The sequence below is a fragment of the Clarias gariepinus genome, chromosome 5 (assembly GCF_024256425.1).
Source record: "Clarias gariepinus isolate MV-2021 ecotype Netherlands chromosome 5, CGAR_prim_01v2, whole genome shotgun sequence".
Lineage (NCBI taxonomy): Eukaryota > Metazoa > Chordata > Actinopteri > Siluriformes > Clariidae > Clarias > Clarias gariepinus.
This window is the reverse complement of record NC_071104.1, coordinates 18,616,746-18,688,834: the sequence shown is the minus strand read 5'-3', so window position 1 is coordinate 18,688,834 and position 72,089 is coordinate 18,616,746. Positions and strand designations below refer to the sequence as shown.

At 35.8% G+C, this 72,089-nt stretch overlaps 3 protein-coding genes across 4 annotated transcripts; 1 reads left to right on the top strand and 2 right to left on the bottom strand.

Annotated features, from left to right (window-relative positions):
• Positions 1–20,939: 20,939 nt before the first annotated feature.
• On the bottom strand, positions 20,940–36,829 carry LOC128524249 (cholecystokinin receptor). 2 transcript variants are annotated; one of them, XM_053496728.1, is made up of 5 exons: positions 36,445–36,829; positions 25,871–26,119; positions 24,844–25,105; positions 23,214–23,341; positions 20,940–22,740 (listed from the first exon to the last, which is right to left on the bottom strand). In XM_053496728.1, exons 1-5 carry the CDS (start codon positions 36,593–36,595, stop codon positions 22,211–22,213), a joined length of 1,320 nt encoding a protein of 439 aa, XP_053352703.1. In that variant the 5' UTR covers positions 36,596–36,829; the 3' UTR covers positions 20,940–22,210. The 2 variants fall into 2 exon arrangements, with proteins under 2 accessions (XP_053352703.1, XP_053352704.1); XM_053496729.1 differs by lacking the exon at positions 25,871–26,119.
• Positions 36,830–42,970: 6,141 nt separating this feature from the next.
• On the top strand, positions 42,971–47,502 carry pdzk1 (PDZ domain containing 1). Its single transcript, XM_053497227.1, has 9 exons — positions 42,971–43,041; positions 44,491–44,703; positions 44,847–45,072; positions 45,174–45,310; positions 45,416–45,611; positions 46,292–46,488; positions 46,673–46,909; positions 47,027–47,284; positions 47,371–47,502. Exons 2-9 carry the CDS (start codon positions 44,497–44,499, stop codon positions 47,422–47,424), a joined length of 1,512 nt encoding a protein of 503 aa, XP_053353202.1. The 5' UTR covers positions 42,971–43,041; positions 44,491–44,496; the 3' UTR covers positions 47,425–47,502.
• A 419-nt stretch (positions 47,503–47,921) lies between these two features.
• si:ch73-390b10.2 (Golgi pH regulator) lies at positions 47,922–53,125 on the bottom strand. The gene is made up of 14 exons (XM_053497228.1): positions 52,914–53,125; positions 52,762–52,821; positions 51,982–52,085; positions 51,788–51,894; positions 51,245–51,346; positions 51,024–51,144; positions 50,828–50,908; positions 50,586–50,695; positions 49,924–50,012; positions 49,567–49,659; positions 49,378–49,473; positions 48,949–49,038; positions 48,722–48,787; positions 47,922–48,630 (listed from the first exon to the last, which is right to left on the bottom strand). The coding sequence occupies exons 1-14, from the start codon at positions 52,953–52,955 to the stop codon at positions 48,424–48,426; spliced, it is 1,368 nt and encodes a 455-aa protein (XP_053353203.1). The 5' UTR covers positions 52,956–53,125; the 3' UTR covers positions 47,922–48,423.
• Between the last annotated feature and the right edge of the window lie 18,964 nt (positions 53,126–72,089).

Sequence of the window (72,089 nt, the reverse complement as noted above, 5' to 3'; positions counted from 1 at the left end):
AGCAGCTTGATGATGTTGTTGGGGATCAGAAATTACATAGTATTCTTACTGTGCACAAGCCTTTATTAAAAAAGTGTTCAGTTGTTTTCTAATTATGATCCTATTTTTTCTATCCATAAAACACTGTGGTAATCATTATCTTGTGTAGAAAGCACATATTACCTGTTATGTTATTGGAGGTCTGTACATGAGTGAATTCTGCCTTTTCTTCTTTCAGTGTTATTATTGAACCATAAACAGAGAGCAGAACATGCCGTTTAGAATAATGTATAATTTACAATGTATAATTTCTATAAACATATAATGTAATCTGTGTAAAAAGCAAGTGATTTTAAGTGATTTTACTTTTGTAAAAAGCAGTGAAGCATGAGAGTGGCAGCATCATGTTGTCACCTTTTTTTCATCAGAAGGACTGGAAAACAGTTCTAGTTATGAAAAGATAGATAATACAACGTACAGGGCAATCCCAAAAGAAAACTGCGGTGGTGAGTAATGGGCAAGGTGAATTCAATGAAGTTTTAAAACTGAAAATACTGTAGGTGTTGTGTAGGAAATCATTTTTTTTTTTTTTATTAGATATCTTTCTCTGTTGTATTCTATAATTTAGGGCAAAATGTACAATACACTTTCTCAGTAGAACAAATAGTGGTTCAAGTTATTGTAACAAATTCCTTCATTTTACCATATCTGCTAGTTATAAGCAAAGCTTAAACTGTTTTTCAAATACATTTTTCAAGAGAAATTAAATTTTCACAACACAGTTTTTCAACTTTGTAACCAGATGTCATAACAGTCATTTGATTAAATCCTGCGCTTCAAATCAAGTACATGTATGTATTTCAACTGTGGGAGGAAACCAGAGACATCCACCTAGCACAGGGAGAATGTGCAAACACCATGTACACATGATTTGATCCCCCAAGAGGCCACCAAGAAGGCAGTTAAGAAATCATTACTGCAAATGTCCTAATCAGCACAGTCACAGAGGGAGGTCCTCACAACTGGCACTGCCTTTACACTCAGGCCTAAAATTTAACATCTTAATGTGAGGAAATTAACAAAGCAACTCTTCATTTTTTTTTTTATGTTGGCACTAAGAACTTAAGTTATTAAGTTAAGTTATTAAAGACATCTAATCTGAGACAAAGTGAAATCATTAGTGATTAATATGGACTCATTGAAATTCATACCCATGCTCTTTAAATGACAATGGGTCAGACAGCGGAACAAACGTGATATTTTCTTCATTTAGGACCTGCTGCTCTGATCCTGGACTTTCATTATTCTGGGGTCCTCTTTTTTCCATCCATCTCGAACTGACAGGTGACCTTTTGTGATATTGCTCCTTCATGCACTGTCTTATTCATTCTGATTATTTGAGAGAGTAGGTATTTATATAGAACAAAGTTAGGTCGATAAAGTCTGTGATTGCAAACTCAAACCATTGATGTTCTTTTTCTGACATGAGTTAGATTATACTTTAAGTTTATATTAAGATCCAGTTACCCTGTCTGCTATTAGATGTGTGGTAATAATGTGATTGCTACTGTATGCTGTGCTATCTATCTATCTATCTATCTATCTATCTATCTATCTATCTATCTATCTATCTATCACTGTTTCTTTCTATAGTATATTTCTTATACTATATTTCTGTTTCTTTCACTAGTATATATATATATATATATATATATGAAGCTGAAAATAAGCTAATCAACTTTAATGTATTCAGTCATATTATTTCAGGTTGAAGCACACATACATGTCTACCTGTTTTCCTATACGGCAGAGATTCTTTGCCTAACTTATTAACACAAAAACACATAACTTTACTTTTACTCAACATTTTTATTTAATTTATGGATTTAATTTCAGGCAAATACTGAAAGACTGACAAAATTCATTTCAGCCAGCAGTTTTGCATTTGTTTTGCACAAATTCGTCTGGACAGACAGACAAACAGACTGACAGACAAAAAGTCAAAAAAATTTCTGAGACTGGTTTTAGCTCTTCCGATGTATTAAGCATGAGGATATCTGAGTTCTGTGCAATGTACAGACAAAACCTTTCTTTTATTCATATAAATATATTTTATTTATCATTTATTTTATTTACTATGTTTGGTGATACATAAGATGATTTTTGCAACCACAAAATATGAACCAGAAGCACATAGGGTTTCTTTAATTCTCACAATTTTACTTACAATTTTAGCCACATGTGTGATAATTTCACTGTAAATTGGATGCATAATTACAGTAAAAATATAAATTGGACTGGACTGTACCAGGAACTATTACTCCTATGATATACTAGGAAGACTTCTACACTGAGCCACCAGTGCTTTATTGCCCTGATGATGTCAGACACAAAATCGCTATTTTGAAAGATTTTAAGTTGGTGGAACTTTCAGGTGACAGTTACTGTTATTAAAGTATTTACAGATACTTAAAATATCAAATTTGTTCAGCTAACTTGAAAAGTGTCATTTCTACAAACTCATAAATACCAAAAAGTTCTAAATACTCATCAAGGTCTATTAATTTTAACTAATTGTAATTATTGACCCTTTTTTCCATTGGTTTGGCTCATTTCTTGAAACAGAAATTAGATTCTCAAAATTCTAAGATCATTTGGCAAAACAGTGTTACAGTTTAGCACAACACTATATCTCACTTGCAAAAGCTCATATCTTTCCAAAAACAGTTCACTCATGCATTAAAACTAAATTACTTTCCCATATAAAAAGTCAGTGCCACAAAAATGGCTAATATCCTTTTCAATTGCTTTGGATCATTTCTTTAAACAGACCGGACATTGTGAACACTCTTGGTGCTTTTGCCAAAATAATGTGGATGGTTCGGCACAACACCATGGTTCACCTGCAACAGCTCATACCATTCCCAAAACAGTTCACTTATGTGTCAATACTAAATTTCCTTCTCATTTAAACAGTCAGTGCCCCCAAAATGCTTCGTCCCTTTGGCATTGTGTAAGCACTGCAAGTCAAAATGTTTAGATGTTTTGTCACTATGGCAAAGGACCATAAAATATCCCCCATGTCCACCTTACAGTCTTAGCCCAGTCCTTCATTGACAATGGTTACTGTACTGTTTTTGTCTAGCTAACAGAATACAACTGTGTATAAAACAAAAAATTAATAGGATTTTAGGGTAAGAGTAGCCTCCAAGGTTTGAAGTCACACATTGCACTCATACTTATGTAGATGATGCTAACGACACTTTAGCCCTCGCATTTATGGACTTACTAAATTCCTTTGGGGTTAAACAAAATATAAATAGATCAACTCACCGCTGTAATCATACACTAGATTTAATTATATCTCATGGTATAGATGTCACTAATATAGAGATTTTACCTTAAAGTGATGATATCACAGATCATCACCTCCTGATATATACTCTACCCGGAGAACAGATTAGCTGTGTCTCTCCACGTTATCGATTTGTTAGAAATATGAATCCGACTACTAAAGACAGATTCACAAGTAATCTAACGGATCTGTCCCAAATTCTTATTAGACCCCTAAATGCAGACGATCTAGACGAAGTGACCAGCAGCATGGGTACTATTTTTACCAGTACATTAGACACTGTTGCTCCCATCAGATTAAAAAAAGGCAGAGATAAAACACTTGCTCCTTGGTACAATAGTCATACTCGCGCCCTAAAGAGAGCAACCCGTAACCTTGAGCGAAAATGGAGAAAAACTAAATTAGAAGTTTTTCAAATTGCGTTTAAAGACAGTATGTGCAGCTATAGACGGGCTCTAAAAACCGCTAGGACCGAGCATCTTAGCCCACTGATAGCAAGAAACCAAAACAATCCCAAGTTCTTATTTAGTACAGTAGCCTGCCTAACAAAACCTAAGATGCCTGCAGAGAGTATCCACAACATTTTAGTAGTGAAGATTTTATGGACTTCTTTAATGAAAAAATCGATAGCATAAGGAAGAAAATAACAGAGGTTCAACCTCTAATAGCATCTCATGATCTAGTTCAGCCTAGAGCTTCACATTTAGATTTTCAGTGCTTTACAGGTATAGGACAGGAAGAGCTGTATAAACTTATCACCTCAGCTAAATCAACAACGTGCCTGTTAGACCCAATACCAACCAGATTTTTAAAAGAAGTGATGCTTACAGTTGAAAAGCCACTTTTAAACACTATTAATTCTTCATTATATCTAGGTCACGTCCCTAAACCTTTGAAGCTGGCAGTTATTAAGCCGCTTCTTAAAAAATCTAATTTGGACGCGAATGAAATAATAAATTATAGACCGATTTCAAACCTTCCGTTCATATCAAAAATATTAGAAAAAGTTGTATCAGCTCAAATATGCACATTCTTGCAGGAAAACAACAGTCAGGTTTCAGGCCCCATCATAGTACAGAAACTGCACTAGTTAAGATTGCAAACGACTTGTTTTTAGCTTCAGACCAAGGCTGCATCTCAATACTAGTCTTACTTGATCTAAGTGCTGCATTCGACACCATAGATCATAATATTCTCATAGATCGCCTACAAAATCATATAGGTATTCAGGGGCAGGCATTAAAATGGTTTAGATCATACCTGTCTGATCGATACCATTTTGTAGATCTAAATGGAGTACCGTCTGATGTAATGCCAGTGAAATATGGGGTCCCACAAGGGTCAGTTTTAGGACCTCTCCTGTTCTCAATTTACATGCTTCCCCTGGGAAACATCATTAGAAGGCATGGGATTAGTTTCCATTGTTATGCTGATGATACCCAATTATACATCTCAACAAAACCAGATGAAATACCCAAGTTGTCTAGATTAACAGAGTGTGTCCAGGACATAAAAGATTGGATGACCAATAACCTTCTTTTACTAAACTCAGACAAGACAGAGATATTACTCATCGGCCCAAAAACCAGCACACAAGCGCTTTCACAATTCAGCCTGCGTTTAGAAGGATGTACTGTTACTACTAGCTCAACAGTAAAAGACCTGGGCGTGATATTAGACAGTAACTTGTCTTTTGAAAATCATATTTCCAATATCACAAAAACAGCCTTTTTCCATCTTAGAAATATTGCCAAACTTATGAGTATCCTATCCGTATCTTATGCAGAAAAGCTAGTTCATGCATTCATGACCTCCAGACTGGACTATTGTAATGCATTACTAGGTGGTTGTCCTGCATCCTCAATAAACAAGCTTCAGTTAGTCCAAAATGCAGCCGCCAGGGTTCTCACTAGATCCAGAAAATATGATCATATAACACCTATATTATCATCCCTGCACTGGCTACCTGTTCAATTTAGAATTAATTACAAAATAGTACTACTTACATACAAGGCTTTAAATGGTTTAGCTCCCTCATACCTAACCAGTCTTTTGATATGCTATAATCCACCACGTCCCTTAAGATCACAAAACTCCGGACTTCTGGTAATTCCCAGAATTTTAAAATCTACAAAAGGGGGCAGGGCATTTTCATATTTGGCTCCAAAGCTTTGGAATAGCCTTCCAGACACTGTTCGGGGAGCAGACACGGTTTCCCAATTCAAAAGTAGGCTCAAGACGCATCTCTTTAATCTGGCATACGCGTAACTCATCCCATAACCTCATACTCCAGTAAACCTATCCTAAATGGCAACTACGCTAATTCTCTCCATCTTTTCTGTATTTTTCTACCCATCCTGAGGCATCTGGAGATTGTGCCAGCTTCAGTAGACAAAGGCCAACCCTGCGAGGTTTCTAAGGCATCTTGAGAAGGACCTGCTCCAGCTAGATTCTGCTTTATGATGGCTGGAGCTACCATCCTGCTCCTGTGCTTCCAGTGATCCAGACCCCATCTGCCCTCTGCACCTACTGCTGAACTGAATCTACACAACTTCTGATATATTGAACTTTCACCTGCACAACACACTTGATGTTATTTCTATCTGTTATCACCCAGATGTGGATGAGTTCCCTGTTGAGTCTGGTTCCTCTCAAGGTTTCTTCCTATTGCCATCTCAGGGAGTTTTTCCTTGCCACTGTCGCCGTCACCCTTGGCTTGCTCATCAGAGACATTTCATTCATCATTCATTCATTTCATTATTATCTAGACACATTTTTCTCACACATACACACTTCCAAATATTTTCTTTTCTTTTCTTTTCTAAAAAAAAAAAAAAAAATCTTTAATTTTTTTTTTGTGAAGCTGCTTTGGGACAATGACCATTGTTAAAAGTGCTATATAAATAAAATTGAATTGAATACTGCCAAGGAAATGGTAACTTTTTTTATTGTAATGATCAACCACACACAAAGTAACTTCCATATATCAGAGCAAAAAGAAACTGTATACAGCATAATAAACTGTAATATAAACACACAAACAAAAAACTAGAGTGCTATAAATAAAGCTGGAGTTTTGTAACTCAAACCCGCCGTCCTCACCCTCCTGACCATCCACACGCTGCAGTCTGTGTGGCCACAGATTCTCGTTCACATCACAGCGTATATTCTCCCTTCCGATGCAACGAGGGAAGAAACGGCGTGAATGTCGCAACCATCCCCTACAATGATCTCCTGTTATATCTTCACATGCAGCATCCATTGCATGGAGCAGGGATCTCTGATCTTGAGCCCGATGCTCATACACTATCCACCTCCAAGTGGAGAAAAACTCCTCAATAGGATTGAGGAAAGGAGAGTAAGGTGGTAGGAACACCATGACCATCCTTGGATGGGTAGTAAACAAGGCCCTTATGAGAGGGCCACGGTGGAAATTTACATTGTCCCATACAATGACATATTGTGGTAGGTGAGGCCCTACAAGACCTCTCTCATTTTCAGGGATCACATCAAAATGAAGGCGGTCCAAAAAGATGAGAAGCTTCTGTGTATTGTATGGGCCAAGACTGGTACTTACATGTACAGTACATACTGGTACCGCAGCTCTTTCCCTCTATCAAAGTTCCTCTTAAATGGTTCCCTGTAAATTTGCTTCATTGTCATCTGATGCTTCTTCAATGTCAGGTCAATTGTGGAGATGCTTATAGAGTTGACATTTTGGAATATGGCATTATCTTGTAGGATTGCAGCGCGGATCTGTCTCAATTTGATGGCATTATTTGCCCTCACTATGTTACAGATCTCTTGTTCTTGTTGTTCATTAAGAAGTTGTCCTCTGCCTCCCAGGCAAGGTTGTCGTCCAATCCTAGATATAGAATTCAATAGACACTTCATTCATACAGTATACCTTATGTATTTCTCACAGAATGAGTTACCTATGTAATTGTATTGTTGTTTTACACACAAGCACACACACAGTGTGCAGTGTTCTGTCCTATACAACATATAATTCCATCATTCACTGACTACATACTTGTTTTCCCTGCGAAAGGTTTGGATGATGGAGAAGACTGTAGAGCAAGCACATTAGGCTGCACTCGGCGACCTGCCTCCGCCATTGCGTTGTGCATGGTTAATGACATGGTCCATGACTGTGGCCCAATTTCATCCGGGACAGCATGGTGTCTTCGTGCACCATGGCCTCTATTCCACCACCACGCACCCGTACTCCTCCTCTTCCTCCTCTTCCTTGAGCAGGCAGCTGCCCTTGTTCATTTACTTGGCCAGGTGCCTCCATGTTCAGAAATAGTACTGGTCCTGCATGGTCAAGCTCTTTACATACATGTTAGGCAGCATTCACAGTCATGGGCAGCACCTGTCAGGTAACTAAACATACTGTTTGATCGGTCATCTGAGCTGTGTAAAACTCCACCTTCATTAGTCAAGTTCTAGTTTCACCTGACTGTCAATTGCTGTACAGTAATAAATTGTAATCAAATGTTCCAAGGATTCACCTACTGTATGGTATTCATGGTATTATGGTCTTGACTAATTTTGACGATTGAACAGACTATTGTGCATGTAATGACTTATACAATGAAATGACGCTGACACATTTTGGAGAGAACAACCATTAGACTGAGAATTAACAATCAGTTTAGATCAACAAGATCTATTCACTTGGAAATTGTGCTAAATGTAGGCTATCTGTACTTAATCATTTGCAAAGATGTACTTAGACATTTGCAATTTGATTAAATGAATGGGAAATTCAATTCTGTTGTGAACAATTGCCAAGTGGTTTGGAGGTTTGTCCATGTTGTTTTAAGAATGTAATTTCTGTTTTAAGGTATGAGCGAAACCAATGGAGAAAAACTGTAAGTTAACAGTACTCAATATGTTTAATTACTTTGAGCATTAGGGTTACAGTTATGATTAAGCTGATACTTGATGATACAACAGGTTTTAAGCATTTGAGGAAATATCATGGTACCTTAACATACAGTACAAGCCATTCAAAAGATGCAATATACTGTATATGGGAGAAAGTCTTGCCTTTAATTCAAATCTGTGTGGTAATGTACAGTATATGTCTATATTGTATCTATATATATAAGCGTGGCTCAATGATACAGTAGGTTACTCGCCTACCATGCGGATGGCCCAGGTTCGATTCCAGGCCAATGCTTAAACTCCAGCCACTGGTTGCAGTTTCAGTCCCAAGTCTGGATAAAATGGGAAGGTTGTGTCAGGAAGAGCATCTAGCGTAAAACCTGTGCCAAATTGTTGAGTGGATTAGGAGTCAAAAGACAAATAAACAAATACCTATATATGTATAGTTACAGAATATTCATGCATATTATATATGTACTGTATACTGTGTTTGATTGAATTGTCACTTACTCACTCATTGGCTATACCATTTTATCCTGTATACATGGTCATGGGAGGCCCTTACCCTATCCCAGGAGACCTATCGCATGAGGTGGGGTACACCCCGGATGGGGTTAGGATTGGAATATTGTTAAATATAGTGTTTATGTTGTTGTTGAATTTGCTCCTAAGAGTCAGCAGAATGGTTTATTGTTTTATCTAAACATTGTCTTATCTTAGGTCTTTGCTGGATTTATCTAGGATTTGTATCTAATTTTCTAGCATAAACATTGCTAAACTAAGTTGTCATTAATCAAGAGTTGCTGAGTGGGTTTTACTGTGTTTTTCATCAGATTGTCTTTTATCCCCATCTTTTATCTAATCCTTCTTTTTCTACAGAGGGCTGTACAAACACTAGTAATAAACACTGAATGTTGTTTTCCTTCTCATGCTCTTTCATTTCTGTCCTAAATGATATCCTCTTTACAAGTGGTAAGAGGCAAGAATGTCATGGATGATGTTATTTATATTGTCAAAGGAAGAAACTGGTGCATGGGGGGAGGGGGGGGGGGGCAGGAAAGGATAATAAATACCTTGACATTCTTTGAGTCATGTCTCACTCAGGAACAGAAAAAAGTAAAAAAGATCTATCAAACCACTTGATTTATCACAATTCGACTGGCTTGGCTTTATACTTTTTTCTTTTGTAGAGTTTGGGGTGTTTATGTGCACTCAGTCTGAAAGGGTTTAAGGTATTAAGACGCTTGCTAGAAGAGTGAGAAAGACGTTTCACAGACAGTGAACGAGGATTACAATACAGGGAGAATTTATGCTATAATTATATTGTTGCATATCAAAGCTTGTCAGTTACTGACCAGGATCTCATACTTTATACCATGTTAATAAAAGTTATACTTCAGACTGTGAAAGTCTTTAGCCAATGTTTTAATTGACATAACAGACCAGCATCAAAAGCTTACACAATGTATCTTTGTGTAGATAGATAGATAGATAGATAGATAGGTAGATAGATAGATAGATAGATAGATAGATAGATAGATAGATAGATCAACAAGCAAGAATTGCAGTTAGAAAAAGGTAAAGTAAAAAAAATATATGCTTCTGTTTTTTTATGCTTACAGAGCATGTATGCTCCTGTTTCTGCTTCATGCGAAAAAGACCACATTTGTTAAATACAATTTTTTCCTTTGAATTCAAATCTTTTAGTTTTCTCAATTGTTATCCAAATGAGACTTGGCCAATTAAGAGTTCACCTAAAATACATAAACCTGAAAAAGTGTATTATTCTAAAATGCAAAATTGTTAAGATATTGCAACATGAATTTGACATGGTTACAGACACTAGAGATTTTTTTGGGAAGAATCATTAAATTTGCACAGAATGCTTTATTTGCAACAAATTGTACAGGCCATATGCTTCTAAAAAACCTTTTAGTATCAATACTCATAAAGAAATATAAATCATTTACAAGACGGTATAGCGATAAAAAAGGGGATTTTTGGGGAACATACAAAATCATCTTTCCAAAACAGCTGAGGTTAGAAACTTTAAATATTTAAGGGAAGCAATATAGATTGCTTTTATGCTATTGTATTGCATTTTTTGTATCATGTATAACATATATATATATATATATATATATATATATATATATATATATATATATATATATATATTTTTTTTTTTTTTTTTTTTTTTTTTTTAATCAGCTCCAATATAGTGTTTTGGCCATATGCCCTTCATTCTATTTTTTTTCAGCATACACAGTGGATATTGCTTTATTATGAACCATTTTCCATTTTAGCCTTGAACTCATTATTTAATGTACACAGCAAAACCAAGCAGCCAAGATGAGAGTGGCTTTTACCCAGTCATGGTTATCTGATTAGTGTTTACTCTCAAATCAGTGTGCACTTCTTAAGTCTTAAGCAGAAAACGCTTTGTTGAGACACTTACTGTATGGGGACTTATGAGGATTTATAAGAATTTTTGTCTTTTACCATTTTGAAATATACTTTATGATTGATTATATTTATTGTTTAGGTTGATTTTTTTTTTTTTTTTTTGTTATGGTTGTGTACACTAGCCTGTTTCTGCATTTTCTAAATAACAATGTAATAAATGCATTTTTATTTGTAAGAGAAAATGTGATGTAATTTAATATATTTAATAATAATTTTTTAAAAATGTGTAAGCACAATCTTTAAAAAACCTCTGTTGCAGAGGAGAAGTTCATTTGGAGTTACCAGCCTCAAAAATCACCAGTTAACTTCTCCTCAGATTAGAGCCGTTATGAAGGCTTTACAGATTATGTGTAGCAGATACAGCTTAACATTAACTGTTTAAAAGAGAATAGTGCATATTTTGGATTCTGCCAGCATTGCTTTACAATGTAGAAAGAAATAAAAATTAGGAATAACCATAGAGTAAGAAATTGATCCCAAACTTTTGAGCGGTAGTGTACATGCATACCCTGACACACCATAATGCAAGTAAATCATTTTTTAATTAGTACAGCATCTATTTGATGAGTCATGATGATTGCAGTCAAAACAACTGCAAAAAAATGATCTAAAAAAAAAAGCAGACAATTGTGGAGCAAAAGAGCATTGCATTATTTGTTTGGCATGGAGGAAGAGTAGATATTAAACAGGGCACTTACACCCTTCATACAAAATAAGATTGGACTAACAAGGTTTGTTTAAAAATGTGTGCAGCTTGGAGAATAATTTGACTTTGTTCTTTCTTTAAACACCTTAAACAATCTCAAGCTAGTGATGATGACATTATGTGACCAAATAATTGGGTAACACTTGAAATGCACCAAACCATACGTACAGTATATCTAGCTACAGTATAGTCACAACTGAAGTAGCTATCTAGTGTTATTTGTAGCGTAACTTAAATTTCCTCTTGCGCTTAAGTCAAATGAAATGACTGGTATGGAATTTTTTTTTTTTTGGTTCCCGGAAGTGCATTTAAATATACTGAAGGAAATCATGGTGTCTTAATAATGTTTGTTTTCCTATAGTATATATGTATTCCTGTGCTAAAATGTAAAACTACTACACTATCCTAGGTGGCATGGTAGCGTAGTACAAGGTTACTGTTTAGCACAGTGACTTTGTACTTCAAGGGCTGAGGGTTCAAGTCCTGCCTTTGGATCTGTATTTGCATGTTCTCCCTGTTCTTTGTGGGTGTTTTCTGGGTATTCCTCTTTCTTTCCATTTCCAAAGACATGCTGATTAGGCTAATGCTAATTGTTGTTACAAAATTGCCCATTGTGGGTGTTTGTTTGTGCCTTGTAATAGACTGGCACCTTGTTCAGGGTATAGCCTCCCTTTTGCCCTGAGTTGCCATAGGCTCCAGGATAAGCGGTGAGTATACTATAAGTGAATACTATATACCACCATACTAGATATGAGTACAGTATTGTTATTGTGGTGTTTTGTTTGCAGAGTGATGGTCGATTTCAAATCAATATCAGTTTTATCTTCATGTTTTATCCTATCACTCTTCTGTTTTATTTCTCACTGAAAGCATTGATTACTCATTCAAGTTTTTAAGATTTGGACCTAAACTGCTTAGCCAGCAGGAAATATTAGGAAGTAATATTTTGATTCTGGTCTATTGGGACATTATAAAGAGCACCTACAAGCTTTCAAGTACTTTGGGTCCATATAAGCTGAGTGGCCGATTAACAACAAATGCCCTGTAATGCGATCAATACTATCCAAAAGGATTTGCTAAATGGGAGGAAAAGGAGTCATTGTATATTAAGGACATATACACTTTCAGACAAAACATTGAGTTCTTGTTTTTAAGGGGTTCAACTAAACATTCTTAACTTCAGCATGGAACCCTTTACAGTATGATACTGAGACACTTTGATAATGAGTGGCTGAATGCCCAAATCAGCCTTTTCTTTCCCCCAGAATCCATTTTTACACTAGGTTTAACTTTTTAGAATGCTTTAGTTTAAAAACTTTAAAAGGTACAAATTAGCCAGCCATTATTCTGTGATTCTGTAATTTGGTTTAGTTTTTAATCAATAAAAGTGGAGGCACAATAAAATATGTATTTATAAAAATAATGTTTTATTATTATTATTATTAATAATAATAATAATAATAATAATAATAATAATAATAATAATAATAATAATTATTATTATTATTATTATTATTATTAAATGTGGCTTTTTTCATATCATAACAAAGCAGGGCTAGCTAGTATACGTAAATGGGCTATCAAACCTAACTTCAAAAAACACTCTTTCTTCAAAGAACACACACAAAATGAATTAAAACTATATATATATATATATATATATATATATATATATATATATATATACACTGAACAAAAATATAAACGCAACACTTTTGTTTTTGCTCCCATTTTTAATGAGATGAACTCAAAGATCTGAAACGTTTTCTAGATAAACAAAATAACCATATCTCTTAAATATTGTTCACAAATCTGTCAAAATCCGTTACGATGAAGAACTGGAATCAAGTCGAGACCCCAATGAGGACGACCAGCATGCAGATGAGCTTCCCTGAGACTGTTTCTGACAGTTTGTGCAAAAATTATTTGGTTTTGCAATCCGATTTTTTCAGCAGCTGTCCGAGTGGCTGGTCTCAGACGATCATGGAGGTGAACATGCTGAATGTGGAGGACCTGGGCTGGTGTGGTTATATGTCGTTTGCGGTTGTGAGGCTGGTTGGATGTACTGCCAAATTCTCTGAAACACCTTTGGAGACGGCTTATGGTAGAGAAATGAACATTCAATTCACGAGCAACAGCTCTGGTGGACATTCCTGCTGTCAGCATGCCAATTGCACGCTCCCTCAAAACTTGCGACATCTGTGGCATTGTGCTGTGTGATTCAACTGAACCTTTCAAAGTGGCCTTTTACAGGTGGCCAGTCTAAGGCACACCTGTGCAATAATCATGCTGTCTAATCAGCATCTTGATATGGCACACCTGTGAGGTGGGATGGATTATCTCGGCAAAGGAGAAGTGCTCACTATCACAGATTTTGACAGATTTGTGAACAATATTTGAAAGATATGGTTATTTTGTGTATGTAGAAAATGTTTCAGATCTTTGAGTTTATCTCATAAAAAATGGGAGCATAAAAACAAAAGTGTTGTGTTTATATTTTTGTTCAGTATATATAATAGAGCCATGCAACCAGACATTTTCTTCATGCAACATACAACATACAAGTAATATTTTGATTCTGGTCTATTGGGACATTATCTTTTGCTAATAAAAAAACAGCTAGTTAATCATAGAACTTCCATTCTTAATGTTTTTACATACTCTTTCTTTTTTTCTTTTTTCATGTAATTCAGGGTCAACTAAATGACACAAAAAAAGAAAGAAACAACTAGCACAATGTATCCTAAACAAGGAATAGGTTGAATATTGGCTCCCTCAGCTTCTAGTAACTCAAAGAGTGATTTGAATTCATGTGCCAACAGATACTGCTGGTAAAATGACTGGGACAGTTGTGACTTGGGAGCCAGTATCTGTAAAGACAACTAAGAAACACTTCTTTTATCTTAATTTTTTACTGTACTCTTTGACTTAATACTGCCTGAATATGACTTAATCTGTGTTTTCATAGTGTTTTCAAAAACACCGTGCACATAAGATATAGCCTTATTTCTCATAACACTGAGATGCTGTCTCATTCCAGCATCCTAAGCTTCCTAATGTTTGGAATAACCATAGCAACTGTGCAAATGGTGGGGGATTATATTTTTTGAGTTCTAGTTGGCGGTCAGCAAGCCATTGTTCGAAAAGCCACTGCAAAACTGCTAAAGGTGTTTGTTAAATGCATTGTGATAATACCCATCCTCTACACATTGTAAAACTCAGCACTACTTGTAGATCATGTAAGTAGATGAAGGATCTTTTAATGTGTTCATGAACGGTACAAACAGTTCCTTACTGTCTATTACTGTACCAAATGCAGAATCTAAATACCACAGATATGCAGTGGGTGGTGCCTCAGGACTAAGATGTCTGATGACATCAGAAGCTAAAACAAGAAGGCTCTTAATAGTCTTCTATCTGAGACAATGAAGTGTCTTTCATTGTCAAATCAACATGTGAATTCCAACTATCATAGTCAGCTTCACTGTATGGGGTAGGAGTCTTCCCAGAGATGTCTTTTTTGTCTTGAAGAAGATTCAAGACCTTGTCCCCTCTCTCAACAATGTGCTTTACAGCTAGGTGCTGCATTCTTGGAGGACTGAGCTCATTTGGATTCAGGAGTGTCTTTGATCTATGACCAGAAGGCTACAGGCTCTTGTTTTTGCCAGCAACATCTGTATCAGAGAGCATGTTAGTCAAGGAGTCCAAGGAAAGACAACACTTTGCTTGGGCTTGTTATATCAGAATCTGTCATGTTGTGTGGGGGCTTAGAGTGATTGAGAAATTCACTGGACCTAACAGATTCCTTTACATTGAATATCCCATCTGCTAATGCACATAAACAGTGTGTAACTGTTTATGCAGGTTCATTAAATGAGTGATGAGGCAGGGGCAGCAAGAGACCTTATATAACTTAATTGACCTAACAACTACACTGGCATTATACTCTATAATAAAGTTTGAGGTAAACTTTGATGTAATAATGTACACTGAAAAATAGATGTACTGGTTATTGAACCATACTGCTTCAGTAATTTGAGAATCTGCTCCCCTTTATTAGCTTCTGGTGACTCACTCGCTATGACAGCATTTGAACACCTGACCTATCAACAACATAATGCAAAATATGAAAGATAATTGCCTCTGTATAAGCTGCTTTACTACTGTGACTACCGCTTACCAATTTTACTTGAAATCACTAGGTGGGGTTTTGATAGTTTTTACATGCAAAAAATATGATTTTAGTGTTGTAATATGTTGGTAATATTTTTGGGTATCTGGAACAGATTATCTGTTTTTAGATTATTTCCTATAAGAAAATCCTTTTTGCAATACAAAATTTCATCTTAAGAACGGATTAAACTCCTATGCCTTGGTATCTATATCTGTGAATGTATGTGGATCTATCCTTTACTGTAGTTGTGAATATAGTTCACTAAAAACCTGACCAGGGACAGGAAATGAGAAAATGGCATCAAGCTCAGCTGAAGCAGACAGTCGCCCAACTACTTTCAACATGCATCATCTACAAAGTTTTACTTTTGTCTGGGTTCTGGTTCAAGTGCTGCGCCCCTACACCTAAACCTAATGACCAGTAAGAACAGCTGAAAATGGGTTAAACCATTTAGCAGGTTAATGCAATTAAATTTAGCACAATTTTAACTCTTTTCTTTCCACTGAAATAGCTATGTGGTATTTGTAATCTGTACTAAATACTTTGCAACTTTGAAAGACACCAACTCAGTTTAGCTCAGTGTAAATACAGAAACTTCATATTAATCTCAGCCGAAATTTGGAAAGCATGCAGCAAGGGGTTATGGAACCTGGAGAAGATTACTTATATTCTACTTACATTTCAGGTGATAAGCTTTACGGTCAGTATGCAGACCAGGAACATTTATAACTACCAAGATCATGTTTAATGTGCTTATATACTGTAAGTGTATAACCTAGCGCTACCTATAGGAATCCCAGGAATCTAATTGATTTTATTTGAAACTTTTCTCAGGAAAAAGATTAGAACCATGACATCTAGGCATTTTGTCTTCTAAACAGGGTCCCTGACAACCATTTAAGACATAAGGAGAACTTCCTTTACTTTACCTTTTAACATAACAGTGACTGTGGGCTTTTTGCTTTGTTTACCTTTCTTGTATTGCATGCCGAATTGGCTTAGTTTTGTGTTTATTGTTGTGTCTGTTTACATGTTATATATCTTGATGGTCTGCCAACCACATTTCCCAAATAAAGTGATCTGATCATTTCCAGATAACATCACACATGACAGCGGAACTGCCCCCAACTAGACTTCACTGTATTATATATAGATTTAAAATGACAAAAGCCACTCTCTCTTGGTGTCAGAAGTGTAGATTACACCAGTAAATTGAGAAGAGAGAGACATGGTTCTGCCATAGATCTGCAAAATTGGGGTTATGAACTACTGTTCCCAATAGGTAGTGAAGAAAATGAAACACACACACACACACACACACACAGAGAGAGAGAGAGAGAGAGAGAGAGAGAGAATATATATCCTGTATTGTTTTCACAATTTCTTGTATAGTTTTAATTTCTTGTATAGTTTGTATTACTTTCCTACATTTCAAAGGGACTAATATTCCAAAAATTAAGTTGTATTATTTTGATGTTTAGAATAACCCATACAGATGCTTGATGCAGGTGTTTTAGCATCTCTCTTAAATCCTTGTAATTTATAACTTAAAAACTTTCTTTCTTTCTTTCTTTCTTTCTTTCTTTCTTTCTTTCTTTCTTTAGTTATTTACTTAATTTGTGTGTGTGTGTGTGTGTGTGTGTGTGTGTGTGTGTGCATGTGTGCGTGTGTGCGTAGACCAAAACGGGTCATTGGGTCATCTTAACCTGTGTTAAAGGATTAGCTCTTCCAGTAATCATATGCTGACAAAGTTAATGCATGCAGAAAAAAGTACACAAGCTTGCATTATAAAAAAAAATCTTGAGTTTATCAGAAATAATGTTTAAAGGGAAACCATGCACAGGCTTAACCACATTAGCGAGCAAAATATGAACTGGCAATAAAATCTTTAATAAAAATTTTATCTAGGACATCTTGCTCAATGCAGGAAGCTACTCTGTTTTGACAAAATACTTCTGCAGTAAATGAAATCCCAGACAAATTAATTGTTAGTTTTTGCATGAACATACAGCAAATTATCTATCCATTTGTGTTTGTCTATTTGACAAATACAGTTTTACTGTACAGGTGTGGTATGTAACTATAACATCTACCAGCTATGCAAGGAAATACAGATTATATTTTATAATACTTATAAAGGAAAGCACAAACAAAACATCAAGACACATAACAATTGACAATAGTCAAGTCATTGTCTCCCCCAAAGATTACACACACTCACAGCACACTAACAATTTTTCTCTCTTTTTGGTCTGCCATTAGCTTTCATCAGACATAAGCACTGTCTGTCCTTACACTCAACATAGTGTCTGATCTTCTAGTTCATATGTCAGTCTCTCAGTGCCTGATCTGATGCTGAAAATTACATCAGAACATGATCTTTATACAAGATGTTGCTCATCTTTATTTACACTAGAATACATATACAAAGTTCAGACACTGCACATACACAGTTCGATCACATGACTGAACACATGGAAGCTGATAAGAAGTTAAACAATAACACAATTTTTTAATGTAAAATAAAAATTTATATTACATTAAAATTGATTCAAAATAATTGGAAATTATATAATCTAATCAAAATACTAATCTCAAATGCAAATAAGATGGGTTTTCAGTTTTGATGCTGAGTTTTTTACTTTCACTTCCTTATTTGCCAGCTGCAATTGTTTTGGTCTTTACAGTGCTGCATTCACATTGACCAGCTGGTTTAAGATTCTCTTAGATTCTAATGATGAAGCTATAATTAAGCTGTGCTTTTTCTGGATAAAAAGCATTAATGAGTCACTCTATATAACTGTATGCATCACCTGTGTGTATTATATATTAGTTAATTATTATATTAAGTGGTGGCACATTGGCTTAGTGGTTAGCACTGTTTCCTAGCACCTCCAGGTTCCAGGTTTCATTCCCACCTTGGTTCTGTGTGTATGGGGTTTGCATGTTTTCCCTTTTGCTTGGTGGGTTTCCTCCAGGTACTCCACTTTCTTCCCACAGACATGCAGATTAGGCTAACTGGTGCTCCCAAATTTCCTATATTGTGTGCATAAGTGTGCGAGTGTGTTTATGTGTGTGTGCATGGCCTGCGATGGAATGGCACCCCCGCATGGGTGCATGCCACCTCATGCCCTACTGTAAGTCTCCTGGGATAGGCAACTGGCATAATGATGATAAAGATTCATTCATTCAATTATCCATATTATTTATTTCTTCATTTTGTTTTATATTCCAAGGCTTATGATCTTACAACAGTGATCTTACAGTGATCTTGACACTTACAACAAAAAGGTTTTATCTACAGTTATGTTTGTGCTTGAGAGAAGATATATATCAGCATGTAGGCTTACATGAACTGAATTTCTTCTGTGGTGTCATAGGGAATTGTAAACTTTCACATGCAATCAATATATACTGTATTAATAGAAATATACTGTACAAGAACATTTAAGAAATTGTGAAATTTTGCAAATATGCATAGAAAAAAAAGTGTCTTTGTGCAATGGTTATTAAAGTGTCTTTGTGCAATGGTCCAGAATGTAAACGTAAACATGTAGTGTAAATGTGAAGGTAGATGTGCTTGCTTACTTGCTAGCCACTTCCAAATCTGTCTTCTATGACTTACCTGACAAAAGTGAACAACAACTATTTATTATGTTTTATAACAGCAAAAGTGCAACAGTGCCCATAAACTTACGTTTAGAGGAGATAAGAACATTGCGTGGGCACATGTGCTTATATGGGCATGTTGCTTTCCTGCAGCACCTCTGTAGAGACCAGTCTAGACAATATACAGTACAGTATATGATGACATTCCTCATAGTGGTGATTACAATGATGATCCAGTCTTTCGTTCTCAATGCAAGATGTGGAACAACTACACAGAAATAAATTACCCAGTGTTAAATGAACACAATACAATAGTTATATAGGTCCAGTTTGACTCTAATTCACTGAAAGTCCTGAAAATGTTAAATCATCATGTACGCATGCGAGGCAATATGGATGCACATCTCTCAGCAAATTAAAGAATTGGAGTGTCTTTGACAAGGGCCAAATTTTGATTGCTAAAGGAGTCAGAGCAACTCCAAAACTGCAGCTCTTGCGTGGGATGTTCTTGGTCTGTAGAGGTCATGACATACAAGTACCAAAAGTAATCCAAGAAAGGCAAACCGGTGACCTGGAGACAGGGTGATGGGTGGCCAAGGCTTACTGATGGTGGTTCACAGGTAAGGTAGTAGGGACACTTCCCCGGATTTTGCTTAGGGCCCTATTATCACAACTACCCGAACTACAAGAAAACCTCAACCTGTAGCGAGAGGCCCAGACATTACTCACATTACTTGCCAATCACACACCATAGTGTTTCAAATTATAGGATGATGTCATGCACAGTGCTGCTGTCAAACATCCCTAGATGAAGTCATTCCAGCTGTGTCTGATTATTTATGTCTTGAATGAATATCCTTTATAAAGCTGGAGGCAGTTTGGAATAAAATGACTGTCTGATTGAAACTGCCACTATTTTATTCCTGTATTCTCTTGTTTTAATGTGAAATAAAACATTTGATCTAGGCAGGAATACTTTTACAGGCTAGATAAGAAGTTCTAGTTCATATGTCAGTCTCTCAGTGCCTGATTTGATGCTGAAAATTACATCAGAACATGATCTTTACACACGATGTTGCTGATCTTTATTTACACTAGAATACATAAACAAGGTTCATACACTGCACATACACAGTTCAATCACATGACTGAACACATGAAAGCTAAGAAGAATGTAAATAATTATGTAATTTAACATAAAAAATGTAAATGTAATGTAACAAATAAAAATATATAATAGATTGAGTGACTTAATTGTGAAATAAAACATTTAACCAATTAATCTAAGGGATGCTTTTACAGGCTAGATAGAAAGTTAGTGAGCAAATTGTAAAAACATGGCTCTGTGAATTGCATTTACATGTATTTCTTGCCGTGATTTTTTTTTTTTTTTATGGGTTGCAATTAAAGTTTGGGACATAGGAAACTTTGTGGTTTGATGTTTCCACTGTTCAGTAGAAACCAGGCACCAACAGCAGATGCTTAGTAATTAGTGAAGTGTTTACCTGAACGAAAAAATAAACAGCTAGAGGATGAGTGGAGAATGAAGGGTGAAACAGTGAAAAGGATGATAATAAACAGCACTCCTCTGTGAAACCATGATCCATTTGACCCAATAGTAAAGTACACTGTACATTTTCTTTTCTCCTAATTACTTTAGACACTGTGGTATAAAATACAGTCAAAACTTGACTTGTGTTATGACTTTATTCATCAGTACATTGTCGGATGCAGTCCTTGAAAAGATCTTGTATGAATAAATGCAGTGTTATGTATGAGAAAAACAAATTAACTTACGCTATATGTACAAAAAAGAGGACATACATTACCCAGTGATCAAAATCTGAACACCTAAAATCAATGGTATTTAATCAAACTTGTTCTGGCATCCCCTAAATATGTTGCCACTTTTTTAACCTCCCTGTTGAGAAATAGTATGACGTGTCTTATCATATAAATTTCTCCTACATTTTTTTTTCTTTTTTGTGCTCTTTGCAAGATATGCTATGGTGGAGGGTTTGCAATAATACTTTTAATGCACAGATATGCAACATTGGAATTAAAAACCAAACACACAAAAGCAGCCATAAATCACCATTTAAATCATTATACAATTACCCCGACCCAGAAATGCACAGTATAAGGTCCCACAACCAGTGGGTGCATGAAGAAAATTACCAGAAAATCAAGATATCACGATTTTCTTTAGTATCTTGGCAAAAATGCCAGTTGTACAGATGAAAGGGTCACTGTGATATTTTTATTTATTGGACAACTGAATCATTTATAGTATTTATTGTAGCAGTAAGTCACATTTCATGTCATGTATCTGTAATATGCAATCACATTTATTTTCAACATACGGTATACATTAATGTCTATTCCATAGATGTCACTATGTTACAGTCGCTGTTAAGACAATTGATCAAGATTTGTTACTGTTCTCTGAGCCCCAACTTCAAGGTCACAGATTTTTTTCTTTTGCCTTCTTGATGCAAAATCAAGACCATCTGGTTAGCATTTTTAAACTTGCCAAAAGGCATGGCAGGTTGGTAACTCATTCAATTTTTCTATGCAGTACACCTGTCTAGAAGAACCTTTACTTTTTATCTTTCTTTACTCAGTTATTAATTTTTTTACCCATCTGTTTAACTTTGTTTTAATTCAGTTATTTATCTCACTGAATGCATAAAAAACTAAAACCAGAACAACATTACTGTAAGTGCACTAAAATATATGTAGCAATAATCAAACTATACATATCTAATAGTATATTCAATTACAAAATACAAAACAACAATAACTGATGACGTAGCATGCTGATATTACTGTTAATACTACAGAATTATCGTCACAGAGCAGCACATCCTTAACCACTGCAAAGTTGAACCTAGGTCTATTCATTTGAAACATTTTCAATAATCTGAGGTCTCCATCAGTCCAAGTCCAAAATCATCCACTGTACCTTCTCCATTACTGTCTCTGTCTATCCTAAGGAAAATCAAGCTACCTTTTTTTTTTTGTTTGTTTAACATGGTCCCATGGTGCTGATGGTGGTATAGTTAAACTTAGACACTGATGCTCCAGTAGCAGTGACATCATCTTCTCCCTCATTAAAGTTCCGTTGGTGGCATGATCGGCAGCAGCAGGAGAATGTGGTTAGCAGAGCCTTGCGGAAGCGCTTGTTCATGAAGCAGTAGATGATGGGATTGATGCAGGCAGATGTGTAGGACAGGAGGTGAATGAAGGAGATTGGGGCTCCAGAGAGAGCCCTGTGGGCAGAAGGTGGATGGAAGGCCTTCCAGGTATTAACGGAATACAAAGGCATCCAGCAGATGAAGAACATGGTTACAATGACGATCAGCATGCGGATCACACGCCTTTTGGCCATAAGTTTAGTCTCAGAGGTGTTGGTGCGAGGACGGTCTACCTGGCCAGCGGCGGCCAGCGTGAGCATGGACATCTCCATCGAGTTGGGTCGCTTTAATACCTGAATGTAGCAACCATCACTATGATCAGTGCTTGATGAGAAGGTGGCAGTTGTGCCATTCTTCATTGCTGGAAAAGGTGAAATAGTGAAAACATGTCAATAAAACATACATACCAGATTCACAAAGTTCTTAGTAACCACTAATAATATTATATTATCCAAAAGGCTTTTGTCCCCATGCCTATGCCCGCATCACAGCTGTACTATAATCATCGCAGTAGCCCTCATTTTTGTGTGATATTGCTTAATTGATCTCATGTGAGGCAAAACAGCAGCAATGGGGTCACAGTTTAAAAACAGTTAAATTATGTTTCTATTGTGATGTAATAAGTCTTAAAAATTATTTGTAAAAATGTGATCAGTTCCACTAAAATTTAGTTTCATGTAAAACTAAATCACATATGCACAGTACATTATGCAACATTCACTAAAGGATTAAACAGCACTTAAAACACATTTCAAAGTTTATATGCTTCAAGGTAGTGTTTAATTAAAAAAATCAAACATATTTGATGGTTGAACTGGAGGAACAGGGTCTCACCACTATGTCCTTTCCTCTGCTTAAGTTCAAACTGTATTCCACAATATAGCTCCCGGGAGATGAGCCCATAAGCAATGATCATCACAACCCCAGGTATGACAAAAAGGATCAACAGCAACAAGATGCACCTGGAAGATCACAGGGAACCATTAGTGCTGAACTTTCACTGTGTAATCTGAAATGTGTTTCCAATTGCATGTAGTAGCCTGGTGAAATTTTCTCTTTAGAAACTTTAGATGAACAAATGCCTATTAAAAGTAATTTCTCTTGCACACTTATCTGAGTTTGGGTTACATTTTTATCATTCAATTTAGCATCTGATTGCCAAGTCCCTCAGAGAAAATAAATACTCAGGTATCTCAGCATCTTTAAGAAAGGTATTGAAAAGTAAGATAAAAAAAACCTTTTCTTCTGCATTCATCTTTAACATATTTAATATTTACATATATGAAATTGCATGTGCAAAAAAAGTAACATAATAATACAGGAAACATACTAATCTACTATTGGGGTGAAAAGTTGTTTTGTTCATGGTCTTGGACACTGTGTTCATACTGTATATGTGCCAATATGTCAGGACCTGGAACACTTTAGACACAAATCTCTCTTTGCCGAAATGCTAAAGCTCTATCATCTTCTGCCAAGAGTTGTCCATTCCATTTCCAGTCCAGAGGCACACATATAAAACTCACAGAACCCTAAAACATTTGGTTCCTGCCCTAAACTTATTAAAAACATATGCAGAGAGCTGAAGAATCAAATACAGAAACACACTGCATGGCCTCGGATCCCTTCCTGTGAGTCTTTACTTTCCTAGGTTTTATAAAAATTACTTATCAAAGTAGTTGTACACTTTTTATACTGTTTAAAATTTTTAATAAACCGATAAATAGGATAATAAGTCAGATAGACAAATAGTTAAATGGATTGATGACTAACTGGCAGACACAATTTGTATCTATTTGAGAGCCATGTAAGGCTTTGCTTTGGGTGAATGACATTCTTAAAAATATGAGCCAGTGTATGTTTTTATTCATATTCTTATTCATTTAATTCCTTTTTATAATTTTTATATTCTGTCTTTATTTTATGTTTGATATATTTCCTTTTTTATATACCCATTCTTTATATACCCATAATTATTTTTATCATTTTATTCTATTTATGCTTGTTTTCTACTTTTTTAGCAGTATTCATCAAGGGGACAGCAAAGGAAAATTTTCATTGTACCGGGGGGAACATGTTTCTTTATTGTGCATATGACAGTAAAACTTGAATATAACTTGTGTTTCAAGCTCAAAAAATATATAGTATTAGTAAAAATATAGAAAATAGGACAGTTCATAAGTTGTTGAACTTAAATTCTTAATAAAGTTATAAAAATTGCTTAAGATTAATCTTGACTAATATATTCTTTTCTTCCTTAAAAGTAAAAAATTATGTAATTCATAAATGGCAAAACTGGTGTTATTGCCATTCTCTCTCCTATTTGATATTTCATATTAATTCTTACTGAATCCATTCTTAATTCATACTATGCTGCAAAATTCATGGTCAACTCTAATCATCTTATCAGCCCATTAAATGCATAATTTGTTTTAATTACACGCTAAACATTGCGAAGACTCACCAAGCCTGCTTCATCTGGTCCTTGGGCCAATCGTGGCGGCACATATGGATGGTGATGTTGTTGGGTTTGGAGTAGCTAACAAGTGAGGAGAAGATTGGGTATGGGGTCATGATGAGGAAAGACAGAACCCAAGTCATAGCAATAACCCTGTATGCATGGGAACGGGTCTGCCAGGCCCGGGACTTCAGAGGATTACAGATAGCACTGTATCTCTCAATTGCTATGGCCACAAGACTGAAGGTGGATATGCTAACGGAAATTCCTGTAAGAGACAACAATGCAGAATGACATTTTAAACAGAAAGCACATAATTTGCATGGATTTGCGGTCAATCGGTTGTTTAAATACTTCTTTCACTGATGACTTACATATTACAGGATCTTACTGCCACCTCATATTGTGTGTAGGTTAATATCAAATGAGGGCCAAATAAGACTAATTAATTCAAGGTTCTCATTCAATTTAGTATTTTATAAGCAGTTAGAATTAATTTAGAATTTAATGAGCTAATTAAGTTGAGGAATTGAAAGAGACAAGTCACTAAGACAGACATTTCACATGTATAAGTATTTTTTTTTAATTATTTAAAAAAAATGCTCAGATTTACTAAACATTTTCACTTAAGGATTTTACTCTGATCTACTCTTATAACAGACCACATTATTTCTTATCCTGTCCTATTCCTAAAAAATAAACTGTGTAGTGAGAGAGAGAGAGAGAGAGAGAGAGAGAGTGCATTGTCTATGTTTCTTTGCCTATCTCAGAGCATACAAAGACACTGGACAAAGAACCTAATGATCCCTTATTCATTATTTTTATAATTATCAAAGGAATGCAGTAATGTAATGAGATTCTCCGCATAGTGGCATGCATGCTGTGAAATTAGCACTTTTGATATGTGAGGATGTTGCATTCATACAACATGAATATATAATTATCAGATGGACCTTCTTCTTACTGCTTATGAATTACAATAAAAACAAAAAATAAACTTTGATTTAGTGGCTAGAATAAGATAAATGCCTACCCATGAGATAGGCCACAATCTTGCACATGGCAGCTCCAAAGATGAAGTCCTCCAACAGATTTGGGATGAAGGTGAAGGGCATGCAAAATACAGCCATCATCAAATCACTGACAGCCAGCGAGAGGAGAAAGGAGTTGGTGACCGTCCGCATTCGCTTATTTACCACTAAAACCACAATGATGAGCAGGTTGCCAAAGATACTGAAGAAAAATATCAGGGAATAGAGCAGTATTCGCACTGAATCCATTTCTGAAATAGATGAGATAACAATAATGAGTGGGCAAATTGTTTGGGATCCAGATTTTCTAATATAGCGGTAACCAAAAAAGGTCATGTTTTATAACAACGAAGGCCCTATTTTTATATCTGTTTAATAGTTTTTTCCTATTATCATAATCCTGTAAAACTTTCTACTTCCTGAAAAAAATCCTATTTAGGTTAAAACCAGAAGCTCTCAGCTCTCAGACACAGTGTTCAGTCAAGAAAAAGCCTTATGTTATCAAATACATCCTATCAAATCTTTTTCTTGCGTCATATAGGATAGAAGCACTTACACAATTTAAAATTGAGTCATGATACCCCTTTCTATTTCTAGGTCATTCTAGGCCATTTCTGTTTGACATGTCAGTCATTTTGACCCAAACCTAATACGGGAGACAAATACCAAGAATATGGCTGATTAATGTATCAATTTATGTTACTTATTTTAATTGAAAAACTGATTTTTTGATGCTCATAATAATTTTATTTTACATTGCTTTTCCTATTATAAACTGTGTGAATAAGTAGGTTGTCTTACTATTATAACATATGGTGTAACCTAAATATGTTATTGCCAGCTTTATAGTGCAGGAGTTTGTGCATCGTAGCAAGTGCCATAATCATTCACTCCCTTTCCAGCTGTAAATCCCTGGGTAATTAGCCTTGATGCATGATAAAAAGCAGCCTCTAATTAGTGGCTCTGGGAGGAGCCAGGACTTTAAATCACAACTAAGGCAAGATACCAAAATTCAAGATACTGGAAATTAGGTTTTAGTTGAGAATAAATATTTTAAAATCAATAAAGACAAAAAAAAGTCCTGGAGTGAGATTAACATAAGACATTGACCTAAAATATTTGTAATTTAAATACAAGTGATTGCTGGTTAAGGAATTAGATGAAAGGGATTAAATCTAGTATTTGCCAATAGTTTTGAAACTTTTATTGATTAATTATTCATTATATAATAGGTGTTGATGGCGTTGATACAAATATTGTGAGGTGCAACCCTTACATTCGGACTAAAACATTAAGCTTGTAATTATACAGTAATCATTATTACAATGCTATATAATATTTTAATTAAGTTTTTGTATAAATTCATAACACTTTGTAACTATAAATAGTGGATGACAACCTTATTTATAGTGATATTTCTTACAGACATTTGACCCAGTCTATAAAAACCCAGCAAAAGTCCCTTTTTTTGTTTGTGTGATTCACTCTTTTCTACAGAAATTAATTTGTAGAATAGTTTTATGTATAAATAAATAATAAATCAGATACTTTTGCTGGGTTTTCACACATTAGGTCGCATATGTAACTGCAGAAGGCTGTGTTAATCAGTTTATATGGGGAGGATTATGGGATATGAGCAACTGTGTTCTGAGTGATTGCAATTAATCCAGGACATGTTTAACTGTAATATGTGGATGCATCTGCTTTGAAATGAATCATTCTGCGACCAGTGCCTGGGCATTTTACTTCCCTTTATATGCTTGGCTGCACTATTTGAGAAACTTGTATGCACATGTACCATATGCAAGGATCTAGGTAAAGAGACATAATTTTAAGTGATTTCAGTCACTCATTAATAACATGTAAGATAATGTAAAGTATGTAATGTATAACATGTACGATCATGCCTGATAAAGTAAAATCCAACATCAAATCCAACTGTGATACAAGTTGAAATGTGCATTTACCCCCAGTATAAACATCCTTGCACATCACTAGCAGACAGGATGTTTGGAGGGTACAAGAGATGTCTTAAAAGTCATCTCATTATCAATAAATGAATGAAAATTATTTAAGAACAAACACATATCTAGGGACTTACTGTAAGTATATTTGTCTTTAATTTGTTGTACTCGTATTTAAAAACATGTACATATAACAATGACTTTCTGTGAGATCATTTGCTCTTATCCTATTCTAGATTATTGTGTTGAGTCTGCTAAAACCAAGCTAAAAGTTTTTATTTATTTTAAATTTTTTGTGTGTGTATGATTCACTGTTTTTACATAAATCATATGTAGAATATTTCTATGAAGAAAACACTTAATCACAAAAAAAGCCTTTAGCTGGTTTTCACAGTCTGGGTCACATTTCCCAGACACAAGAGAAGCCTTTGATGTTGTGATGCAGGCTGTAGCAGATTATCAGATACTGCCGTCTTAGTAAAGAAGAAAGATGAGATATTTCTTTTAAAATGCGCACGCTACATTAAAGGCAAAGTAAATTACTGTTGTAGAAATTGTTCGTTTGTTATTGTGCCATTGTGTATAACTATAGTAAGAAACAATGGCTAAATATTTATTTATAATTATTTTTAAAAATATTAAAAATACAATTATTTATTTGTTTATGGATTTAAATAACTGTGTAACTTTGGGTGTAAATATTTTTGGGTGTACATTTAATGTATTTGCAGCATAATTAATAGAGGCTGAAGTCTAACCTCCCTATATACAAAATCGTATAATCTAAATATATCTATTTCTGCTCAAATTCTTTCAGCAATTCTGTTTATGTGACCAGGCTTTCAGTCCTAAAAGAAGCATATGGAAATTTCCATCAACCTTTATTATCATGAAATCACAGATATAAGGAAAGAATGAAATATAGTGTTGTCATAATCAGCACTAGTTAGTTGCAGTGTTGAAAGGCTCTCTGAAGATATACTAGCGTTGCGATCTTGGAATCAGAGCGGATTGTTTGTTTTGAAAACATTTACCAGAAAAGCCCATATTGCCACTTTCAGTTAATAACAGTAATATGGAACGTAATTTCTAATTTGCCAACTCTTACACGTTTGCCATCTGGCTTCTCTCCTCTATAGTTTATCTTAATACTCAGTCACAATATCACCAACTCGGCAACATCAGGCTAAAACAGACCTTTTCTAATTTATGAGGATTATATAATAAAGTACACAAATGTTGGCTATATATTACAAAATATTTTTGTAAAGGAAAAAAAGAATAATATATTACAGGTATATATAATAAATAAATCTACTATATAACCTTAATTTACTAATATTACTCATGACTAATACAAAATTGCATAGCCTGTTTTGGAAAAATAAATCAAGAAATAATGTTATTTAAGTGAACTTTTACAAAAAGTTTACCTCAAATTTTTGACATCAGTGGCTAGAATTATTATTATGATATTTATTTATAATAAATTATGGTAAATCCTGAAATTACAAATATATTTGAAGTATATATTTTTTCAGTTCTTACCAGTTAATTTTTAAGCTGACATGAGTACTTGCCTACGTTTGTAAAGCAGAATAAAACATATGAATATTTAACCTTGAATGAAAAGAACTTTTGTTTACAAATAGTAGCATTCATATGTGCATTATAGATTTCCTAAACAGGCTTGTTTTCTGATACGTTTTTTCTTATAACACTGTGATAAATAGACAGATAGATCTAGATTATCAGCTTGCTCATTCACATAATGCTTGACTTAGGTTCCTGAGGTTAACATTTATAATTAGTTAAACAAATAATTATAATTATATAATTGTATTTAGAGTTTATCAGTGCAAGTAGGGCTCCCGAGTGGCGCGACAGAAGTGTGTTCAGCAAATCCTCTGGAGATCGCGAATCCTATTCCCGGGTGATGCCCCAGCCATCCTTAGCTGGGAGTCTAGAGAGCAGTCTGGCGAGGCGCTATCAGGGTTGAGTGAAACATAAATCGTGATGAAACGAGCCAGTCTTGACTGTCTGTGAGCTCATGTAAGCGGAGGGGGCAAATTGCTCCAAGTGTGTTACGCTGTAACCTTTTATGTTAACATGTTAACACATTAATCATTAGTTCATTTAGTGCATTCTGCTGTCTAGAGTTCTTCTGGACAAGGAAGTGGTCAATAATTTCTGACTGCTGATTTGGATGTATTTTTAAGGTTATTAATTTTCTTCTATTCACTCCCATATTCACTCCCATACTCCAAACTATGTCAGAATCAACCACTTTTGGACCAAAATAGTTTGGTACTGAAGGCTGATGATGGTGTTTCATGGGAGAAGTGCTAATAAATATGTTAAAATTTTAAATTTTTCAAATGCTCCAGACTTTTTGTAACATTTCTTTATTTTGTAAAAAATAAATAAATAAATAATAATAATAACAATAATAATAAATGTAGGCATGCATCTTTCTGCTGATTGTAGGCTCAATTTATTATTTTTGACATTTATGAAAACTGATTCCTTATACTGACTATTGAAAGGATCTGCTTGTGTTTAAAAAGAGATGCATGAAGTGCATTCTCATAATATAAACATAATATAAACAATGCACAATGCAACCAGGGAGAAAACAAAGAGCCTATAAGAGTTCATAAAGACCTACTATAAGTGTGGTTTGCCAATTAAAATAACAGTAAACCATTTCTGACAAAAGCTTAAATATGAAATCCACATGGCTTTTGATCACATATAAGCAACTAACACAATGATTTATAATGTGATTATTGCATGGCCAGGCAAAATTGAGACGGCAGCATGTAATCAAGTATGTCCATGTAAAAATGAAGCAAAATACATTTGTCTCTACTTGGTTCAGTCAGGTTCTGTTCGGACAAGTAACATTCACAGTGAACAGTAATAACAAATACAATTGTCTTGAAGATATTTATACTGACTGTGCCTCAAAAATATTAAGTCACAGAAACAAATGTGCTTACAGTCCCTTGATTTAAAAGAATTGAGGTAACATATCAGAAATGGCATTATTTGGAACAAATACTTCATTCTGCTGGGAAAATAGTGTAGTGATAATGTAATTAGGAATGTGTGAGTCCTTAGCCATCCGTCCATTGTCCTCAGTGTTCCAAACTCATGTTAGGATTTTTAAGGCCATTCTCGTAAATCTTCAGCTTTTAATATAACCCTTTGCTGTTATAATAATCTCCACTCTTCTGCCAAATCTTTTCACTAGATTCTGGATCAGGACTGTGGGGATTTGCCGAGCATTTATTGAGGTCATACACTGATGTCAGGCTAAGAGGCTTGGGCCACAGTCAGTATTCCAGTTTATCCTATTGGTGTTGAAGGGGTTGAAGTCAAGGCTCTAAACGGGCCACATACCGGCCTTGACACTGCATGTCTTTAAGGATCTCTATTTAGAAAAAAGACATTGTCGTGCTGCAACATTTTTGAGACCTTCAGTAAAGGGAAATTTTAATGCTTCAACATACAAAAACATCCTATCCAACTGTACACCTTTGATTTGTGGTTATAAAACATATCATACTAAATAGTGCTTGTATAACATTGTGGGTTCAAATATATAAGCTAAAAAACCAATCACCCTGGCAACCAGGCCCGGAGTGGCTAATCGGGAGGACCGGGACAATTCCCGGTGGGCCGGTCTGATGTTTGGGCCGCAAGGGCCGGTGTCTAATTTTTTTCTTCTTCTTCTTTTTTTTTTTTTTTTTATAAATTTTTTTTCGTGGGCCAGCCCATTGCTCAGTCATGGCATTAGGTTGATCATACGCTGCTACCGCTGTCCCTGTGCCGCCTCCAATGGTGGCTCTTTTGTTTATAAAAAAAAAAATAAAAAATGCCTGTATTATTGGCAGACGCACCCTGACGTAACGCGTCGGTGCACTGGGTCAGCGCCAGGTCAGCGCAGCAGAGTTCTCCTGGCCGGATCAGCTGTTGAAAGATGGAAAGTAGAAAGAGCAAAGGTGGCGCGGAGAAGGCAAGAATTAAAAAGAGGAAAGCTCTGGAAACAGACGCAGCTAAATGTGCCAAAATTGGCACCTTTTTTACTAAAACGAGCTCGCAGTTTCTAGCACCACATGAGGACGATGAAACGGGTAAGGGAAGATGTTGAACTTTAACTCCAAACCACAGTTCAACTTAAAGGTTGGATATGGTATATGAACACGATAGCGGCGGCATCTGTGTGTTTAGGTTGAAGTTACAATAATACAAAAAATATTTCCAGCCGCTGGGTTGTCAGGTTTTCTGCTGATACGTCCAGTGATGAATTTATTGTAGAGGAGTTTAACTGACAGCTAACGTTAGCAAGTGAGTTAGCTTACAGATCCAGGAGGAAAATAACATTAGCCGTTTCTTAATGACAGATAAAGCCGTTTCTACGTGTGTTTTGATGCCGTGAAAGTTTTCTATGTGGGTCCATCTAGTGTAGCAGACACATCACTGCCCACCCCCCCCCCCCCCCCCCCACACACACATTACTTAATTCCAGAGTATTCTTTTATTTCTTAGTTTTACAAATAATTATAATTATAAAGTCAATGAATTGTGTGTTGTTGTGGCATATAACAAAACGTTATACCATTTAAACGATAGTGGCCTATAATGTGACGCCACATAACAGGGAAACTTGGTCTTTTAGCTCCTCAGAAGCTAGATCCAGCACCATGCACCAGCCATGAGCCTGCAAATCCAGAGTGGAAAGGTGGGAATAGGCTACGCACTGAGTGAATAACTGAATATTATTAGAATTATTATAATATATATATGGTGTATGGTGTAGACCTGCCATATGTGAAATGTGCCCTGAAATGCTAGATGATTCAGCACTACATTAACGAAACTGACCTAAATTGATCAGAAAACTTTGTAAAAGGGAGAGATTTGTGCTGAGAATCATGACCATTGTCATAATATGATTTGGTGTCAGAATCAGAGCCAGTCGTGATGAGAGTGTTGCTTCTGTCAGTATGGAAGAAAGAGGTGAGCTGCTGTAACAGGATGTGTGAACAAGCAAGCATTAGTTCCAGTATAACCACTTACTATGCCCAAACAAAAGTTGTGAATTGGAAATGTTTTAGAAATATACACTGAATTACAAGGCTTTACAGAACAATTTGCACTATTGTAGACTTAACATGTAAGCTTAAAATTACATGATTTTAATAATAATAGGTTGTGATCTAAAGTGGGCCGGTCTGAGGCATGGAACTCCAGGGCTGAAAATAAGTCCCACTCCGGCCCTGCTGGCAACTAATCAGAAAATTCCTGACCTGCCTTTTTAAAGATGCTTCTAGTGCATTTTGTTCTATTCCATCGAGAGAAATGTCATTATTTGACTTCCAGATATAATGGAAAATGTAGAAGCTGGTTTCATGCAGTTACCTGCTTTTTGAAAGTACCCATAGAGGATTTTCTTATTGAACCATAAGTACCCGGATACACACTTCTCCATTACTGCATTATATCCAGGCCATTTAAACATCAAGCTTAACTGCACCCATTTATTTTTCCTCAATGTCCTTCGCCTATTTCACTTTATCTCTAATTCTGCGAACCGTCTATGCTTCTTACTGTAGCAAAGCTCCACATTGATTGTTGTCAGTTTTAAGACACTTCAGCAATGTACTAGACTGTTTATTTTTAAATCAATGTCTCATTTACCGTTATGATACAATGAATATTTTCCTTGGCTAAAATTAACACCTAAAACAATTCATCCACCAATTTTATTGTTTAAAGTACTTACAATACCTATGTTTTATCAAATACATGAAGTCTTTTGAAAAATATATACAACACAAAATCCAACATTGTTGCTGTTGTACATGTAGGTACTTATACATGGCAACCAAAAAAAAAATTTTGCCCATTACTCTTGGTACCATATTTTTAGTTTCCTAAAGTTTTAAGCGTTCCTCTGATGGAATCATGACTTTAAAATCCTCCTTAAATGTTCGATATGATTCAATCAGGAGACTGGCTGGACCCTGCAAGGCCTTATTGAGTTATGTTGGATGTATGTTTGGGGTCGCCGGCTTGTTGAAACATCAATCTTCTCCCCAGATTAAGTTTCATGGCTAAAATTTAATTCTATTCTAATTTTGAATGTTCTGGTACATTGCCCCATTCATGTTTCTTTCAATGATGTGTAATGCTCCAGTACTGCAGAGAAGCAGCCCCATCTCATAATGCTCCCACCTCCAGACCAGAGTATAATTTGTCTAAATGTTGTACTGTAAAAGCATAAACTTTTTTCATGCAGTGTTAAGAAAAAAAACATAGAGGTGTGAGATGGTGTGTGGGTTATTGTTTTTTAAGGAACTCTAAGTATTTACAATATGTCTAGAACTTAATTATATTATGTAAGCTATACAGTATATGATGTCTGAATATCTTTGGCCTACCAACTTTACTTTGTAAACATATATACTGCCCAGCCAAAGAAAAATTACAGTCCAGAGTCAAATTAATTTCTCTCCAATATCTTGTATTGATGATGAGGTAGTCACACCTCTGCACAAAGCCTTCTCCAGTACATCCCAAAATGAAAGATGAAACAGAGTAAGGAGAAAGATTGCTTTGGTGTTCAATCCATGTGTGAAAGTTATGTACAGGCCAATAATTTAACACTTCTAACCCATTTTTGCCACGACCACAGTATATGTCGTCTGATATGGCTGTTTAAATGATAAGCTACTCACTGCATCAGTTAGGACTGAAGGACTTGTTGCCAGTTGAAACATATTAATCATTGCAGTAATTATCATGTTGCTGTTTGCTTAGTTAAGTCCAGTTGGTGTTTTTCTGTCTGGGCAGTGTATCTTTTTATTATTACAAATTCTTAAGATTTTTGTTTGCATTTATATACTGTGAAACTGGAAAATTGCATGTAGTGACTATATGTATGAAGCCCACTCTCCTACATAACCTTAAATAATTTCAAGAAGAGCTCTTAATCTGATCTGTTATTTAAGTGTTATTTATGCCTATGGCCTATGTTGATGTATTTCAAATCTACTGTCATTCATTCTGCATTATTTGCAATCATTTTTAATTAACTGTTAATGTATCAGTTACTGTATATGCTGTATACTGTAAATATTTATTCGTTTATTTATCAGGAAATCTAGATACTTTCCCATTAGTTAATTGTCAAAAAGATAATATGTATGTCCCTGAGGAAGAGAATACACATTATTATTGCATACATATTATATTATATTATATTATATTATATTATATTATATTATATTATATTATATTATATTATATTATAAATTGTATACATTTTACAGTAAATTGTTAAATATATTGATAAATGGAAATTAATTAATGGAAAATTACTTTTTTTGCAGTTATTCATTTACTTATACTGTTAGTGCTTTGTCTTGGTCTGGGTCGCAAGGAATTTAGATTCCCTCCTGGACATACTGGGCACTGATGTGGGAATATACCCTGGAATGGGGTACATGGAATATACCCATCACAGGGCACCATGACTTTCTAAATTATTGTATTTTGAGAAAAGTTTATACATCTTAAAGTACGTTTACTTTGGTGGCAAAATTGTGCTGTTTGGAAATGAAAGCATCAATTTAAAGATCTCCACCTCAAGGTGACAAGAAAATGATTGCACTGGCCTACTGGTTTTCATAATAATGATGGATGTATCTTTCTCGCTATTATTACCTGCCTCTTGGAATCTCAATATCTCAATTTATGTATAGAATCAGTGGAATTTCATTAATCATGAGTGTGACCTAAGGATTAGATCAATTGCTTTATCTACTGGATTGATAATCCAGTGTGTGTGTCTGTCTAAGTGGTTGTGTGTGAATCTAAGTGGATAACTGGACCATTACTGAATAGCCTCTTCACTACCCTCAAGCAATCCAAATATAGTTGTATAAATATATAAAAAATTCAGAAGACAGCAAGAGAGGAGGGGAATATTTAACATAATATGACAAGAGCAGAGATAAGCATTCATACTGAAGTAAATAAATAAATAAATAAATATTTCAAAGATACCAAAATATTTTTATTGGATACTGAATAACTGTAGGCACATTATTTTTAATTGACAGTTAATTATACTGTAAGATTTAATCCAGGGATTAGACTGATCTGCATCAGTGCCATGGAAACATATCACATTTGCTAAATTAATTTTCAAGATATCATCAATTTCTAATTCAGATATAGAATTTGCCACTCTGATGGTCTTGGTTTTGTTTTGATTTGTGTTGTTCTGTTTTTCAATTCCGAAATGCTTGCTTGAGGAAATTCCTCCAGGCATGAAGAAATGTGTCGGTTTTAGTCTGTTTTTCATATGATATGATCATCTTCCATTTTCCACAATAGCAGCCAAATATACTAGGACATGACCTTCATAAAGCTTAGAAGCTTGTGAATAATTTAAAATGCTTTGCCTGTGCTTGTAAGAGAAACTCGTATGAAAGCTTGTGTCCCAAGACAATAGAAAACGTTTTTCTTTTCCTGTTTATTATATAGAAATCTGAGGGAATGTGGATTATAGGCTGTGTGTGGTCTATCTCTGTGCTTACCTTTCGCTCGCGCAGCCCGCTCTTTGGGAATAAAGTGCTCTTCTCCTCCGCACGTGCCGTTAGTGTCGCTCAGCTCCAGACTCCCATTGAGAAAAGTGCTGTTCACGGAGCTCAAACACTCCAGCAGCTCCGTCAGGTTTTCTAATTCCATGTCAACTTTTTTATATAAGGAAATATATTTCTAAAATGGTTGTCGTGTATTTAAAAAAAACTTTGCTTTTAAATTCCTTTAAAATGCCTCTTATTACTGCTCCACAAAGTCAATTATTATAAATGCATGATATAAACTACTGTCTATCTGATATTTTTATTCACTAACTTTTTCAGTTATGCTGATTGTCTAGTGCCCTGTGCTGCTGTAGGATTCTCTGTAGTGCACAGCAGATGTGGATGTGGTTACAATAAGCCGCAGTGTGGCATCTGTTTACGCGCTTAAAGAGGAGAGACGAGAGAGCGAGACTTACTGACTCTGCTGGGTCAAACGGTACAAAATTAGTGTTCACGTTTGCATTCCGCGATGTGATTGGATAAAGAGCGAACCGACTTAAGGATATGTAAGTAGAACAGCTTCAGGTGCATTTTGAGGAAAAAAAATAAGAATCCATTCATGATGCAGAAACAAAACACAAGGAAACCAAAAGTCTCAATCGATGACCATTTTTCCTTACATTAAATGTGATTTTCTTTCTTTTTTTTCTTTTTTTTTTCAGAACCAAAGTGACAAACAATAGAAGATCAAGCGGGATTCTTCACATATAGAAGCTGCTCCAAAATCCAGTAATTGCATGTTTGAATAATGATTCTTTGGGCCACTCTGTACTGTATATCAGTCACATGGACATTTTGGCACATACAAAAACTTATTAGCAAATTTTATTTCAAAAGCATCAGGTAGGTATGCATACTGTATACACAATGTTGCCAAAAGTATTTACTTACCTGCTTTTACATGCATATGAACCTAATATGATGCTGGCTCACCCTTTGCAGCTATAACAGCCTAAACTCTTCTGGGAAAGCTTTCCATAAGGTTTAGGAGTGTGTTTATGGGATTTTTTTTTACTATTTTTCCAGAAGTGCATTTGTGAGGTCAGACAGTGCTCTAATGCATCCCAATGGTGTTCTATCAGGTCAATTTACCAGTCAAGTTCTTCCACACCAAACTCATTCATACATGTCTTTATGTACCCTGCTTTGTGCACTGGTGCGCAGTCATGTTGAAAGACAGGCAAATGAATACTCCTGGCAATATGGTGTATATGTAGTAAATATTGTGTAACATGGCTAGGCAGTGAGTACATGCAGTAACTACAGAATAGATAATGCCCTGAAGTGGAAAAAGACCTCAATTATCTAAAACTGCATGAACAATTAAGTGATTGTCTTTCATAGTTGCCATCTTAATTTGATTTATTATTATTATTATTATTAGTAGTAGTAGTAGTAGTAGTAGTAGTAGTAGTATTTATTATAAACATATTTTCACTCCTATCATTATGACAGACAGTGACAGAAAGGCAATAAATACAGATATTAGACCATACACTTAGCTATATGCCGTTAACACATGTAACGTGACATGTGTTGCATGTTAATAATTATGTACCTTTTGTAAAGCGTCAGATTGCAGTGCTTTTGTTGCATTGATACAGATGTCACACAAGGCTACAACACTACAGTCGTGGCCAAAAGTTTTGAAAATTACATAAATATTGAAAATTGGAAAAGTTGCTGCTTAAGTTTTAATAATAGCAATTTGCATATACTCCAGAATGTTATAAAGAGTGATCAAATGAATTGCATAGTCCTTCTTTGCCATGAAAATTAACTTAATCCCAAAAAACCTTTCCACTGCATTTCATTGCTGTCATTAAAGGACCTGCTGAGATTATTTCAGTAATCGTCTTGTTAACTCAGGTAAGAATGTTGACAAGCACAAGGCTGGAGATCATTATGTCAGGCTAATTGGGTTAGAATGGCAGACTTGACATGTTAAAAGGAGGGTGATGCTTGAAATCATTGTTCTTCCATTGTTAACCATGGTGACCTGCAAAGAAACGTGTGCAGCCATCATTGCGTTGCATAAAAATGGCTTCACAGGCAAGGATATCGTGGCTATCAAGAACTTCAAGGAACGAGGTTTAATTCTTGTTAAGAAGGCTTCAGGGCATCTAAGAAAGTCCAGCAAGCGCCAGGATCGTCTTCTAAAGAGAATTCAGCTGCAAGATAGGAGTGCCACCAGTGCAGAGCTTGCTCAGGAATGGCAGCAAGCAGTTGTGAGCGCATCTGCACGCACAGTAACGCGAAGACTTTTGGAAGATGGCCTGGTGTCAAGAAGGGCAGAGAATTTTGCCGAAAAACACAGCCATGAATAAAGAATGGTACCAAAACACCCTCCAACAGCAACTTCTTCCAACAATCCAACAAAATTGGTTTGGTAAAGAACAATGCATTTTCCAGCACGATGAAGCACCGTGTCATAAGGCAAAAGTGATAACTAAGTGGATCGGGGACCAAAACGTTGAAATTTTGGGTCCATGGCCTGGAAACTCCCCAGATCTTAATCCCATTGAGAACCTGTGGTTAATCCACTAATTCTGACAAACTCCAAGAAGTGATTATGAAAGAATGGGTTGCTATCAGTCAGGATTTGGCCCAGAAGTTGATTAAGAGCATGTCCATTCGAATTGCAGAGGTCCTGAAAAAGAAGGGCAAACACTGCAAATACTGACTCGTTGCATAAATGTCATGTAATTGTCGATAAAAGCCTTTGAAACGTATGAAGTGCTTGTAATTATATTTCAGTACATCACAGAAACAACTGAAACAAAGATCTAAAAGCAGTTTAGCAGCAAACTAGTGAAAACTAATATTTGTGTCATTCTTAAAACGTTTGTACACTTCTGTACAGTAAATTTCACAATGCTACTGCACTACCACATTACAACCCTTTGTTTTCAGTTCCATAATCAGTTCTAAATTCTTCCAAATGCAGTGAATGCCTTATTAAACATGGTGCAAATGCGCTGCCATCTAGTGTTCAATTTTAAAAGATTGTTTTCAGAAGAACCATTACTTTCTTCTAACCTGTATGTGATTTCTTGTTTACATGTCTTATATGCTCTGGATAACAGAAAGTAACTAATGGCAGAAAAAGAACCAAACAACATAGTTGTGATTCCTTTTATACATTAGAGAACAGAGGCTTGTGTGTGGTGAGGAAGGGTTGGTGCCAGGGTTTTGATTCACGAAAATGCCACAGTGGCTTTAAAAAGGGTTGGTACAAGAATAAAGAGGTTTCCTGTGTAGTACAAAGACAATAATGGTGCACAGTTTGGAGCAAAACAGTGATTAGTGGGCAGCAGATGGGTTATATGATGCAATGGAGTCTCAGTGGTGAAGGTTTGGAGTTAATCACTAGGACTGTCAGACTGAGCAATAACATTTAAATTACACAGATGCTTAACTGTATATTTAAACTGTATATTGTCTTAGTCAAAGGTCTCCTTGGGTAAAATGTCTCATAAATTGAAAAATCAATGGACTGTGGTTTAGAGAAGTTTAGTATCTACAGTATCAGCCTCGGCCAGGTGATTTTTTTTTATCTCATTGTAAAAATACAGATCATTAAAAAAATGCAGTCCTCTTCAACTAAACACTTGAGAAACATATTGAGGTATCCTCATCTTGCCTGATATCTCCTGATATGTAGCCTTTTTTCAGGATGGTACAACTTTCTTATATTGGTTAAGATCACACACCTTCTATACTTTTTTATTCTTATAGAGGGTCACAGGGGGTCATATTCCAGAAAACTTAGGGTACAAGATGGGGTACACCCTGGATGGCGTGCCAGTCCATTGCAGGGCATACACACATGCACACACTCACACGCTCATTCACACACTATAGGCAATTTGAGAACACCAGTTCTGCCAAATCTGCATGTCTTTGGACTGTGGGAGGAAACCCGGAAGAAACCCATCAAACACAGGACGAAACATGTAAACCGTGCCACCATTCTGGTTGAAATAAATAACATATTTCCATATTTATTTTGCTGTATATGCTATGAAATATAGAAAATCCATGCAAGAGCACAGAATAAAATTTATAAACTTGTCAGCTTAAAACCATACACATCCATGCATCCTGCTGTAAACAGGTACAACTTTGGTTATTGTTTGAATGTGTGTGTGTGTGTGTGTGTGTGTGTGTGTGTGTGTGTGTGTGTGTGTGTGTGTGTGTGTTTAAAGCTTGAAAATCATTAATTACATTTAAAGTTCCAATTATTCCAATTATTAAAATAAAATGTCCTCTCTCTCTCTCCCTCTCTCTTTCACACATTAATTAAATTTGCCTCAGCTTGATGTCACCATTAGGAGTCAATGTGTTAAATAAGTAACATATTTTAAAAAGACAAAAGACCGGCTTAAAATTTGATGTGGTTGAATTAACATGTAACTTCTACTTTATAATACGGGAAAGGAGAGCTTATAATACAGTACAGTGCTGTGCAGACATACTGTACAGTAAGTCTTGAGCCAACCCTCATTTTTTTCATATCATAGAAAAGTCTAATCTTCCAAAGTGACAGATCTTCTAATATTTTTAATGTAGTCTTAAGGAATAGTTTTCCAGGCTTTCTGAAAGACTTTTTTGGCTCTGGTTTTTGGCAAGCTTTTGACTCTCATTTTCAGTCCCTGTACTTGTCCACTTTAGAGAAATGTGAGAAAAGAATTTTTTTTTGTTAAACCACACAGTAATTTTTGACTCATTCAAACATTAAAATCAGTTTACAAATGATCTAACAGATGATGAAAGATGATCAGGCTGGTGATTAGTATACTGGTGATGTTGAATGCTGAGTGGTTGGAACAGATGTGAGGGGAAATTAGGTTGTTACGTAAATAACATTTAAATTAAATTGTATCTTTATGTACTTTGCAGCCAATAAGCGCTATAAGAGTTAGTTAAATTCTAATAAAAGTAAAACTAATAAATTTTGCTAATAATATAATAATAAACAGATGTTGTATAAACTTACTGTTATGTTTAATTCATGTTCAATATAAAATAATTCAACATTAATATGTCCTTCTATCTGCTGCCAAAATTATGACCCGTTCCATAGTCATATCAATCTGTTCTTCTAGAGATCTGCAGAAAACTGGTAACTTTCCCAGACATACTCTCCCAGGATTTTATAAAGTTTAACCAGTAACTAGTTATATACAATGCTAATCCTCCTCTCTATATGTTGGGAAAATATATAACATGGTATAATATTAGTTGTTGTTTTTTTTTTGTCTGTTTAACTATTATGAATTATTTGAAAATGCATAAAAAAACCTGAAGTTAAGTTATAAGTAAAGGTAAAATTTTGTTATCATGAAAAGCATAGTACTGTATATGTATAAGAAAAGGGTCTTGTAAGAAACTGAGATATATAATGCTTTATTAATTGTGTTTTCTTCTTCACCAAGAGCCAAAAGAATTTGGCAGAAGTCTGACTTACAAGGTGGAGTTACATAAATATCTAGTGACCTAGCCAGTAAACATCTGGATGGGTCTTTTAAATCAGAAGTCTTGGATGGAATCTTAGAAACATGTTCTGTCTGCATTAATTATGGTTTGCAATACATTCATGCATTTAGTACAATCTAGTCGCTTACCTTTATTACCACCGAAATTACTGTTCTACAAATTAAACTGATGTCTAAATCCTCAATCAATTACTCAATCAGATACAGTAGCAGTTGGAGAATATGATTTATGCAGTCTTGTAGCACCAGTAGAAATTTAAAGACTTGCATTGCTCTGAACTGACTAAGTAAAAGGAGCTAAGCCACCCCCTACCCCCCTTTATAAGGCAGATGTCTTCTTGGCGTGCATTTAAACCAGTAATAGTAAATCAACTAGAGGAAATTATTTTTCCTTCTACAACTACACATATTGACTTTGCATACTTATACTGCATGTCTCATGCATCCCCATTCGATTATAAGCATTTATTGCAATTTGAGGTTGTAAAATAAATGGTAGCTAGCTAAATGCTCTTAGTGACTCTTAATATCTCTTAATAAGCTATAACAGTTTGCAAAGTTTCTAAATGTACTTGATTTGTAATTACTACTTATGTTATTAAGTACTATATATCTTACATCTGTTGAAGTGTAATCACATTTAGGTGCCTAATACTGATACTGTACCTCTTCTCAATTTTAAAAGGCTTATGATTTGCCCAGGTGGCAAGCTGTGCTTGGTGGGTTTCCTCCGTGTACTCTGCCCTCATAACCTTGTCTCCTGGGTATAGGCTCCATTCCCCCCACAACCCTGTATACAGGATAAAGTGGTATAGATGATGAGTGAGTGAGTGAAAGTGAGTGATTTGCCCAGGTTGCAATGTTGATTGTTATTATGCTCATGAAGTGTTCTGAAATGACTTCCAGACATAATATGCGGTTAAATATCTCACCATTTAAGTGAACCTTGCTCTGTCAAAGTCCATTTCACACTTGTGCATGGGCAAATAACACTTGCAAAAAAAGATGCAAGCACTTCCTTTAGGCTGGTACATCAACAGGACAGGAATAAGTAAGTGGCATCTATACCTCTTCTATAAATTACTAGTGTTATCAGATTAGTTTTAGAATTAAAATGGAAAAATGTTTATAAAAATCATCTGATTAGCCATCTGTGAGTTTATGGTTCCAGTACCTTGACTAAAAGATATCTGTTAAGATTGGGTGTTACTAATTTGTTACTGCTTTCTAAATGTAGACTAGTAAATATATATGCATTATGAATACAAGCCTCTTTATCTACACTGCTAAAGACTAAAGGTATCCATTGCAAGCAATGTTCATAGCACACCACTGATATGTGGATATGGAAAATCCTGGTGCTTTGCTACTGATGATCAAAAACCCTAAAAGCAATCGAACCAAATAGAATAATAACAAAATATTACACTTTGAAAAGGTGAATAGACTGGTGTATTTCAGATTAAAATAAAGTACTTCAAATATAGGGTTAAATGAAGCGTCTTTCTCCTAATGGTAAATTACTAAGCCTTTCTTTAAGTACAATCCTGCATTGCTTTTTTTTATGTAACTACAAGTGATTAAATATAAGAAAGCTTCTGAATATGGATCAAATATAAAGTGCAGAGTCATCATGAAAACCTAAATACTGTAGTATAAAAAATTTAATTAGGGAAAAAGAAATTAATAGAGGAATCATGACTTTTTTTAAGCACTGGAATAATTGTGGTGATCCTGTAGAAGCATAATACACTTTTTTTTGGACACCTATTCAAAATAAAGTGTACAATTATATATATGTAGAAATATTTTGTACTCATTTAAAAATAGTAATGTCTTTGGTTAAACTGTAGAAATACCTATGTGCTTTGTTAACCCCAAGAATCTGTTCTTTGCGTCAGAGTTAAGCATACTGACACGCTCCTTTTTCATGGTTGTCAGGGGTCACTATGGTCCTTCTTTATTATTGAGGCAAAGTGCAAATGTTCCAGCAAGATGTGTACTTTCATAGTCCCTCCAGCTTAACAATTAACATCTGAAGATTGTTATATTCTGACAGTTTTAGCATATCTGAAATCCTAGGTTTATCCTCCGTATTTAGTAAAAATATTAATATTACTATTTATCCACTATTTATCTTGCCTATCAGAAGCTAATTGGAAAGCTTGTAAAAAATCAGAAACTCTGAGCAGAATGACTAGTATATTTCGGGTCAGTTTCACATGATTGGCTATGTTTTTACTGTCAATATATACATGTATTTAGATTTTAATGTATTCGTTCTTGCAATATTATATCATAGATGTTACTAGTTATATAGGAGGGAATTTCACCACACCTCACTGATAAGCTCAGCATGTTGTTGCAGCATATCGTAAAATAATTTGCCAGGTAGGGAATGATGGGTGTGCTAATTTGATAAGATAGAGAAAGTAATAATATGACAACAGACTTCAGACTGAAGCATGGTGACTGTATAAAACTATTTATTTCTATTAAGGTAATAATGGCTACCCCAAAACCTAGAGTGATTGCCCTTTCCAAGCGTGACGGCCAGACCTATGGCTTCTTCCTGAGGATTGAGGAGGGGGTAGAAGGTCATTTGGTTCGGGCCTTGGAGATGGGTGGTCCTGCTGAACTAGCAGGTCTCAAGGATGGAGATCGCATTATCAGAGTTAATGGAACCTTTGTGGACAACCTGGAACACAGCCAGGTACAAATTAGATTTTAAAACTATAAAGTAGACACTTAAACTTCTAGGACATCTATTGCATTTCATAATGACAAGTTAAGGGTTACGATAAAGTGGTTATCTGAGACATTAGCGATGCACCTTTGCTTTCTCACCTGTATCAGGTTGCTGATCTGGTTAAGAAAAGTGGATTGACTGTCACATTTCATGTCTTGGGAGACGAAGCATACCGGCAGGCCAAAAGCAATGGCATAAATCTTGCAGAACCACAGTCCTATTCTGCTCAGAATCAGCCCACTATGAATGGATTCCCATCAACAACCCCAAAACTTAAACTCTGCTTTCTTCAGAAGACCAGCAACTTTGGTTTCTCTATGAAGTCCTCCAAAGGTGAAAATGGTTATAGACATTATAACAGTATATTAGATATTCTTTCAGTGATCTATAATTCATAACTTTAAAGGGTTTTTCTGTTCTGTCTGAATTCCCAGATGAAAAGGGAATGTTCATGATCGATGTGATCGTCGGAGGCACTGCTGATAATGCAGGAGTTAAAGCAGGTGATCGCCTCTTGGAGATCAATGGAGAAAATGTAGAAAGTGCTACACACGATCAGGCTGTGCAAAAAGTAGGCAAAGTTTCAAATTTTAAAATGTTTTTTATTTTTTTTTATTTTGTGTTGACATTTTTGAGTTTCTTTAGAAAGGAAATAATATCATGCTCTGCTTGTTAGGTCAAAGCTGCTGGAAACAGTGTGATGTTTTTACTTGTGGATGAGGACGCGGACAAATACTTTAAGAATAAGCACATCAGGCTGGGAAGTGGACTAGCCACAACAAAGCACCTCCCACTGAAGCCTCGCATAGTCGAAATCACTAAAGAAGCCAGCGGTTATGGCTTCTTCCTTAAAGCAGACCCTAAAAATCCAGGTAAGTATGTAAATAAGAAGAAGGTAAGAGTGGAACACACTCTGTTGGCATCAGAGACATTTAACAGTTTTTAGTTATAAAAGACAGCTGTGTGTTCTCATGTGTCGGAAAATAACTGCATGAGTGACCACATTACAGATGTTGGAGAGATCAGCATTAAAGTAATCATAGGCTGCTAACATCATCCATATGTGCAGCTTTACTTCTCACATGGAGACCAGAACTAACTGCATGTCCACATGTGTGGGCTCATTTTTATTTATTTATTTTATTTGTCATGCATTGTGCACTATTATTAAACTTTTTTAAAAATTATTATTAAAAATTATTTACAGTCAGGTTAAACTATTACACAGTAATACATTCTAGCAACATATGATTATACACAATCATTTACATTCTATCATTTACCCTGTCCACTACAAATTCAAACCATACACTCCTGAGTCATAGTGCGCATTTGATTTACAACAAAGGCCTGTTAATTAGGCATCATCCTTGTTTGAATCTAAAACCTTGAGCAGATAATTTTGGTTCTTACTAATGACTAATGAATCCAATACAGACTGATGTAAAAACAAGTTCATGATATAATTACATGCATGTGCATTTGACATAAGGAGGTCTAACTGCACACATTTCCATACATGCTGAGATCACTATATGTAATCGTACTTTAGGTCATTTTATTGGAGAGATCGACCGTGGGAGCCCTGCAGAAAAAGGGGGACTAAAGGAGATGGACAGGCTGGTGGCTGTGAATGGAGAGGAGGTTCATAGTCTCACTCATGAGGAAGTGGTGGATAAAATACGTCAACTTGGAAACCGATGCTGCCTTCTGGTGGTTGATGCTGAAACAGACAAGATGTACAAGATGGTAAGTTTCCTTCAGATTACGTTTTCATATTTTCGCCCTAATAAAAATTTTCTTCCAGTTTAAATTAATTTTACTTACCTGACCTCACACGACAATTTTTGTTTCCTTCTATGCACAAAAACAAAATAAAATTAAAAAAGAGTATTGGAGTATTTTATGTCTATGTACTTAATTTGTTTTCCAGGGTGGTGCATCTCCTTTACTTTATTTGGAGGAAATGAGGAGTTCCATGTCTCAGCCAAGCAAGCCTGAGCCTGAGCCTGAGCCTGAACCTAAACATGATGTCACCCAAGTCCCAGCCATGGCTAATGCTGCAGAAGAAACATATAAACCCAAATTGTGCCGCCTGGAAAAGACTGCCGCAGGGTATGGCTTTCATCTTAATGGTATCCAAGGAGTGCATGGGCAATACATCAAAGAGGTGGGGAGAACCTGAGAAATTTATCAGATTATTCATGACTCAGATCAGCATGGATCTCATATAAATATTTCCTTTGGAAAGGTATCGATATTCATGCACAGTATAACACTTTTACAGGTAGTAAAGGGAGGAGCAGCAGATAGAGCCGGGGTAGAGGATGACGACATTGTGGTGGAGGTCAATAATGTGAACGTAGAGAAAAGCACACACGAGGAGGCAGTAAATCTTATCCGCAACAGTGGTGACACTCTGGTCCTTCTTGTAGCAGGGAGAGCAGCCTATGAGCACCTGAAAGCTAAGGGGATTGCAATTACCCCTCAGCTGCTGGATACTGAGAAAACACCAGTTCAGTCTCAGTCTCAGTCTCGTGAAAGGGTGAGCGCAGTATATCTTCTGAAGCGATAATCCCAATCTACAGTATTTGTTTTACTAATATCATGCCCTCTGGTTCACCATTTCAGACACCCTCTGTATCATCTACGTCATCCTCAGAAAATGAAGATGAGAGGCTTTGAGAAAGACGTTTTCCAAGTGCTGGGTTATATTTATATGATGCCATGTCAAAGTTGCACAAATAAATGAAAAGCTTTTAATATGTAGTCAATAATTTCACTGATAAAAAAGAGAATCTTATAAATAGAAAGCAGTCATGCCTACAGACTACAGGAGTTCAGCAATCTACTATTAATGCTGGCAAGTAAAAAAAGGGAGAAGCAGTAATACCAAGTATTGCATAAGATCAAACTTAACATTTTTCAAACAAATCCGTGTATGCATTTTTGTGCGATGTTTGGCAGATGACATAGATGTGAACATGTAAAGAAAGCACAGGATTTGTCTTATCATGTCATCTTCACGTGTTGATTGTGTAAGACTGTATGCTCTTTGAACCATTTGAACCACCTTTTTGTCGCTACATTGCACTCAAAAACATTTTCAGGTTAATATTTGAAGGTAAGATATTAAGCAGTGATATAAAATATATTTACTCTGCATAGAATAATATATATATATGTAAACACACACACACACACACATACTAGTGAATAAAAAATCCATAATCACTTTGTGCCATTCTGAAGTCTGTGGTTTTGTCTTGAAAACAATACTTTTATTGTCTTAAAATTTTTGCATCGGCATTTTGCAGGGTTTTTTTTTTTTTGTATAATTATAACACAAATGCTGATTAGATAAAAATGCACCATAATTATGGCACTAGCAATGCCAGCTGTATGTTTGATCCACTGAACAAAGACAGAACATAAAATAAGCACTGGCTCATCTTTTTTAGAAAAACTTCAATTAAAACACCATCATGACCCAATAACTCTAGTATAATGTACCTAGTCAACCCAGTGCCCTTCACCTTTCAACCAAACCAGCATCGTCTACTCTTCCTGATTCAGGAAATTCAGTTCTGGGTTCATTAAAAAGAGGCCTCTTAGAAAGAAGAAACTGAAAAAAAGCAGCTTAACACTTCAGTCCATGTCCCTTTTATGAGGTCATTCAGTACTTCACAGAGTCATGTGCTTCTCGGGTGCCTGCTTGTGTGCCAGGTACATGAAGAGGATGCTGGACAATGCACTAACTAGGAAGATCACATCAAACCAGCGATGATAGAAGTTGAACTGCAGCTCTCCCAGGACCTCTGTGACGATGGTACGGTACTCCAGAGGCATGCTCATACGCATGAGCAACACAGAGGACACAAAATACATCCCCTATAGACAAAAACAGCAAATTAATCACACAGTAATTGTCTTGTCATAAAATATAAAGATTAGAGCAATGCATTATGCTCAAGTATATTACCATGATCTGGGCCAGTACCAGCACTATTACATTAGATGACTTGCTGCTAGAGATGGCATAGAAAAACTGAAAAACAACAATATGATTTAAGAAGAGGATATTACTTGGTATTTAATATGTAATTATTTACGATTTTTTTCTATTCAGTTCAATTAAACATTGTGGCTCAATTTAGCACTCCTGAGACCATACAATATATACATATGTTACATATCTACATATTTTACCTTAGTAAGAGTGATTAAAAGGCCTCGGATTGAGGTGACGATGATGATTCCAACCAGGATAAAAGAAATGTGCTGAGACCAGAATTTTACCTGTGGAAAATAAGAATTTGAAAGCAGCCATTAACATACACATGCCTTAGAAATTATCCAAAGGACAAAGTGAGGTGTTTTCAATGAAAATAAACAAGGGAGAAAAACAATTATTTGAAATGTAAGGCTTTATCATGGAGGATTATAAACACACTCAAATGTAATAAGACAGTAGAGACGTCATCAGGCTGTAGACTGACTAATAAGTAACCGGAGCAGAGATAGATTGCTCCCTCACCTTTGTTCTTACTTGTTTAGTTTTTTTACATTTGACAACGTCCAACAGGACATTTTTTAATACTGTTGCACGTGTGTGAGTGTGTATGCGTTTTCTCTCACATCAAACTGGATTCCCAAGTAGTTGACTGTGATCTCAATCCCTCTCGTCACTGGGTCAGTCTTCCCCACACGGTCAAAGACTATGTTGATGGTGGCCTAAAGCAATATTGTTGGGTTAATGAATTAAATACACACATATTCCGTTTATATGTATTATAATATCGACCACTGACCACAAGAAATGCTCACCATGAATATCTTCCAAACACAATAGATGGAAAAGAAGTACCCCAAGAAGTTGAAGTATTTCCCTTGAAATGTCTTTGAGTATTCTATGCGTTCCTGATGACATAAAAAATACATTTCATGACAAATTTTCATACACATAATTTCTGCAACAATGCAATTTGCAAAAAACAAGGTCATGCTCATGGGTCATTTAAATCTCATGTCCAGTGATTAAAAAATTGAAAATCTTACGTATAAACAACAATAGGGTCTGCACATACTGTATAAGTTGTGCAGTTTGGCCTTCATAATATGATTTACGATGCACTCCATTTAATACTGCAATTATAGTTGCCTATAATTACAGGCATATTTTACCTTGGTAGCCTGCAGGTCCACTGTCTCCAGGAAGAGTTGTCTACTGAGCTCCTCCAGAGCATCTACTTCATGCTGGATCAGAGACAGATCAGTTTTTATATCAAGGAAAGTCAATCACAATTTAGACCAAATCAGAGCATATCTCATCTGATTTTTTTGAACCGCCTTTTAACATTGTTTAATTATTTTATGAGAACTGTGATTTCAGATTAAAATCCTAAGTAATAGTATCTGAGCAAAAAGCAGCCATAATTTTATTTTAAGGTACTGAAATAGGTGATATTAAATGCAAGCATGAATCAATTTTAAAAAGCTTGAGAATATATTAAACATATACGAGCATACACTTCCATTTCATGATAACGGCAGTTACGTGACCCAGACCTTAGCAGAATCCGGTACCTTTTTTTCCTCTGAACATGACCAAGAACTACTGACTTTTACAGGAAGAGAGTGTTTAACTAAACACTAAAAACAACTTTTCTACAGTGAGTCAGCAAACTCAAATGACATCATGTTTAATCACAAAGAAATTGTTTTAAAAATGGTGAAACAGCAACCTTTTACGATCCTCAAGCTTGTGGACAGAAAAGTGCACAACATTTAAACACTCTGAAAGTTGCAAGATGAGTGTCAAAGGCAGAGACTATGACAAAGGATACTCTCAGTGCCTGGAGGAGAAGAAGTGACGCTCTTGAGCATCCCCCAGATTCCGGTCTGTTTGTTTTGGTCTTCTCCTCGCTGGTACATCTGCCTCCTGGTCATGGCAATTCTACGCATATGAGAGCATTAGCTAAAAATTCTGAGCAAGTGTTATTCAAAGAAAACCCTCAAGATACAGATTTCTCATACAAAGACATAATATTAAACTTAAATCCTCTCCAGCCTTCTATTTATAACTCACCTTTTCTTTTTACTGACAATCATGTCCATGGTCTGAAGCAACCGTCTCTCCAGAGCCAGGATGTCACTGTCTGTTACATTCCTATGAACACCAAAAAGCAACATAGGAGGAAAACATTATATTATTAGACGTATCAACGTATATGTAGAGATGTTTCCAATGTCACCTTCATGGAACTTCATATCTGCCCAGTTACCTTAGAAAATAAGACATGTATGTGTAGGGGCAGTTCACAGCACCAAATCCAGACAGCAGGGCCATCAGTGTGACCCCAATGACCCCGACACGACTGATGAGCTGCTCAATAGACAGAATACCTGAGGGGGAATGAGCACTATAATGTGAACGGGATCCCATACTGCTCTACCTTAATTGAGTATGTTAGGCTTTCTGAAATTAAAAAGTGCTGCTTCCTACCATGTTTTGGACTTAATATGGGAAAAGGGTCTCCAAGTTTCCAAAAGAAATACATAAAGGTAAACCAAACAACACATGCAAACAACAACCTCTGTCTCTGCACTGTAAAACACAAGATAATAAATAAATAAATAAATAAATAAATAAATAAATAAATAAACATACAGACAGACAGACAGACAAACAAATACTTATTACTACATGCATACCTAGGCAACCAAATTGCAACCTCCTTCATTTCACCTCAATTTCTCAAACTTTTAATATTTTTTACAATTTTGTACAATTTACCAATTATGATCAGGGTTATATTGTTACAGGTGCTGCAATTTGGAGCATAATCTTTGTTAGCTAACTGACAACGAATAACCAGACAGACCACTTTTCTGTTATTATCAGTGACCTGTTTTAATTTTTTTAATTTCCATTAGATGAAGTTTAACGTCTATACAATTTAACAATTTACACACAATCATGTTGGGTGAGAATACATGAAACATCTTGCACTCTTTTATTTTTGTAAAAACATTATAACATACTTACACAAACGTATGTTACTGACTACAAAGTAGCCGATGTAGAAAGGCACTACAAAGATTAGAACCAGCAGTATAACGTACAAATTTAGCTTCCAGTGAAAATATCTGGACCTTTAAAAATAAAACAGACAAAAACTTCACTGTAAATTCAAAACGCATGTAATGTATGGGATTTTTAGTCACTGCTAAGCCACTTACGTGCTGCTTAATGCTCCAAGGATTTCAAAGATGATGAGTTCAAACATTGTGCAAGAGAATGCAAATGTGATAGAGAAAACCACCTGCACCACATACTGTCGCACCTGGGAAAGACACAATGAGAGTTTCATATCTTAAATATTAGATAATCTATTACCAACTTTAATAGCAAGCTACTCATGAAATGAAATTTAAAAATTGCATTAAAAGGCAAGAAGATCCTGTAGTCCAAATTATGTGCACAGAAATAACAGTGGATGGGTTGTTTATAATTTGCAATTAAGCCGTTATCACGGGTCTGCGTGCATGGAGTTTGCATGTTCTCTCTGTGCTTAGTGGGTTTCCGCCGAGTACTCCGGTTTCCTCCCACAATCTACAGACATGCAGATTAGGCTAACTGCTCTTCCCAATTTGCCCATAGTGTGAGTTAATGAGTGTGTAAGTGTGTATGTGTTTGTGCCCTGCGACAGATTGTCACGCTGTCCAGGCTGTACCCCATGTCTCCTTGGAAAAGCTCAAGGCCACCCGCAAGCCTGTTTACAGGATAGTGTGGTATAGATGGTGAAAGAGTGATAATTAATTTATATTAGTCTTTAGAAAAGTTGTTCTTCTTTGAGAAATTCATGCAAAAATGTCAACTTGCAGGCAAACCCGTCCACCATGAATCATTTAGCAACAAAGCACAGATAAGCAACTGGTTCTAACAATACTGATGCCACAAACCTAAGGAGGAATGTAATGTAATGTATAACGTTACTTCATGTTGCTCTGCATGATTACCTCATAATCTTTAAATAATTGCCGCATAAAAAACAGCCAGCCAAATCCGAAAAACAGCACCTGCAAAGAAAAAAGCGAGCTACTATAACGCTACACCATTTTGTATAAATATTATTCAGTAGTTAGCTGTACAGAAGAGCCCGAGCACTCACCTGGGAAGTGAACATAATAACCGAATCCACAAAGAATGACATGCTGGCATATATTTCAAGTCTCGAACACCTTCATATAATAATTATATAAAATCTCCTATTTCTTTAGGAACTGTGAGTCATTCGTGAAACCGAAAAACTATTACGACAACCATGGTGTGTTTTATGATTCGCGTTGGGTATTACGCCTGCATCTCAGGCTCAATGATTAGTTTTCCGGCGCATATTGATGACATCATGAATCGCTTGTCGTCTGCAAGGCTTAATATTTCATGACTCTGTGGCTGTAACGCTAGAAGGCGCTCTCTCTCTCTCTCTCTCTCTCTCTGCAGTTTCGCCCCAAAACATGGATTGACTAATAAGTTGCCTTCATCTGTGAAATACAAAATATTGGCCCACATAAAGAGAAAAAAATTAACTTAAGGAGATTTAATTTTATTAAAATTGAATTGAAAAGCCGACAAACACATTTTTAAAAACTGGAACCAAAGAAAGCACCATCTCAACTTGAAATTCCTGCTTGTCACCCTTTCCTCGTTTGAGAGACGTCAAACCTACAGTACATGGCTGGTGGCTACTTAAAGGTCAAACACAGTAATCAATATTCATCAGAGGTGTGAGTATGTACTGTAGCTGTCTTTTGCAGACAAGCAGAGGATACCACTGAGCATGTGATGCAACTGACCCCACTCAACCCAACACTTGTATACAAATCAGTAATAAGTTGAATCACTAAGTCATGCAGTGATGGCATATATATTAATACAGTCATTTACATGATGTTTAGTAAGCAACACTATGGTTGATTTGGGGTTAAGTACAACAATTTACTTTCTGATTTACAATTGAAAAAAAAATTAAGGGCAATTTTTATGTAATTACATGAGAAATAAAGTTATTCCTACTGTTTAATTTTAGCTTGCCATTTAAATTTCACCTCTGTCTCAACATAGCCTCCGTTATTTTGAAAATGGTGATGTCATAACTAGCAGTCAATCACATTATCTGTGACTGAGAGCATCCATTTAGCAAAATAAAACTGTGTGCATGTACTATTAAAAACTATACACATTGCACAATGAGCCAAGAAATACTCTGTGGAAAAAAAAAAAAAACTGGACAAAGACTCAACTTAAATGACATTATCAGAGACTTTGCTGCAAGAAAAGTCTGGTGACTTGCATTTGGACATACACTAGTCAGCAATACATTACAAGGCGTAGAATAGTGCCTCAAATTAAGGTAATAATAAAAGTATTTTATTATTACGCCTTTATTAGACAGGCATACATGTGAGCAAGCTGATGTTTAAATTATTATTATCGTTGTTCCAGTAATTTCTTCAGTTAGTGTTTGATTTTTCTTCTTTTCTCTAACCATCATTCAATGGTTCATTTTTTGTTTTAAGGTAAATTAACAAATTTAACTTTAGTAGATTAATCTAAAATATGTTTTTCTTGATAAAAAAAACTTTGTGTTTTATTTTCATACTGAGTACATGTACGCAAAAGAGAGGAAGGCTGTATGGCTTTCTAAATTGTTGTTAGAGGCTAACAGTCAAACACCTCCACTACCACTCAAAAGTCACTTGCAAATTTCTTTATTTTTGTTCAGTGATTTATTTTCTACATTCTACAACAATACTGGGGATTTAAAAACAATGAAATAAGGTAATTATGTAACAACAACAACAACAACAGTTAGTTGTTATTTTAAGACACAGAGGTCAGCCTTTCTGTAATAGTTTTAGCAAGAACAGTATTGTCAAGTGCATTTGCAAAATCCGTCAAGCACCAAAATGAAACTGGTTCTCATGAAGGCCATCCCAGGAGGGCGAGACCAAAACCTACCTCTGCCACAGACCAGAAGTTCATTTAGAGTTATCAGCCTGAAAAATGACCAATTAACAGCACCTCAGATTAGAGGTACAGTATTATGAAGTCTTTACAGGGCATTAGTAGCAGGCACATCTCAATATTAACTGTTCAAAGGAGATTGATGCATTTTTTATACGCCTTTAGCATTCCTTTACAATGTAGAAAGAAATAAAGTTAGAAAGTGACCCCAAACTTTTGAACGGTGGTGTATATAAATGGCCCCTGCTGTAATACCCGTAAAGATAGGTAGATGGTAGGGGTTCTGGTGTAGGTGTTGATGAGGAGGACCTTTTTTACTGGCCCCAAGCCATTGGACTGTTGCTTATATTAACCCTTGTTGTATGTTTGGTTTAGCATTTAATTTAACCAATTCATGCTCACTACTAACCATAATTAGCTAGTGCTTTGATGGAAAACCACATCCATTTGTTATGTAGCTTCAACATTTATAGTATAGTTTTGCTGTACACCCATAAAGCTAAACAAGCTTTCATAATTAACAGTTTCTACTTACTTTTAGTAGTGTTGGAAAACAAGATTTGTCTAAAACGTGCCTTATGAGTACATGCCTAGATTAGTAATATAAGTTGACCTAGACTGTTCTTGTATTAGAATAATTATAAACAGTATGTGGTACTTTACGTGCTACTGAAGAGTAACTGCATATTATAGATAGTCATTTACACAGGATTGGAGCAGTTTAGGCAGGTTGTAATTTATTGTAAATTCTACTTGGGGTATTACAATAAAGTGCTGTACAACTTACCTTAAAAGAAATAACTGTAATAACTATCACATAAATAGTGCTTTACAGTATTTCATTGGTTGTCATTTTGCCAATTAGGAAAAAGGAAAGTGAAGCAAGGACATTCATAAAACTCAGCAGAAGTTGTAGTGGAGTGATAAATTTGATTAAAGTTAATTAAAATGGACGTCTGCAAACAACAAAGCAAAAACAAGCAGGAAAATTAAATCAAATAATTTGAAAGCTGTCCTCACACATCCCTTTACAAAGTGCCCCTATATTTATCATAAAGTATCTGTAAAAAAAAAATTACTTTCCAGAAAAAAATTTACTTGCTGAAGTACATTTCTGAATGTTTTCCACATAACTTTAAATAAACATTTGCCAAATTTATTGTTTTAATTTTTGCTAACTAATTATAATATTTGCTCACTAATTATTATTCTCAACTGTTGTTTTATTTGCACTATTTTTAATTGCTTTTAATGACGATATCTATTAATACTTTAGCTTTAGAACACATTATACACAACATATACTGTATATGGTGGATCTGGATCTCATTCATGCCTGGATTAGTTTAGCATAGTCAATTTACCTACCTTAATGAGGTGTGTGTGTGTGTATGGTAGGGGGTCTGAGATTGCAACACTACATAGTGCACCACTGTGAATTGGGACATTTACACATAACAAATTCTAGTACTAAACCAACCAGAGCAGTTCTCCTGGGTCCTCGAACATCATTGCTGGCTGCTAGGATGACTGCATTTCACACACCATCCTATATCTGTGGAGTGTAAATTGCTGTGGCTTTTTGGGATGCTTCCTAGTCGAAAGAGAACTGTCTGAGTTTTCTGTCATTTACACAAGACTGAGTAGGTGTCTAGGGAGTACTTACACTGTGTGTACGATTGTATTGGCTGTGTTGAGAATATAGGAAAGGGCAGTACCCAGCACATAGAAAAGAGTTTGATATATATTTTTCTGTGCAGCTCAAACTGCAACACCACAGTATAAGGATATACAATCAGTTGTTCCAATAGACGCCCAGATTAAAAATATGGGTTTTATGCAGCCTGCATTTTATGAGACAATCTGTTGGCTGCTCAGAATGTAACAGATGTTTACTGCACAAGGCTTCATATTAAAATTTGTTTCTAACTGTTTGTATCTGTTCTTGTGCCATTTTTAGAGTTATATGTGTTAATACTACATTATTTACAGGAACTCCACCTAAAGACACAAAGAGGAAACATGGTACTGAGAGGAAACATTTAGAGGAAGAAAATGGGTTTGGAAATGCCAGATAAATGTTCAAGACACAGAACAAGACAAGACAGGATTAGGGAAGGTAGCATTAAATTTTTTATAAGTAAGAGTCGACTGGAAAATCAACTTTTAGAAGCCAGGTACTGTAGATGAGTTGTTGAAGAACATAGCCTACTGGATTCCAACTGCCATTGGCACTGTACATCTTTCTTTACATTCGTTTGCTTTTACACTAGCTCTATCTTTTATAGTAAATTATATTACATTTGGTGACACCAACAAAAAAAAGCTTTTTTCAACGGTAAGTGCTGGTGTTCATAGAGGACAATCAAGACTATATTGAAAAGACATTTTTTTATATGTTATGTTGAAAAAGAAATCGTCAGTCAACAAACCATCTGGAGATATAGTCATTGTTTCTCTGGCAGTTACTTACAAACTTGGGTTGCCAACTTGACAACTGTTTGTGTATGATGTTCTACACAAGAAAAAATTGCCAACTTTAGAGGAATTACCTGCCCACAGTTAATTTCAATAAACTGGTGCGTAACCTAAATTTGGATACATACTGTATGACTTTCCTAGTGTAAATACCGACCTAAGCTTTTGACATAAGTAACTCATGCTGGATGTTTCTCTAAATTTATACAGAATATATGTTTCATGATAGACTTCCTGAGCAAAAACAGTAATCAGTTGGATGTAAACAAGCAGATACTTAAAAAGATCATTTGATTGGATAATTACTGTAGTTATTAATAAGCTCCAGCTGGCAACAGTTCTTTTAACTCTGAGCCAATAAGTACTGTAGCTTCTTATATCTTAATCACTTACAGTATGTCAGAAGATACACTCACCTAAAGGATTATTAGGAACACCATACTAATACGGTGTTTGACCCCCTTTCGCCTTCAGAACTGCCTTAATTCTACATGGCATTGAGTCAACAAGGTGCTGAAAGCATTCTTGAGAAATGTTGGCCCATATTAATAGGATAGCATCTTGCAGTTGATGGAGATTTGTGGGATGCACATCCAGGGCACAAAGCTCCCGTTCCACCACATCCCAAAGATGCTCTACTGGGTTGAGATCTGGTGACTGTGGGGGCCATTTTAGTACAGTGAACTTATTGTCATGTTGAAGAAACCAATTTGAAATGATTCGAGCTTTGTGACATGGTGCATTATCCTGCTGGAAGTAGCCATCAGAGGATGGGTACATGGTGGTCATAAAGGGATGGACATGGTAAGAAACAATGCTCAGGTAGCCCATGGCATTTAAACGATGCTCAATCAACAACATTTTTCCAGTCTTCAACTGTCCAATTTTGGTGAGCTCGTGCAAATTGGAGCCTCTTTTTCCTGTTTGTAGTGGAGATGAGTGGTAGCCAGTGGGGTCTTCTGCTGTTGTAGCCCATCCGCCTCAAGGTTGTGCGAGTTATGGCTTCACAAATGCTTAGCTGCATACTTCGGTTGTAACGAGTGGTTATTTCCAGGACCAGGACCACACCCCTAAATGCATTGAAGCAACTGCCATGTGATTGGTTGATTAGGTAATTGCATTAATGAGAAATTAAACAGGTGTTCCTAATAATCCTTTAGGTGAGTGTATATACTATGTATGGAGGACTAAACATGACATAATTATAAATAAATAAATGTGTGAATAAATAAGTAAATATAGAAATAAATAAATACATAAATAAATAAATGTCTGAATAAATAAGTAAATATAGAAATAAATAAATAGAATGGAAAGCCATGGAAAATTGCTAAATATATTCCTACTTTTGTTTATTAACGTATGTCTTCATTTATTTATTTCAGAATTTCCACATTGCTTCATTTATTTATTTCTGCATTTTCACATTTCTACATTTATTTATTTCTGCATTTCCACATTTATTTATTTCTGCATTTCCACATTTCTACATTTTTTTGTCTCTGTATGCTGATAAGGTAGGCGGTCCCAACCTTAGTCTGAAATTACTTGTAGTGGGATAAAACTGTCTAATGCATTATTAAAACCTAGAGAGATGGTCAGGAAAAACAATGACCACAATTAGATATCACCTGACAACAATGCAGAGATTTATTGCACTTAAAATGTAAAAAAAAAAAAAAAGAATAGAATTAGAAGCATTATGAATAATGTTTTCACATGACTTGCTCACCAAAGTGTCCTGACCTGAGCCTCATTAAAGGTGTTTAGAGTTTGAGAACAATTTATAGGGTGATGTGACTCTCCCGTCATCAATACAAGATCTCAATTTAAGCAAATGTTGTGATGTTAAAACAGATTGTGAAAATAATGCCAACAATGAAAAAGTAAAATATATCGACAAAATATTAGTGTGTGATAAACTTATCCAGTGTTCTCTGTACAACTCTTGGCATGTTTTTGTTTGCCTGTAAGATACAAGAAACGGTGATTCTGATTATGTGACTTTGTCCATGAGATTTTTTTTGTGGAGGAAGAAGCTGTCACAACCACTCTCACTCAGAATCCTCTTCTGTGAAAGCTAAATGAAACCTTTCTCAAATGAGGGCTCTTCAAAAGCAAATCCAAATGAGCACACTTTAGAAATGAGAACATTAACATATCTTTCTTTTTATATGTAACGGATGTTTAGAAGTTTAGAAGCTTGAAGACATGCATATTTTTTTTATATTATATCTTCTAAAAAGGATCAAGGTGGCACGGTGGCGTTGTGGTTTGCATTATGGCCTCTCACCTCCAAGGTCAAGGGTTCGATTTCTGCCTCTGTATGCATGCAGTTTGTACGTTCTCCCCATGCTTGGTACGTTTCCTCTATGCCCTCCTGTTTCCTCTCACAGTCCAAAGACATGTAGATTAGGTTAATTGGCATTCCCAAATTGCCAGTAGTGTGTGTGTGCCCTGTGATGGACTGGCACTCTTTCCATGCCATCTTGTGCCTCTAAGTCTTCTGGGATAGGCTCCAGGCCTACACAGGATGAGCGGAATAGACAATGAATGAATAAATGAAACCAGGCTCACTGGCTTAAATTAAACTAAAAGCAGTTTCCATAGAAGGCAAATTAGCCTTATGAAATTAAACATGAGGTGCAATTATTTGGGTCACAGACTAGTACATTGAAAATAACATGCAGTGTAATTCAGAACAGTTTATTCCTGCTGCATAGTCGTTTTGGTAAAAACAACTACACAGTAAAATCTCTAGTGTTAATGTAACACCTTCACAGTTTACTTGAATCCAACTGGACTCATATAAACACTGCTGTGTGTTTATTCATCTCTTGGGAATTTGCTGTGTATAAAAGCCTGTTGGGATTCTAGACACTTCTGCTGTGTTGAAGCACCCAGAAAAAGAATAGATTGACCTATGCTTTAATTAATAAATCAACATTATGCAATATCAGAGGAATTGCATCAATCCCATTGCCATTTAACTGGCTGTTCTATGTCTGTTTGTATCTGTGTAATCAAGTAATCCAGACACTCAGTATATGTATGTTTCCAGTCTGTGTCTCTCTGCCATTTTCCACTTGCACAATTTTCCTGCCAGATGTTTACCACACAAGTTTTTATTGTGTGTTGCTTTGCAGAATCTTGTGTTGGCAGACTTTGTCAAAAACTTCTGCATCTAATTAAAATTCAATGCTGTGTTCAAAAAATACAAGGGGAAAAATAAAAACATCCACATCTAATTCCAAAAGGGCATGATCACTTTTTGTTCGTACGTTTTAAAATGGCATTAATATGCATCCTGGGTTGTGGTCAGTGATGTTGTACCTAGTTCAGGGATAATTAACCAAAGACACAAAGATCACTCCCGAGACCAGGGATGTTGAGGCCAAGAGACTTTATTCTTTTGCAGTTTCTTTGCAGAGGAAAAGCTCTCATCTCTTCTAAGACTGCTTATACAGTGCAATCAACTGAATTTACCACAGGTGGAGAAACATCTCAAGGATGATCAGGAGAAACAGGATGCGCCTGAGCTCAATTTTGCAAAGGCTATGATTACTTACAGTATGTACATGTGCTTTCTCAAAAAAAATTTTTTCAATAAATTTGCAAAAATCTCAAGTAAACTTTTTTCATGTTGTCATTATGGGGTGTTGTGTGTAGAATTCTGATGAAAAAAAATAATTTAATCCATTACATAACAAAATGTGGAAAAAGGGGTGCTCTATGTGAATACTTTCAAGATGCACTGTATATATGGTACGTTTACATGACACTTCTTCAACATCCTGTTCCCACCAACACAATACAAGACATAATGCTTCAATAAATTGGTTAACTCATTCCAGCAAGACACAATGCTCTCATACTGTACATGTTCATCCTATGGCTTAAGGAACCATCACTCACTTAATTGGACAGCTTGTCCATGCGCTCCCATCCTACAGCAGGTTGCATCTTCTCTGTAGAGTCATACTGAGGTCCTGGTGGCCCAGCACTTTCAAGTCATTAGTCTCTTTACTGGGTACAATGAAAGATTTGGCACTATATTGTTCCCTACATATATAATATTGCAGATTAAACATTATCTGTTATTTGTAGCTTGTAAAGATTATTAAAAAGTATACACACTTTGATGTATACATAGTACCAGTCAAATGTCTAGACACATCTTCTAATTTAAAGTTGTTGTTGTTTCTTTTTTTTATTTAACAGCAACTCAGTTTAGAGATGAACAGTAGAACTCTTTAATATATAGTTAAAATTAAGTGTATTATATGGAAGTACATTTTAAATGAATACATTTAAAATCCCACTTAAGTTAACTGTAAAGGAAAACATTTATCAATATGTGTTTATAAATATAATATTCAAATAAGTAAATATTTAGTGGATAATTACTGCAATGATTAATATGTTTCAACTGGCAACAAGCTATGTGATGCAGTAAGTAGCTTCTGATTTCTTAAACAACCAGGTCAGAAGACATATCCTGTGGTTGTTGCAAAGATGTTACTGTATTTCAGAAGAATCTAATTATTTTTTCTGTATCAAGCAAAGAAAACAACTGAAGACAAGGAGAAACTACTAAAACTGTGTTAAAAACTGTCTAATGCATTATCAAAACCTATAAATGTAGTCCTGATGTGTCAACTTTGTGCAAGAAATGTGGTCAGAAAAGATAAAGAATTACCTTTAATAGGCATCAACTGTACTTGGTTAATGGACTGTGAATCATTGAAAAAAGGTCATTTGGTCTGATGAGACCCTGTTTCAGAATGATGGACGCATCAGGGCAAGAGTGGGAAAGAAAACAAAGACTAAGACTTGTAACTCTATGCAGATAAAAAGTTAATTTAGAGTTACCAACCTCAGAAATAGCTCATTTACAGCACCTCAGATTGGAGCGAGTATAAGGCTTTACAGAGCTTAAACTGTTTGAAGGAGATTATTGCATGTTTTGGATGCATTTAGCATTGTTTTACAATGTAGAAATAAATGAAAATCAGGAAAGACCATAGGATTCGACTGTGTGTTGTCCAAACTGGTTGTTTGACATGTAGTTTACGTTATATTGTGTGTTCAAAAGGATGTTGAATGTCCTATTTTTTCCCCCAAAGGCTAGTTGTATGTTGAACTTTCTACTCTGAACTACTCTCTTTACTGTAGCAAATATGTGATGTTTCTTTAAATATTTAAATATTTACTGTGGGTGTTAGTGCACATTATAATCCTGTTAACTGTCTTTACACTTTACAGGTGGATGTGAACTCTGATGTAGCCCTCAGTTTATCATCTGGGTATGTTTGTGTGGTAGGTTGCATCCTAGATCAGAATCAGAAATAGGAAACTGAAACAGCATCCTATTTATTTGTTATATTTAATATATGGAGAAGAGATCTCCATATCTATGACTCTATGTTCCTGCACATTATGTAAGTAATTGAAAAAAAGCTGATAAGTGTACAGTTGTAAAGGGCAGCTTTTGATCATTTAGATCTTAAGTGTAAGAAACCTGGTTTAAGACGTTTTAACATAAGAATTTCCTTGACTAGAACTGTATGAATGCTTACTCTAGTTTGCTCAACTCATCCTTAAACAGATTTTGATAGTGAATAATGGTACTGTATGCTATCCTGTAAAACTATATACTTTATGGTGAGCTGATGTTCATGTCTAAAAATAAGTCTTATCATGGTAGATAACTCATCATCATCAACATCGTCATCTGCCTGCCGCAGATAAGACTACCAATCCAAATGATAAAAAGTCACTGGCTAAATTTTAGTCCTACAGATCTTTCTGACCACACGATAAGATACCAGATAATGGTAAATGTTTAGAAACCTAAGTCATTCGATTATTATTAGTCATTACATATTGCCAATTTTAATCAAGCCTTAGCTGTCCTTACAAAACCTTACATAAAATTGGTGATATTTACAGTTCTCATCAGGTAATATAACTAAGGTATATGTATCAGGTAAATATCACACAAAAGGGCGTGTTGTTGTGCTGGATATTAGCATGGCTGTGATGCAGACACATAGGAACAAGTATGCTGCCAGAATATGTTTGGTCCATATGATTAAAGCCCAGGCAACATACACTCATTTTAAAGGCTTATTCTGCTAGCTTGCTATACTACTGTATATCATGTACAAATGAGGTAGCTTACAGTCACTACACAGGCATCAGTGCTACATTACAATAATGATGCTTACTGATTTTTGTTTGATACACAAGAGACAAAGGACAACAAAAAACAAAACAATGAACACACTTACAGTAACAAGTCCAATAAGTGCATTTTTAATTATAAGTACTTTATTGCATACTTTGACCTAGAACCATAATTTTGCACAACTTGAGTTTGCATGTTCTCCCCGTGCTGGGTGTGTTTCCTCCAAGTACTCCGGTTTCCTCCCACAGTCTACAGACATTAAGATTAGGCTAAATGCCATTCCCAAATTGCCCATAGTGTGAATGAGCGTGTGAGTGTGTGTATGCGTGTGTGTACAGTATGTGTGAGATGTATTGGCACCCTATCCAGGGTGTACCCTCTCTGGTATCCTATGTCTTCTGGAATAGGGTCCAGGCACACCACGACCCTGTAAACAGAATAAAACAGTATAGACGATGAGTGAGCAAGCATAATTTTAATTTATTATTATTATATGAGTCATTAACGAAGGGGAGGTAAACATTAAATTTCATTGTACTCCACTATATAATGAAATTCAATTCACTATAAGCCTATAACTAGAGTAAGTCTGTCTAACCTTCCTAAAGGTAAGGTCCATCCCTGACTACTAGGCCTAGTAAACTAATAAAGACCATTTCCAACCTAACATTGTTTATTAATTATATTTGATATACTAATATTTTAGCTGGCAAGGTGGCTTAATAGTTAGCATTGTTGCTTTGCACCTCCAAGGTCCCGGGTCGATTTTCCACAAGGTTAGATTGCCGTCTCTGTGTAAATGGAGTTTGCATGTACATGACACTTTTATACGTCACTTATCATGCATATTTGCACAGCCATTGCCACTTTAAAACACTTTAAAATTTTTATATATTTTTCCCTTCCCCCCTATATTCCTATATTTCTATATTTTGTAAAATTTAATATGCCCTTATTTGTACACTTTGTTTATTTTACTAGTTACATTTATTTTCTTTCGTATTTCATTTCTTTTTATTAATATTTATTTCTTATACATATAGTTTTTATTTTCTTTTTAAGGTCACCGGCGGTCGTACAAGCATTTCACTGCATATCGTACTGTGTATAACTGTGTATGTGACAAATAAAATTTGAATTTGAATTTGATGTTCTCCCCGTGCTTGGTTGGTTTCTTCCGGGTACTCAAGTTTCCTCCCACAGTCCAAAGATATGCAGATTAAGCTGGCGTTCACAAAGTGTGTGTATGTGTGTGTGCCCTGGGATGGATTGGCACCATGTCCGCCTTGTGATATATTGGCACCCTATCCACCCTGTTATAGATGATGAGATGAAAGTGAAACTTATATATTAATTTATCTATAAAATATTTTACTGCGTCATTGTTTAGTGGTAGTAGGGTATACTGTAACCCTAATTACTTATCTAGGCTAAACCTAGAGATCATTCTGCTGTTGACAGGAATACTTGTATCTATAATATGATAATCAATATTGTTATTGAATGCTTGAGGAGAGTGAGGTAACCAGTGTCTGCACCATCCACTTTAACCAACCGTTCCCCAACCCCATCCCCAGAAGTGGGCCAAACCCAAGCCAAATCCCTGTGTTGTTTTTTTGTCGCAGCCTGCCCCCTTATTCACCATAGCAAGGTAAACACAAGGGGTACTGTATGTACGTTGTCTGTTCATAAAATTAAAAAGTGATAATTTTATGGCCAGCAGTAGCTCTGAGGGATGTATTTCAACCACGTCAGTAGGAAAAATGTGAGGAAATATCTAGTATGTACATACGCCTCTAGCTGTGATATATTTGTTTAATGCTGTGAAAAGCGAGTTAGTGAGATCATCTACCCTCCTTTCCAGAGCAGTTTCACTTGCTTTAAAAGAGACAGCCCATAACCGCCATGAAGTAGGTTGTATCCATGGTAACAGAAGCAGTGACTGACATCACTGTGTGTGTGTGTGTGTGTGTGTGGTGAGCAAGTCCAACAGAGAGACTGGAATGCCAATAAGCAGTGCCTGAGGAGAAGGCTAAAATGTGTGTAAGTAGAGTAGCTCGTGAGGTGGAGCCAGTGTGTCGTTTGTGTGTATTTGTGTGTGTACACAGTGTGGTATAAGATGTTTAGCAATTTAAAAAATGCTAGATATAATATGTTATATTTCATGCTTAAATGCTACTGCAACCACATTGACATATGTCTAAATATTAAGGGACCAGTGGTTTGGGATGTGCTCCATATAGATACTCTGCTCCTGCTGGTATTGTGAGAAGTGAAGAAGTTTAAAAAACAGTATCAACGGTCCAAAACAAGTCCCAAACCAGGCAAGGGTCAAAAACCCCAAAGTTCCCTAAGGTTGATTCAAGAAGTACTCAAATAAACAGACATAGTTTTAACTTGAGCTCAGCATTAAATTACAAAGCACAAAACTAGAAAATCAGCATACAGAATGTGAAATGAGAAAGTGGAAAAGTAGACAGGAAATTGGGTCAGAGGTCATGCTAGCACCTGGTTGGTCAGTTTGGATTGAAATGAACAAATCTTTCTGATAAATTAGCATGAGCTTGTTAGATTAGCACTATAAGCAAGACAGATATTTGGTTACCCCAAGGTTATATGCAGTGAACGAAAGTGAGATCTCAGAGATCACAATACCCTGGCATGGGTCTGAATCACCTGAGATGAACAGCAGTTTGGTTGTGCTGGGATTAATTTTCAACTGATGCGCTGCCAGACATGCAGAGTTCTGGGCAGAGAGAAAAGTATCTGGGGGAGGAGAGAAGAGGATGAGTTGAGAGTCTTCCATGTAGCAGTGGCATGAAAACTCATGTGTGGAGTTGTTAGTTCTTGTTGCATGGTTGTCTGCTTGAGTATTCATTTGAATGCAAACACACGGTTAGGGCTAAGTATTCCATTTGGGGAAATGTCCCACTCAGCAAAGTTTCTTCCGGTTTTACCAGGTAAAACACTTCATTGGTGAGAATAAAATAAATGGATGGATAGATGGATACATACATACACACACACACACACACACACACTGTACATACATACATACATACATACATACATACTGCCTTCCTTCATTCCTTCCTTCCTTCATTGATGTGGAAGGAAATTCCAGATAATCAGCAGCAATATAGAAAGTAGCACAAAGATAGATTGTAGACATGATTGCACACTGTACATCTTACACATATTAACAGCAAATGTGAGAACTGACCAAAAGTTATTTTGTGCAAGATTGCAATGCAAAATTGGATCACAAAGCACAGAATGTACAAGGATTGCAGTGTAGGATGGCGGTGCAAGCTCTCTATGTCAACCATATCGTGTGTAGTACCATAGTATTGATTTGAATCTATTAGTGGGTCAGTGGTTGCTTTGCTGCTGCTGGAGTTAATTCATCAGTGCTGATAACAAATGCTAAGTGTAGAAAGTGTAACTGACAGAACAGATCACAACCATGTCTGTGAAAGTGTGTGTGTGTGTGTGTGTGTGTGTGTGTGTAGTCATAAAATATGCATGCTCCAATCATTAACCCTACTCTGCTCTGCTGCTTGTAGTGGGCAAGCAAATGGCGATAAGATGTTCTTTCCTGTTTGACTCACTAACCAGACCCACAGCATCTGTAACAGCACAGGCAGGAAACAAGTGAAAATGTCAGTGTTGCACTAATAAGAAACAAATATTAAATAGCTGATTGTGGATGTCAGAGATAAAAGCCTTTTTGTGTTCAGCCAGTGCAAGAAAGTATGTCTGCAGTGTGCACCCAGGCAAAATGCCTGCAAATTATCATGAAAGGGTTTATTGTGTGTGTGTGTGTGTGTGTGTGTGTGTGTGATTATGTAGCTTCTGAATTCCTCTAAAAGATAGGGAGGAACAGAACCGTGTTTGATGAATGGTGGACCATTAAATGTAAAAGTGTAGTGTTTAAAGATGTGATTATGAGCCTCAGAGGTTAAGCCTGGTCATCCTTGACTGTCACTGCAGGATAGAGATAGAAAGAGGGAAAGATTTGGGTTGGTCTCTTCTTAATCTTAAGTGCCTACAAATTCTTGGAAATCATGAACTGTAGTTAGGCCTATGAAGTTCAACAATGTACAGGATGTTTTAGTCTGAAAAATCTCTTAAAGATCCCAAATTTGACTATTTCTTTACCAATTTAGCATAGAGCTTGGTAGTGTTAATTTCATAAAGAAAAATAATGATACATTTTTTTTGTTGATGACCTTTTTTCCAGTGACTAAGATGAAATGATGAAGAGACATCATGGATATCAGTGAACAGTGACGTGATCAGCATGTGATATTGTTGATGAAAAAGCAAGACCAAAACGTGGTTAAAAAATAAAAACCAATAAAACATCTGTCTTTATTTTCGTCAACATATAATTTTCGCCACAATCTGCTGCTTTATCCTTTATGGCAAGAGCAGTATGTCCCGGATCAAGGTGTGCGGCATACGTACTGTATCATACAGAATGTTACAAGCTCAGTCATCTTTAACTCTTCGTTATCACAGCAGTATTACTCGGACAAAAGAGAAGAGCCGATATTTGGGCCCATTTTCTTCATATTGAACCAGAGAAAAAAAGCTGATGTGTAGTAATATCGGAGGGGAAAAAGTGTGGGTACAGGTGGGTTGAGATTTATTTTATTTTAACTTAAACCGTTGCCAAACACATTAAGCTAATAGGTTAGCAAATGATTGATCTATCCCTATAACAGTCCAAGTGTGTAAATTTATATAAAAAGGTTCAAACACTGTATTGTCCATACTGCTCCTATTGTTTTATAGTTTTGGATAGACTAGATTGACTGTAGGGTTAATTAATAATAATCTTATTGCTAAAATGTTAAGTTTTAAAAAAAATAAAACTAGACTAAAATACTTAAGGGTTTCTCTGACTGAAACTAGACTATGTCCTAGTCTACTACTAAATGTCCATATTTTTAATCGACTAAACGTGACTAATGAGAAATAGGATAAAATTGATTAAATATGATAAAAACTAACAGAAACATTCATCCCGGGACTAAGACTAACACTAAAATTGAAAATAGCTGACAAAATTAACACTAAGTCTCAGAGGTCCTCCAAAGTGTGTCTGTTAATGTTCCAGCTGAAATAACCCTTGGATAATGTATTTTTATTCTTACCTCCTTGTGTTTTACTTTCTACTGAAGATATAATTTGAGTGTCTACACCCCCTCTTATATGAGGTCACATTGGGGGGAAATCTTACTAGTTGTTAAACCCCAATACAAAAATGAAAAATGGCAACACACGCATACACAACGCAAAAATTGCATAATTATAATTTTTGCTATCAGCACACCCCATCTCGTTATATTCCTACTTAATGAGGATAAAAACTAATTGTCTCTGACATTAAAAAAAAAAGGAGTTGAATATTTTTACAGACAGCGTAACTATAAAAGGGTAAAATGTATGGTACAGTGGAACCTCGGATTACGAGCTTAATTCGTTCCGGAAGTTGGCTCGTATTCCAAAACACTCGTAAACCAAATTTAATTTTCCCATAGGAAATAATGGAAACTTAAATTATTCGTTCTACAGCCCAAAAAAATAAATACATAAATATAACTAATACAAAATATAAAGTAAAAATAAAACAAATTAACCTGTACTTTACCTTAAAAAAATGTAAAATTAAACCCCGACAGATAAGGGTTTTCGTTTGTGCATGCAGAGTGTATGTGTGTAAAATGTGCGCGCGCGCACACACACACACACATTAACGGATAGACTGTTTTTAAAACCATTTAAAAATTAGCAAGGAACATTCCTAGTCACACTCACGTGAGCGCATACTAACAGGATCACTGCTGTAAAGTAAAACAACAACAACAACAACAAAAAAACAAATTAAACAGCTCCTCACCTTTGAAAACAGTCGCGACAGAGAGAAGTTTGTGTGTTTATTTGGCAACCTGAGAGGAGGGGGGATGAAGGGGGGCTCGCTCGCGTTTACGGTCCTATTCTCTCAGGTTGCCAAACAAACACACAAACTCTCTGCCTTACACAGACACAAACACACACACTCAAAAACACTGCAGGCACTAAGACCCAGCAGGGGAGACGATAGGTCTCGGCTTTACAGCTCCCCTTCTCTCAGGTTGCCAAATAAACACACAAACTCTTCTCTGTCGCGACTGTTTTCAAAGGTGAAGAGCTGTTTAATTTTTGTTGTTGTTGTTGTTACTTTACAGTAGTAATCCCGTTAATATGCACTCACGCGAGTGTGACTAGCGATGTTACTTGCTAATTTTTAAACGGTTTTAAAAACGGTCTCTCCGTTAATGTGTGTGTGTGTGTCTATTATACATCTCACACACACACACACACACACACATAGCGCGTGTGTGTATTCACCCAGCAGGAGAGACGATTACCTACAATTCTGCTGCAAGAGAGAGAAAAACCGTTGGCTTACTTGTGATGACGTAACGCTCGTTGTTAAAACAAGAAGCGCATTAAAACATGATACTCGGTGCTCGTTAACTAAGACAATGCTCGTTTTTCAAGTAAAAAATTATTAAAAATTGTTGCTCGTCTTGCAAAACACTCGTAAACCACGTTACTTGTAATCCGAGGTTCCACTGTACTTAATTTTTATTTAAAAAAATTTATGTGAGATAAGAAAATACAACATCAGGATTAGAAATAAGTTATGGGAAAATTTTATTACTTCTAGTACCAGCCATACAACATACTGATTATTTTTTCATAACACATGCTGCACCATATTTTATTCTTTACTTGTTCAGTAAAAAAAAAAAAAAAAAAAAAACTAAAAGCCACACTTTACACTACTTTCCATACAGTAGTTCTGTTGTAACTGTGCCAACAGATTTCTCATTCTCACTTAAATTTGCTGCACTGCCACCAGTCCAGTCATACCTCAGCAAGTGAGACCTAATTATACAAAATCTGTGTACCAGACTGGTAATTTATACAGTATTATCACACAATTGCATGTACATTTTTGTTCTGTCCCACACATAATAATCTACAAAACCAGTGACGCAAACTGGACAAAAGTATTTTACAGCTAGTCCAGATGGTCATATAACATTTATTAATATCACAAATAAGAATGTTTATTCTTCCTAATACTCAGGAGAACTGATATTTTTCAAGTCTGTCTTAAATAAATAATAAGGTGCATATACACTACCACTCCCTACCTGGGATCACTTTCTAGATCCATGATCGTTCCTGATTTTTATTTCTTTCTACATTGTAAAGCAATGCTGAAGGCGTAAAAAAATGTAATTACCTCTTTTGTGAAGTTAATGTTGAGATATATCTGCTACTCATTATCTTTAAAGCCTTCATAACAGCTCTAATCTGAGGTGCTGTTAATTGGCAATTTTTGAGGCAGTTTTTTTTTTAATGAACTTCTCCTCTGCAGCAGAGGGAAGTCTTGGCCTTTCTTTGATGGGAAGGTTCTCATGAGAGCCAGTGTTATCGTGGAGCTTGATGGGTTTCGCAAATGCACTTGACAATACTGTACCTGGAAGAACTATTAAAGAAAGATTGACCTCTGTGTCTTAAAATGACAACTGACTGTTGTTGTTGTTGTTGTTGTTACATAATAACCTAATTCCTTATATGTTATTTCATTGTTTTAAATGACAAGTATTGTTGTAGAATGTAGAAAATAAATCACTTAACAAAAAAAAAAAAAGAAATTTTATGAAAGTGATCTCAAACTTTTGAGTGGTAGTGTAAGTAAAGGACAATAGATCTTGGTTGTTATGAATGTTCCTACTCTGTACAGCTTTTTCTGCTATGTTTTAGGCTTACTCTGCATGGAGTTTGCATGTTCTCCTTGTGCTAGGTGGGTTTCCTCCCATACTTCAAAGACAAACAGATTAAAATTGCCTGTTGTGTGTGTCTGTCCAGGGTGTACCCCGCCTTGTTCCCAAAGTTTACTGGGATAGGCTTCAGTGCCCCCCTTGACACTGTAGAAGATGAGTGTTATAAGCTAAATGGATGAATGAATGAATGATTTTGCTTAGCATTTTTGTACTGGGTAAATGAATCGAGTAAATTAATCCAAACACAAAGTATACTGTAAATAAAAAGTTTAGTATATGCAAGTCTATAACCACTGATTAAAAAATAGTCAATGTTTCACTGTATAGTGTTAAGCACTACGTATCTCTGGAGTCGGCAGCCTACACTGGAATGACCTGCCTATTACTTTGGAGGTATTTCGGGACATTCGTGTTTGTAGGGTAGGAGAACAGGATTTGACCCTTGAATTAGACTACATATTCCATGGAAAGCACTAGGATCCTGCTAGACTTTAAGGACATTTATTCTACCCTAATAGCTTTATTAAACTGTGCAGTAAGTATGCTTAGGGTTAGAGTCCAACCTAGTAAAAAAAAAAAAGTGTAAATAGTTGGAGTGGCAACTAGGGGGCTGGGACTGGCATGCCGAACATATACATCATTAATGTGTGCCTGTATGATTAACAGGGTACATTATTCGGTCTGTCAAGGTGTCATGCACAGTCAATCCGCGACCGGCACTAGGACCCGAAAGTAATGCGGTCACAAACCAGAAGCACACCGCTCAGTCATTGAGTTCGCCCATGCTGCCTCGGATGCGTTC

What these genes read in the sequence shown, in the direction of transcription:
- pdzk1 (XM_053497227.1), top strand. Translation starts at nt 44,497, where the DNA reads ATGGCTACCCCAAAACCTAGAGTGATTGCCCTTTCCAAGCGTGACGGC. An exon ending in ACAACCTGGAACACAGCCAG is followed by an intron (nt 44,704 to 44,846) that starts GTACAAATTAGA and finishes CACCTGTATCAG; the next exon opens with GTTGCTGATCTGGTTAAGAA. An exon ending in AGCAGACCCTAAAAATCCAG is followed by an intron (nt 45,612 to 46,291) that starts GTAAGTATGTAA and finishes ATCGTACTTTAG; the next exon opens with GTCATTTTATTGGAGAGATC.
- si:ch73-390b10.2 (XM_053497228.1), bottom strand. Translation starts at nt 52,955, where the DNA reads ATGTCATTCTTTGTGGATTCGGTTATTATGTTCACTTCCCAG. An exon ending in TACATGTCTTATTTTCTAAG is followed by an intron (nt 50,909 to 51,023) that starts GTAACTGGGCAG and finishes TGGTGTTCATAG; the next exon opens with GAATGTAACAGACAGTGACA. An exon ending in TTCTCCTCCAGGCACTGAGA is followed by an intron (nt 50,013 to 50,585) that starts GTATCCTTTGTC and finishes ATATAAAAACTG; the next exon opens with ATCTGTCTCTGATCCAGCAT.
- LOC128524249 (XM_053496728.1), bottom strand. Translation starts at nt 36,595, where the DNA reads ATGGAATTAGAAAACCTGACGGAGCTGCTGGAGTGTTTGAGCTCCGTG. An exon ending in GCGGGCTGCGCGAGCGAAAG is followed by an intron (nt 26,120 to 36,444) that starts GTAAGCACAGAG and finishes CATCTATTTCAG; the next exon opens with AAATGGATTCAGTGCGAATA. An exon ending in GCAGAGGAAAGGACATAGTG is followed by an intron (nt 22,741 to 23,213) that starts GTGAGACCCTGT and finishes CACCTTTTCCAG; the next exon opens with CAATGAAGAATGGCACAACT.